Here is a 72,089-nt window from a genome sequence, read left to right as displayed (position 1 = left end):
CTCGAGCATAGAAAGAGGTAAACATGATAGGAACATTAGTCGAGGAGTCATTACCAAATACTTTGTTAGAATATCCATTAGAGAAATGCCTGGCCCATTTTGGGATTGATTTTGATGATGATAGTGTGATTAATGAGATGAATGCTCTGTTATATTTGGCCCCTTTGATAGACACTAGTAATGGATGAAACCCTAAGTTCGAACCACTCCCAGTTTCTAAGTCTACCCTAGTCCCTTCTTTAGAAAAGCATCCTAAGTTGGACCTTAAACAACTACCAGATACCCTGAAGTATGTGTTTTTAAGCCCATCTGAGACTTTACCTGTGATTGTTGCTTCCGACTAGGATAGTGATCAGGAAAGTAGGCTAGTTACCATACTTCAAAATAACAAGGAGGCTTTAGGGTGGACCATAGCAGACATTAAGGGTATAAGTCCTACTGTTTGTATGCACCGGATTTATTTAGAGGAAGACACCAAACCTTCTAGGGAGATGCAACGTCGACTTAACCCTAATATGAAAGAAGTTGTTCGAACAGAGGTTCTTAAATTGTTAGATGCAGGTATTATCTACCCAATTTCAGACAGTAAGTTGGTCAGCCCCGTTCAGGTTATTCCCAAGAAATCAGGTATCACCGTAGTCCAGAATGATAATAATGAGTTAATCCAAACCCGAGTGACCACGGGATGGCGTGTCTGTATCGACTATAGGAAATTGAACAAGGTCACTAGGAAGGATCACTTTCCCCTTCCCTTCATCGACCAAATGCTAGAACGATTATCAGGACATAGTCACTATTGCTTCTTAGATGGCTATTCTGGATATAATCAGATTGAGAATGCCCCTGAAGACCAGGAAAAAACCACTTTTACCTGTCCCTTTGGTACCTTTGCGTATAGACGCGTGCCTTTCGGTCTATGTAATGCCCCTGCAACTTTTCAACGTTGTATGATGAACATATTTTCTGATATGGTAGAACGGGTTTTAGAGGTCTTTATGGATGACTTTTCAGTGTTTGGTTCATCTTTTGATGAGTGCTTGCATCATTTGACACTAGTTTTGACTAGGTGTAAGGAAAAGAATTTAGTGCTTAATTGTGAAAAATGACATTTCATGGTTAAATCAGGAATTGTCTTAGGGCATATCGTATCTTCAAATGGTATAGAGGTAGACAAAGCCAAAGTTGACCTTATTAAGACTGTACAGGTCCCAAAAACCGTATAAGATATTAGGTAATTCCTAGGGCATGCAGGTTTTTATCGTCGATTCATTAAGGATTTTAGCTTGATTTCTAGACCTTTTTGCAATCTGCTTGAAAAAGATGTTAAGTTTGTCTTTGATGATGCTTGTTTAGAGGATTTTGAAAAGCTTAAGACTTTACTCACTACCTCCCCCATAGTCCATGCACCCAACTGGAACCTACCCTTTGAGATTATGTGTGATGTTTCAGATTATGCTATAGGTGTTGTGCTAGGTCAGCGAGAAAACAAATTACTTCATGTGATTTACTATGCTAGAAAAACTCTGAATGATGCCCAACTGAACTATACAACTATCGAGAAGGAACTGTTAGCCATTGTGTTTGCCTTGCATAAGTTTAGATCCTACCTATTAGGGTCTAAGGTCGTAATTTATACTGATCATACTGCTTTAAAATACCTTTTGTCTAAGAAGGATGCAAAACCTAGATTGATTAGATGGTTCCTTTTGTTAAAAGAATTTTCTCCAGACATTAGAGACAAAAAGGGTGCAGAAAATGTAGTAGCAGACCACTTTTCTAGGCTAGTTGTTAGTTCCCCTGATGATTCCCTTCCTATAAGGGATAAGTTTCCTGATGAACAATTGTTCTTTGTTTCCCAATCACCTTGGTATGCAAATATAGTGAATTATCTTGTTACCGGTCGAATGCCTCAACATTGGGGTAAGCAAGTTTGTTCTAGGTTTTTAGCTGAGGTTAAGCATTTCTTTTGGGACGACCCTTATCTGTTTAAGTATTATCCGGACCAGATTATTAGGAGATGTGTGACTAAGAGTGACCAGTCCAGTATTATCTCCTTTTGTCATGAACATGCATGTGGAGGTCATTTTAGTGCTAAGAAGACTGCTGCTAAGATATTGCACTGTGGATTTTACTGTCCTTCGTTGTTTAAAGACTCCCATAGTCATTGTGTTTCTTGTGAGCGATGCCAGAAGTTAGAAACCATTTCACGTAGAATTATGATGCCTTTGAACCCTATTTTAGTGATTGAGGTCTTTGATGTGTGGGGCATTGATTTTATTGGTCCATTTCCTAACTCTTTGGGTTATCTTTACATACTTGTCGCTGTAGACTATGTGTCTAAGTGGGTTGAGGCGGTTCCGTGTAAAACAAATGACCAAAAGGTCGTACTCCAGTTTTTGAAAGATAATATACTTGCACGTTTCGGTACACCGCGAGCTATAATTAGTGATGGAGGAACACACTTTCGTAATAAGCCATTTTCACTTTTAATGAAACAATATGGTATTACCCACAAAATAGGAGATAGAGTAGATATACTTTTGAGTGATAGATAAGTTCAAGTCTCCACATACCTTTTAGTCGATGAAAGTTCCACCAGTTCCTTGAGTAGTCCTTCATCTTGTATGATGATTTCCATGGAGTTCTTGAGCTCAACTACACTTTATATCCTAGTCCGAGACTTAGCTATATTAGACTAGAAATCAAGACTTATATTTTTGTTCACTAACATTGACAAACATGCTTGAGATAGAAACGCATGCGAGTTCGACCGAGCAATACTCTAACAAAAATACCTTTTGTCTAAGAAGGATGCAAATTCCTAGATTGATTAGATGGATCCTTTTGTTACAAGAATTTTCTCCAGACATTAGAGACAAAAAGGGTGCAGAAAATGTAGTAGCAGACCACTTGTCTAGGCTAGTTGTTAGTTCCCCTGATGATTCCCTTCCTATAAGGGATGGCTTTCCTGATGAACAACTGTTCTTTGTTTCCCAATCACCTTGGTATGCAAATATAGTGAATTATCTTGTTACCGGCCGAATGCCTCAACATTTGGGTAAGCAAGTTTGTTCTAGGTTTTTAGCCGAGGTTAAGCATTTGTTTTGGGACGATCCTTATCTGTTTAAGTATTGTCCAGACCAGATTATTAGGACATGTGTGACTGAGAGTGACCAGTCCAGTATTATCTCCTTTTGTCATGAACATGCATGTGGGGGTCATTTTAGTGCTAAGAAGACTGCTGCTAAGATATTGCAGTATGAATTTTAGTGGCCTTCGTTGTTTAAAGACTCCCATAGTCATTATGTTTCTTGTGAGCGATGCCAGAAGTTAAGAACCATTTCCGTAGAAATATGATGCCTTTGAACACTATTTTAGTGATTGAGGTCTTTGATGTGTGGGGCATTGATTTTATTGGTCCATTTCCTAACTCTTTGGGTTATCTTTACATACTTGTCGCTGTAGACTATGTGTCTAAGTGGGTTGAGTCGGTTCCGTGTAAAACAAATGACCAAAAGGTCGTACTCCAGTTTTTGAAAGATAATATACTTGCACGTTTCGGTACACCGCGAGCTATAATTAGTGATGGAGGAACACACTTTCGTAATAAGCCATTTTCACTTTTAATGAAACAATATGGTATTACCCACAAAGTAGCTACCCCATATCACCCACAGACTAGTGGTCAAGTAGAGGTTTCCAATAGGGAAATTAAGCGTATTCTAGAGAAAACAGTCAATCCTAATCGGAAAGACTGGTCATCGAGGCTTACTGATGCCTTATAGGCTTACCGCACTGCGTTTAAAACCCCCATTGGAATGTCCCCTTATCGTCTAGTATTTGGAAAGGCATGTCACTTACCTGTTGAGTTAGAACATAAAGCATATTGGGCTGTTAAGCAGCTAAATTTTTCACTTGACAAAGCTCCTGCTTTGTCAAGTATATTATTTTTCACTTGACAAAGCTCACAGAAAACTCCAGCTCGATGAGTTGGACGAAATTCGTAGAGATGCATACGATAGTGCTAAGGAGTATAAGAACAAATGAAACTTGTGCATGATAAGTATATTTTAAGAAAGTCATTTTCTCCAGGTAAAAAAGTTCTTCTATATGATACTCGTTTGCATCTACTCTCCGGGAAGTTGCGCTCTCGGTGGACCGGTCCTTTTGTGGTCCGTACTGTTTTTCCTCGTGGCGCTATTGAAATTGAAACATTGGATGGTAGTATTTCTTCTAAGGTTAACGGTCATAGATTAAAGCCCTTTTTAGAACAGTTTCCTAAAGGTGATGTTGAGGAGGTCCCTCTGAAGGACCCTGTTTACCTTGATTGACCATCGAGGTATTTGATATTTGTATGTTGTATATTATTTTTGTTATTTGTTTTTAAGATTTTTATTTTTATTTCTCTCCTTATTCTCCGTGGAAGGATTATTACGCTTCATCCAGGTACTATCTTTCTGACTTCTCTCTTTACAGATTCCTCGTGTTACTTATACTTTTGGTATTGTTCTTTAGTTAGAAACATCGAGGACAATGTTAGATTTAAGTTTGGGGGTGGGGAAGAAACTTTTTGTTAGCTTTTTGTTACAATAAATAAACTCTGGAGCCTAGAAATTTATGCCTGTTAAGGATAGCACTAACCAATCTAAGTGGATGGAAGCATCTTGGTTGTAGGAGTTGTGGAACTAATCTGATTAGATGGAAACATCTAAAGAGTCTATTCATAAAAGCACAGAGCTCAGGTGTTAGAAATAACATGGTAGTTTCGCCATATCTTGTTGAGTCATTTTCACTTCTGTTTTTATTTTATTTTCTTTTTAAAATATGTTTCTAAGTGATTTGGTGGGGCCCACACATCGAGTTGTTACCACCGCTGGGATGAGATAGAGTGATTGAGTTACTAAAAAATATAAATAAGATTGAGACCAGACCAATCAGACCAATCGGAATAAATATTAACTCTTGGATAAAAATATATGTGTGTTCTCCCTGTCTCCGTCGCCTAACAAGCATGGAACGCAGGATCCACGTGAATAACCATGTAATCTGCTGACAAGAAGCATGCGCTTGGATCCGCAAGATCTAATTATGTTGTTAGTTCTTAATAAAAAAAATGTTAATGTTCAATAAATCGACCACTGGTTCCCTAGTATATGCCAGCTGAGTTGATCTAGAATTAGGATTATCGACCACTGGTTCCCTTGTATATGCCAGTTGTGTTGATATTAGTCAGACCAGTATCTCAGTCCATTATGATAGGTTCATCCTGGCAACGACCTTCAGACAGATTTGGGAAACGCCGTTCACCTTCGTCAACATCAAAACCATCTACGTTTTTATCTATTTCCATCTTCTTAATTTATCCATGTGATTTGTTGACTCCGGATATTGATGCCCATGGTGCGACTATCTTATTAGAGCTCTGTCACTTATATATGAATTTTAGTATGCTTGAGTGCAAACTCGTGTACAACAATTGGAATTTCGCATCAGGGTACTTCCTTCTGTAGTCAATGAGAGTATGCCAACCAAGGAGATTCTTTAGTGATATTCCAAGCTTCTGCGTAGATAGCTAGGGTTTGGAGTAAAGATTTTGTGGGTATATCTCTGGTAAACCCTCCCGAGACTATAACTCGGCTACGAGGGCCACCTAGGGGTTTAAAGGCTTGTTGCACACGCTAAGTGCAATCGCGATGCCTGCGACAGTGAGTTAGGATTTTATTATCTAGATTAGACTTGCTCGAGGACTAGCAAATAATAAGTTTGGGGGTATTTGATGGACACATTTTTGTGTCTGATTTGTCTCGATTATATATATTGTTAGGGCTCATTTTTGTACTTATTATGGTGTTTTATGTTTGTGTAGGTATTTTTTTTTTGCCAATTAACATTTTTGAAAAAATCGGCTCGAAAAGTTTTCTAGAGCACCCAGAGGAAAGGTTATTGGCACCCATCATTTGGATAAGGGGCACCCCAAGGACACCAGCTATCGCCACCCCAGAACCTGTTAAGGGGCGACCATCTTCTACATTTGAATTGTCAGTTTTGGCGGGAAAATTGGCAGGAGATTCAACTGCTGATTTTTGTTGGGATGACTAGAATTAACGAAGCAGGGGAGATATGGTCATCAAAACTGGTTAGAATGGGCTGGATTATTGAATTGAAGCGAAACAAGAAGGATAGTTCTTCTCGGGTCTGTTTGGATTTTGAGATGTTTCTGTGGAGATTAAATCGCTAAAATTGGTTGGGCTGGACTTATTAGAACATAACAGAATTGTTAGGAGTGATTGGGTCGATCGAAATTGACTGGATACCCAGATTGAATCCGAGTAAGGAAAACAGAGCTGCGGGTTTTTGTTGGTCGTATTTCTGGAAGTTTTATGGAAGAGAAAAGAATTAAGATATTCTGAGAGATTTATTTCTATCACAAGATGGATTCTGAGTGATGTATACAGCTCAGATACGCGTAGAGAATCAAGAGGAGAATGGAAAAGTCCGAGACTCTCTGCTAAAGAAAAGAAGAGATTTAATCGGGATTTTAGGGTTTCTTTAGTGTATAAAAGGCGTAGTCGAGTTCCAGGAATGGTTACGTACACTTTGGGGTAGTTTTAGATTGATTTAGAACCGAACAACAGAAAAAGAAAAAGTTACACGCGAGAGGTAGAAGAAGAACACATAACAGCAGAAGAAGAAAGTCGCAGAATCTGGGGCCTTTACTTTCATATTAAATACCCTTTGTAACAATTCTTGCAACAATTATATTGAGTTCACAACAGTTCTGTTAAGGTTTCTCTGTAAACATCGGTTCTGTAACAATTATATTAGTTACAAAACACGCTGCTTTATATCTTTTCATCCTTTTAATCAACTTCTGGGCAATAAACATGTATTTTGAGCAAGTGATTTATATGAGGAGCTAAACCCCTTTGATGAGGCGACGGAGGAAGCTATTTTTCCAATATTTGAGTGGTAATTTTTATTTAATTAATTATTGTAATTCTTTACGATTATTTTCCTTGATGAGAAAACTGATTTATTGATTTTTGTTAAACAATTGTGATTTCTTTTGATAGAGCATGCTTTCCTAGGGTTTTGATGTTCTATGCTTTTGATAAACAGTTGTTATTTCTAAAATATAATTATTGTAATATATGAGAATCACTTGAATGTATGAGTTGCAATATAATAGACTTAATCTTTGTAAACAAAAGTTCATCCTATTTTTATCAATATTTGAATAATGACACAATAGGCTTAACTTTTGTTTGTCAAAAGTTCATTCAATCTTTTATCAATACTTGCATCATGACATATGAAAGACTTAACTTTTTACAACGTATAGGACAATCATAATTCACAGAAGAAAACACACATATCCCATAACAAGTTGCAATATATATAAACCATAAAGATTAATACTGTAAAAATCATCTTCCAAATAAAATTTAGAATAAATAAATCTAAAAACGTTGCAAAATGAAAATCGTTAGAAATAGCTATGTGTACTTACAATAATGGCTATTCCAAACCCTGGTTATCCTTCTTAAAACACAAGAACAAATTATCATAAGAAGTTTCCTAGGAAAAAATGAAATATCAAGAGACAAGTAGTTTACTCATCATCTTCATCCTCGGAGACCATCCAAGAGGCTTGAATAATATCCATATCTTCCTTGATTTCGGGAAACTTAGTTGCAATCAAACAAAATTGTTCTTGCACATATTTTGCCCTTGAATTAATCTTGCACACACCCTTGTGAATTTGTTGAAGAATACTCAAGGTGGTAGGATCACAATAATTGTCAAGGGAATCACATCTTTGTCTTTTGCGCATATTCTCCTTTATACGTTTAAAAGTACAAGGGAAAACAAGTTTGGGAGTTCCAAAAGAGTTGAAAATTGGAGCAATAGAATGTGCAAGACAAATTTGTCCAATCAAGCAAGGAAAGCCTAACTTGTTGTTGGGTGAAGTCATCGAGACCATTTGAAAAATGGTAAATCCACAAATATTGAGACTTGGAGTATCCAATTCAAGGAAATAGACCAACTCCGCAAACTCGCGACTCTATCGAGAATTTTCAATTGTGGAGGGAAAAAGATTAGAGATTTCAAGCTTTCCGAAAGACATCAAAGCAATACTAAGATAATTAGTAGGGAATTTTCCTTCATTCCAAACAACACTCTTGCCACAAAGACCATGCGAGATGGTTTCATATGATGGTCTTTCATCACTTGGCCTAGGAAGGCGAAAATTACCCAAAAGAATTTTGGTAATCCTTGAAATCAACTCTCTATTAACAAGAATATTTTCTGTATTTATCATGGTCTTGAATTTCATGTCATCAAGATCAACATCATGGATGTTAGCATAGAAGATTCTTGTGAGAGTATCAAATCCTTCACCAAGACCATTAAAAATGTTTTCAAGATTGAATTTCTCAAAGAAAACCAAATCTTCTCTATGACCACTAACCATATCCAACTTCTTTTCTAGAATAAAACCACTAGAAGAAATATTTTCAAAGATCTTACTACTAGAATCATTGACAAATCTAATTCTAATAGAATCTTGATTTTGAGGTAAAGTCATGCTAGAAGATGATGAATCCAAAGTTTTTCAAACCTTCTTTGAAATCTTAAAATTTCCCATAAGACTTAGGAATTGAGAGTACAAGAAGAAGGAAGAACTTACTTGATTTGCTCCTTGATGATGAATAAAATCCTTAGTTACTTATAAATCTCCAAGGATGGATTTTAATGGAGAAAATACATGAACCCTAGAAATGTTCACGTACGCGGACAAGAGAGTGAAGAAGAAGGGTACGCGTACCATACTTCTTATAGACCCAATAATGGGCTTGGACCCGTTCATGAACCGCGGCCCATAAAAGTAAGGCAGGATTTCTTAAAACGTTTACCAACCAAGGTTCGACTGAAGAGATCAGTATAGTGCAGTAAAAGAATAGTAGAGAGACTACATCACTTTTAGCTAACCTTGGAAAGAAAAAGAAAAAGATTTACAAAATAAATTAACCAGACAAAATAGTCAACTGTTACTTTCCCCACTTCAAGTTATATACAGATGGGGTGAAGTCAGGCTTGTTACCAAGAGGCCAATTGCGCAGAGAAATTCTCATACAATTTTTCTGGTTGATATTTGTGAAATGTACCAGAAGTAAAATCATAGTAATGATGATATTCCGGGTTAATAGAATTTTTTTGAATTCTTTTTCTTATACACAAGAAAATACTTTTTCTGAAGATTAGAACCTACGACGAACTCACCAGACATCTTTTTATCAATTTCACATGAGTTGGAAATAGGTCTAGTTCATACATCATGAATACATGATTTGACAGGTACAAAACTTTTATCAGAACGATTCTTATTCTTAAAGGAATTAAGCTTTTCTAAGAATCTAAAAACGCTTTCAAAAGCTTTAAATAGATCTTTGTCAATTGATCCATTACGATAGTATTCCTCATAAATATTAAGAGTTAATCTAGTGAGATTCCATATCACTGAGTGTCGACCATGTTTTTACAAAGGACTCTTCTTAGAAGAACTTTTAATTTTTCCTTTAGATTGTTTCTCATCATCTAAGAGCGAGATTATCATAAGAGACCAAAGGTATAATAAATATTCTTTGAACAATCTTTACGGAATTCTGGAGTGCGTTACAGATGCCAAGAGCAAGTTTCCTAATGGAGTTTCCTATAGGGAAAGACTTTAGGAAACAATCAAATACAAACTTATTAGGTTTATAGTGTTTGCCTGCTCTGATACCAATTGAAAAAGCGGGGGTCTAACAACCACACCCAATATTTTTCTTAGCAATTTGTATGAACTAAATCCAATATACTTTGAAGAGAATCAACTAGAAACAGTCGGACTCAATCTTAAGAAAAGTATATCAAAGAGTTGTATCTCAATTTCTCAATTCAAATAAAAAAATGGGAATTTGCGAGCCCGATTGAATATAAGAGAAATAACTTGAACGGTACCAAATACCAATGTTCAAGGATCAATCAATTTCCATCAACCAATTGATCGATTCAAGACACAACATGTGATATTTAAATTATATAACAAAATATAATGCGGAAAAGAAATAACACAGACACCAGAAGTTTTGTTAACGAGGAAACCGTAAATGCAGAAAAACCCCGGGACCTAGTCCAGATTTGAACACCACACTGTATTAAGCCGCTACAGACACTAGCCTACTACCAAGCTAACTTCGGACTAGAATGTAGTTGAGACCTAATCAATCTCACATTGATCAAGGTACAGTTGCGTTCCTTACGCCTCTTGAACCACGGCGGATTCTGCGCACTTGATTCCCTTAGCTGATCTCACCCACCCACAACTAAGAGTTGCTACGACCCAAAGTCGATGACTTGATAAACAAATATGTATCACACAGAAAAGTCTATTAAATAGATAAATTTGTCTCCCACAGATATACCAACGAGTTTTGTTCCGTCTTTTAATAAATCAAGGTGAACAGGAACCAATTGATAACCTGGAATTATATTCCCGAAGAACAGCCTAGTGTTATCAATCACCTCACAATAATCTTAATCGATTAAAGAACCAAGATATTGTGGAATCACAAACGATAAGACGAAGATGTTTGTGACTACTTCTCAATCTTTCATATCGGAGAATAAATCTCGAGCAAATCTTAAAGAAGATAGTACTCAATCACGATAGAAAACAACAAGATCAGAATACTAACTAGAGAGAAATAGTTTTGTCTGGCTTCACAATCCCAATTAAGTCTTTAAGTCATTAACCTACAGGGTTTCGTGAAAGACCTAAGGTTAAAGGAGAATCGACTCTAGTCGCAACTAGTATCACACATGAGGTGTGGGGATTAGGTTTCCCAGTTGCTAGAGTTCTCCTTTATATAGTCTCCAAATCAGGGTTTGAAATCAATGATACCTTGGTAACAGAGCATTCAATATTCACTGTTAGATGAAGACCTGATTAGATACAAGATAATATCTTTCAACCGTTAGATCGAACTTAGCTTGTTATACACAAATGAAATGTACCGTCATTTAGATAAAGGTAACCGTACCTAAACGTGTACACTTAGTTGGTTCAACAATAGTTAACCAAAGGTTAGCCATATGAGCACTTTCATATCAACCTTATTCATATTTATCATAACTAGTTCAAATGACTCAAATGAAACTAGTTAGAGAGTTGTTCAATTTTTTATATTCTCATAGAAGTATACAAGACACAATTGAAGAAAAAACGATTTCTATTCACTCGAATCATTTCATGAAAATTATAGCCACGGTTTGAAAAAGATTGCATTCCTTAATATATAAATGTATTAGTTCATGAACAAACCGATTTTAGAATGTAACCTACTTAAGTATGCAAACAGGTACGCATACCTAAGTAGCCGGACTGAGTTTGGTTATGCCAGTACGCGTACGGGTACGCATACAATTTAACTTTTCAAACTCCAGCAGAAATTCACGAGACTTGTACTTTCGCCAGTACGCGTACGGGTACGCATATTTAGCTCCCGGACTTCCATCAACCAACCAGTACGCGTACGGGTACGCATACTATGGTTCCCGGTTTCGGACTTTACACAAATGTGAATACACACTATGTTTATATCAAAACGTAGTTACATATTCTAAACCCTCATTTCAATCATTGACACATTCTTAGAAGACGACAATAGCTGTCTCACACAAACTATTAGCTTCAAAGAAATTTTCAAGTGATCGAATGATCAATACGGAACATTCCGAGTCTACATCAAATGACTGCCTCACACAAATCATGTAAGATGTTACAAGGCGATTTTCACATGATCATCTTTTGACTCGCGTCAAGAATAAAAGATGAACTTGGTTAAAGCGAAAGCTTACCAACACATATTTCGAGAAATAGATAAGCGAGATAAACTCGTCTCGAAATACCAAATGTGTTGAAGTCTATATAGCAATACGACTTTTTGTCTCAAATATGAGATAAAGTAGATAGACTTCCGAGTGATAGATGAGTTCAAGCCTCCACATACCTTTTATTGATGAAGTTCCACAAGCTCTCCTCAGTAGATCTCCGTCTTCAATCGATGAACGTCGTGAAGTCTAAAGCTCAACTACACATTCTATCCTAATCCGAGACATAGATATAAGTAGACTAGAAATCAAGACTTATAGTTTTGATCAACTAAACTTGACAAACAAGCTTGAGATAGCAACGCTTCCAAGTTCGGCCGAGCAATGCTCTAACATTAACGATATCAATGAATTGATTAGACCCACTATATGCAAAAGGTACATGTTTGATAATTTCAATCAAACAAGTTAGAACTTTTTTATTTATTTATTTTATTTATCAATTAAGGTCAAGTTACATTTCTTCTTGTGATAGCTGAAATACAAGAGTATAATACCTAACAAACACTGCAAGGATCTGATCAGTGAACTCTAACAAGCATTACACTGTTCCGGAAGGAATACTGGGAAGAAATATTAGAGTTAAAACACAACTAGAGAAAATATTTGAGCTGCAAAAAAAAAAAAGGAGTTCCAAATGGAAATGGATTAAAGAACTGTCTTGCTCGCTACCAACATCAAACATTCTTCTGAAGTGAATCCCAGCAGCAACAATTTCTCCCCCGACTCCCCCCCCCCCCAAAAAAAATAAAATAAAAATAAATAATACTTTCATCATTTTTCTTTATGATGTCTTTGTGGAAATCTTGGAAGCATTGTGTGAACTCCTGCCCTCCAACAAAAAATTTCGGTTCAATAAACCTTGAATCTGGGGGAATTTGGTTATAAAATGACGAAGTCTCGTCATTGTAAACATGGACTTCTTTCTCATAGTAAACAAAAGACTTCCTAAACTCCATACTTAAAAATTAGTGTTGAATGAACGGAAGATGAGTAGTTTAGGAACCGCCGAGAGATAACTTCTAGTCTAGGGTTTGAACGTAACTAGAGAATTTCTGCAACACCAAAATGAGCAGTGCAGAGACAATTAAAACTTCATCATTTTCTCTTTGATCAACATTCATTATTATTAAAGTTTATAAACTTCAAGCTAAGATAGTTAAACATTTTTTTTTTTATTTGCTCTATAGAATAATTTTTCATCATTAATCACAAGGAAAATATATATATTTAACATTCATGATTGCTTATTATTCAACAGTGAAAATTAAACTTCTTTTAAAAGTTCAAAAAGAATTAAATTCACTCATAATCTCATTTACTTTATATGCGAATCAAAATAATAGATAAACATGATCAAGTTTCACAAAAACTACTAAACTTCAAACAAGAATGCAATCTTGTACATGTACCTAATGTTATACTTATATGAGAAAATAGAAATTATCCAACACATGCTCTGGTACCACATGTTAGCTTTAAAGTTGAAGTCATGCAAAAACAAAACTATTAAATGCGTGAGAATAGGATTTAGGATATTCATATTTACTACAACAACCATATATATATATATATATATATATATATAACTTTAATAAGATAAAATCAAGCTTTATACCATAACTACACCTTTCCTTGACTCCTTGTTGCTTGATTGCTATGCTTAATGAGGTTGAACCCAAAAGACTTCTTTGTATGCCAAAATAGTAGAGCACATATTCCTCTACCCTACTATTATAGGTTACTATCCTTTAGTGATGGAGATAGCAGTAACCACTTTAATGGGCAAGAAATAAGAGTTCTCTCTATAAGTATATTTATATTTATAGTGATTCTAGCTTCCCGTCGAAGTTGTCTCATACCAATGTGTCACCAAAACTCACTAACACATAACAAATATAATTGACTCATCAATACTTTAGTCCATAGTAGATCGACACATCAATACATGAGTTTCTACTACTTGACACATCATTACATAAGCGTTAAGTACTCGACACATCATACTTAAACTAAGTCCAACTCTTCCATAAGCGAGCCAAAGGTTTTTTTTTTTTTTTTATGTTAATGGGAAAATTTTTAACATATTTGTATTCTTTTCAGAACTTAGTAACGAGGAAATGTCAGAAGCCAAATTGTTATCGGCAGAAGATCGTGATGACTTTGGGGTAAATTCATTAATTTTTTTGAAGGCTATAAGCTATTGCATCCACCAACGCATCCAAAGACCCATATGTGAAAAATTGAATTGCAAAATTTGTGATAAAATCTTGTATACCTGGAAGAGTTCTTAAGTTTTGAAAAATATAAAAACATTCTTATTAGCAAGAAATAGAAAAAAACCGACATTACCATTTAACATGTTTGTACCCATATTAAATTCTACTTTATTTGTAAAATTAACATCTTTAAACCATTGATGCAATCGATAGGAATCTAATAAAATTATTACTTCCAAGTAGGAGAAATCTTGTTCTTTGGGAACCATAATTATTAAATTTCGTGTTAAAAAAAGATGAATACCCCTCTTCGACTTCGATCACCTAGTATGCACCAGGGGTGTCTTATCTTGTTCTAAGCTAACAATTGCTTAGATGATCCATCTTAACTTCCTAAGCTTGTAATCTTTTCCTTGGAATGATTTTTAGATATTTTTTCGTCTTTTTAAGAGTACTTGACGGGATAAGATTATTTTAAAAGAAAGCTTGAAAATCCCATGAACATATATTTACATTAGTGATAAAAAAAATTTGGTTGTTAAAAGTAAACTAGTTAGTGTTAAAAAATTAAAATCATAAATTACTTGAGAGAGAGCGAAGAAGAAGAGAATGTTTTAGGAAAATGATAGGCGTCTTAAACACCTTGATTTTCTATCAATTGATTATGTTTTTTTGTTATTTTCTTTGTGAATTATACTCCCTACGTCCATAAATAGACGACCTATTCATTTTTAATTTTTTTCCCACTAATAGATGATCTATATTATTAAATAAAGAGATATTTCTAAAACTAACATTTTAATTGATTATTGTTAGTATAATAAGTATGTATAATTTGATAGCCATGTTTATATTCGTTACGTAGGTGTTTTAAAATGATTTTCGATGGTATAAACTTTATGAAAATCCGTGGTATATAAATCATTTCTAAATTTTACTAATTATTATCCATAAGGGTATAGTTGCAAGTTTTTAAAAAATACTCCCCCCTCCTATTTGCCTTTAGTATTGTAAAAAATTGAACTAGGTCATCTATTTAGGGAAGGAGGGAGTATTCTTTTACGATTGTTTTAAGTTTTATAGATGTTTCAGAATCATTTGAGCGAAGAAATGAAATACAAGCTTAAGGTGCAACTTGGAGAAGTTTCCCAATCAATAATGTTTTTTCCCTCCTGATAATCTAGAAAACAATGATCTGATGTACCCTTAAAGTGAATTGAAGCTAAGTATACCCTATCAACAAAATCAATATGCTTCAACTGAAAATAACGCTCATATTTACGAACCCAACCTCGAGGATTGTCACCATCAAATTTAGGAAATAAATTTTAGGATTTCGATAAGAGTCACCTGAATTTTTACGAGAGAAATATTGAAGTAGATCCCTAAAATGATTTGGAGTTGTAGTATTCTATGAAGAATTAAGATCCGGGGTTGAATCTGGAGTAGGAGGATCTGACTCCATCGATGGTTCCATCCCCATGAACTTACACATATTAGCTAATTGATTAGCAACAACTGCAAAAAAAGTCTTCATATAAAGATCGAATACTTATTTTGATTCGGCACTGGCTAACTCCCTTTATACATCATCTGAACGAGTTGAATGATTTTGATGCACAGACTCAACCTCTTTTAATGTTGTAGGTTTATCTCATCTTCCCGGCATAATTCAGGTACCCATAAAAAGGTATCTGATACCAATTACATATGCAATACTTGGACAAGATTATTCAATAGACAATACATTTTCTTTATTGAACAAGGAAGGGCCTCAATTAGAATTTTATTTCTCAATTTGTCTAAATCTCTTCTTACAACAATTCCCTTAAGTAGTAACTACTAAAACAATCAACAACTGAGAGTTATCTAGCCGTCAAATGCAACTATCGAGAAACTGCTCTAATTAACAATATCATTGAAGTTCCTAACATCACCTCTAGTAATATAGTTTAAAAGACATAGACATAATAAAGTGATACAATTTTAAGAGAAGCCCAACACTAGCCCATGAATACATGACATATCTGTACTTTTGTACAAATATTTCATCACATCAACTAATTTCATATGTGGAGAATGCCCCATAACGTAAGTTACATCTGGACATTGATGCTATTCTTCATCCACTTGAAATATAACCAGTTCTATGTGTGAAATAATCATTTATCATTTTCCCATCATGCCACACTCGATCTCGGCTAAGTACACTCCGTGTCTGCATTTCCTTAGGCCGGTGGACGAATATATGTCTATATTCATCCAATGTCAATTGTGTAAATAATAACAGAGGTTTTTTTTCTTCATCATTTGAAGCATCCAATTCGATTCCATATATAAGTCTCACATAGACATGCATGAGACTCATATTGCACCTTTCTATTTTTGGTTTCAGTTTCTCTATACCATACATAAAATTTGGTTGAATCAACATTCAACACCAACATAATAGTAGTTCATAACCATTTCATTCAACATTGATCACCAATACATCACAAAACAAATAATACTAACTATATATATGCTCTCATGTTGTTATTGGGTATATACAATGTAAATCAACCTAATATCAATAATTTCATGATTATCAAAATAAATTTTCATTGGAAACCCTATACACAACAATTCAACCTAAAATACTTTCAAAATCAAAAGGGAGAAGATAAATATATAAAAATTCGGAGTAAATGAAAAAAGTGTCAAATCCGTGTTGGGTGTTTACATATAGAATATGGAAACTCTAGTTTTCATTAGGTCAAGGTCAACGATTTGATCGTGAGTTTCCATCCCATTAGGCTAAGCGAAATGAGAATGTTGTACAAGTTGCAATGTTGTTGTCATTCTGCTTCACTTTTGTTGTAGGGATGAGGTTTCGGGATCACGGGAGTGGAAAACCCGTATTCAACTCACCTAGTACCACCTAGTCACTATTTTATTATGATTCGGACAAAACTACCCTAGAAGAAAATCCCTTCCCTATTTCAAAACATAAGACTTTTTCCTCTCTACTTCTTCTTGAATTGTGAAGAACAAAAATTAGCCCTAGAATTTTTTTTCAATTCTTCTGGGGAATCATTACCAAATCATTTTTAACGAATTGCTCAAGGTATTATGGAATAATATAAACAAACAGTATCTTATTCATCGAAATTAACAAAGTAAAAAGGATCCAGGATTTGGACAACATATTCAACAAAACCCACGATTTTGTTTTGCATTCTCCTTACCGAAATGACTTTTTTTAGTGATTCCAATGAACTTAAACACGTCGTTCATTATAATGTTTTCTCGAGTTCCAGACTATGGGAGATGAGTATCTAGAGATCATTCTTGACTACCCTGGAAAATGAAAATTTGATATTTCTGGTCATGGTTAAGTGCGTGATTATTCAAGTAGCTTCACATATTTTCAAGTATTCACGACGTCTAGAGTAAACATGATTTGAAAACAAACTTTCCAAGGGTCATTTTCCAACCTTTAACCTTTAGTTATCAAACTGGAGCGACAGAGAGAAAGAGAGACCAGGGAGGAAAAAAAGTAAAAAAAAAAATGGATATTTGTGAAGTGTTTTGCACAATTTTACAACAAAAGCAAATGTCCAGGATATCTCATGTTCATGTTGATTCATATATGTTATGTTGTCGATTGATGAGTGCTAAAAAGTGCATATTTCTATATATTTTTCTTGGCATTTAACTCATCTTATGTGCATTAATTCTACATTTTATCCCATATTCTGTATTTTCATTGTTTTCAAGAATAAATATTTTTATTAACTAATTTTGTATTTTTAGGTACTAAATAAAGCTTGGATGAATTGTTGAGCGAAAAGAGCAAAGAAACGGTCAAGACTACCGCAGGAAGGCAGCGAAGAATTATGTTTTCAAGAGCCGGATAAACTAGAAGTGGGCTTGAAGAGGAAGAATTATTCTTAAATAAGATATGGGCTTGGCATACCCAAGGCCCAAAACCCTCACCCAAATCCAATTCCTATATCCATACCCATTTCCCTTTCTAGCCGTCAGATTGGATCATCTCAGCATCCTACGGTCGCTTCATCGTCGTGCATCGAAGTATGAAGCTCCTGTCAAACACTACAGCACCTAACTCCATCTTGAGCCGTCAGTTTCGTTGTATCGGGCATCCAACGGTCGCTTCCCGCTTCCTTCCATCTCGCCGTTAGATCGATCCATCATCTTCGCATCCAACGTCTCATCCTCGATGTTCATCAACAATTGCTAAACCCACTCAACACCCTAGCATCTAGGTTTATAACCCAAAACCAAACACACCCCTATCCCTAATTCCATCGACTCCACCTCCATCTTCTCCACTCCGTCTGCAACAGCCTCACCTTCACCACCTGCTCTGCCTCTGCCACCACCACCAACTCCGTCTGCACCTTCCATACCGCCACCACTATAAACCATCATTACCAACACGTTCACCATCCTTCTATCAACTTTTTTCATCATTTCCAAACCCTATTTTTCTCTGAAACCCTAGGATTAGGGGTTGATGAAATAAGTTAGGTTAGAAAATCAATTGGGAGTAGCAGGAGACGCAGGAGAAGAAATTGAAGAGTGGGTGAAGATATTTGATTGGATTCAGAGATTAGGTGAGACCTAATTTCACTTTTCATGAAACCCTAGTTTTCTGATTTTGGGTATTTTTTGGGGGAAATTTGCATGTATAAATTGGGGGACTTGGGTGTTGATTTTGGGCATGCCTGGACTAGCCAGTGCACCACCAAGAGGACTGGACTAGCCAGTTCCTCAATTGTTCATGTTCTGTTTTTGCTTCACTTTCAAATTCAGTTTTATTTTCACATATTCATCATGTTTTAATTTATCACTTGCTAAGGTTGAGATGAAGCTTCCATGCTCATGCTAGTTGGTTAATGTGTAGACAATGTTCTTGTGTTCTGAAACTGTGTAGGACAGTTATAATTTAAGCATTTCATCACATTGCTCTCACATTGTATGTCAAGCATACATTGTAGTTAGGATAACCCTGTGATTGATGGTGCTGCAGCTCATGATTAATGTTTATTGTTCAAACCTTAGACTAGTTGTGCTCTAATCAGACAGTTAGTGCTATGGAAGAACATTTTAGCTGTAATTAGATTATCCTTTAGGAAGGTTTAATCATCTAAGTGGCTTATCTGCGGGTAGTTGCAGTGTGAGAGCCCCAATTACTACAAGGACTAGACTTAACTTAGTGACCCTAAATCCTTCTCTTAAAACCACCTCTTTGATAAGCAGCAGGCTCGAACCTCCACTGCTATCTAGATAGTTAGCTGAGGCTAGAATCTCACTAATATCTAAACAAGGGGCAAGAACATGAGTTAGCATTGAAAATTGACTTAGCATAGGTTAGAGGTGGAATCAAAAGCCTTAGTGATTAAGCCTAAAGTCACTGTTTCTTTCCCTCACTGCCTCACTGCAACTGTTTTACTTTGTTTCTTTGGCTCTTTACTTCACTGCCTTAGGCTCATTGCCTTTGTCCCTTTGCTTCACTGTCACTAGCTCAGAACTATCTAGGAAACTTCAACTCACACACACCTTGTCTCTGTGGATCGACCCGTATTTGCATTGTTCTACACCTCGACACCGTGCACTTGCGGTTATAATTTGTAGGACCTTTTAGAAGCCTACCAAGTTTTTGGCGCCGCTGCCGGGGACTGGTGCTGTGTTGAAGTTGTTTTCTTGCTTACATTTCTGCATCATAACTTGCATATTCATCTTTGCATTGCATTCCTGCATGAGCATTTAGTGTAGCATCTAGTGTAATTTTCCTGTTCTTTGTAGCTTGCTCTTAACTGATAACTCTGTTGAGTAACAGGTGCCTTCTCCAACTGACCTGTTGCTTGCCAAGGACCTGTTGCTGCTTTACCTGTGCTTAACCCTTGGTGTGCTGCCAACCTGAGCTGCTGTGGCTCCTGCTGTTGCTGGCTGCCTGGTGCTCTTGCTGTTGTTGCTGCAGCTGTGCTGCTACTTTCTTCTTCTCCCTGCTGCTGCTGCTACTTCTTCCTGCTGCTGCTGGTGCTTGGGCCATTGCTACAGCCAGCCTCTGGTGCTGCTGTTGTTTTCCTTCTGCTATTGTTGAGTTGCTGGTCTGAGCTTGTTGCTGAGAGCCAAAGCCCAACTGGGCCTCTCCAACAAAAGTTTAGGAAGATCCAAAGCCCAACTGGGCTTGTGCAACTTAAGAAAAGGGATAAAAGCCCAACTGGGCTTCCCTCCAAAAAGGTAAGCCTAAACCCAAACCCAAATTTTTTGGGCTTGTAATTTTTTTGGTTTGTATTGTTATTCTCTTTTTGGGCTTGTGATTGTATTATCTTTTTTTTGGGCTTGTAATTTATTTTATTTTTTTTTTTATTTTGGGTTGTAATTTTAGTTTTTTTTTTTTTTTTTTTTTTGTGGGTTTGTAATAATTAGTTTTATTTTTATTTCTTTCTTTATTTGGGCTTGTAATTTAGTTGTTTGCTAGGCTTGTAGTTTCTTAATAGTGGGCTTGCTCTAAACTTAACTTTTTGGATTTTGGGCTTGCCTCTTTTGTGAACCAAACTTAACTAAATTTTGGGCTAAAAAAAAAAAAATTTGCTCCTTATTTCAAAAACCAAAATTTTTCTCCCTCTTTAAAAACCAAAATTTTCTTTTCAAAACCCATAAAAACCAAATGTTTCCCATCAAAAACCAAATGTTTTTCATTCCCATCAAAACCAAAATTTTCCCATAAAAAACCAAATTTTTGAAAACCCATTAAAACCAAATAGTGGGCTTTGTGTCTTTTCAATATGGGCCAACCTCGTGCTCTCCATGAATACATGTATCCCACAATAAAAATTCCATTATCATGTATTGTCTTACCTCAAACCAATAACCCTTTTAAAATAAATGCAAGCATGATACAAATACTTCCTATATTTCGAGGGTTCGATACTGAGAACCCCTATACTCATGTAAGAGAGTTTGAACAAATTTGTCGGACTATGCAACCTGAACATATGTCCGAAGACTCTCTGAAATTGCGTTTGTTTACATTTTCTCTAAAGGAAAGGGCCAAAACATGGTTTTACGGTTTGAGACCACAATCAATCAACACTTGGGACCAACTCACAGATATATTTTTCAAAAAATTCTTTCCACATCATAGGACCATCGCTATTCGTCAAAGTATCAATTGTTTTGTCCAATTGGATGAGGAAACTGTTTTTGACTATTTTGAACGTTTTAATGATTTGTTGAGCGAATGTCCACACCATGGATTTGAGAAGTGGAGACTTGTCGCTATCCTCTATGAGGGACTAGACTTTAAATCTCGAGCCATGGTTGAGTGTATGTGTAATGGTGAATTTCTTGATAAAACTGTGGATGATGCATGGAAATTTTTAGCTGAGATTGCAGAGAAAACCCGTCAATGGGAATCCATTAGGGAAACTGAGACACTGTCACATGATATAGGTGGTAATGAATTGAACTTTGGAAATAGCATGTCTAGTCCTTCTCATGTGTATGATATTGAATATGAACCTAATCTAGAGGAACATGAGTTGACTAATAACACCACAACTGCTAATAGGGACAAGTATGCATATTACTATGATGATGATGATAATGTTATGTTAGAAGAACATGTCTATGCTGAAAATGTTGTGGAACCTTTGGTTTCAAATACATTAGGCTTTTCTGCCCCGACCTTCATGAATGATATTTCTTCTAGTATTCCATATGCATGTGATGTTGATACTAATTTAGATATTGTGCAATTATCCTGTGAAGAGCATGACTTAGGTAAATCTTCTGTTGACACTAATGATCCTATGCATGAAAACATAGTTGATGTGTCTAATTCCATACTTAATCCACAATATATTGCTTCTGTTGATGATAATTTGAATATATCGGATAACCATGATTCTGAATTAGGACTTGTGCAAATTTTTTGTGATGATGAGCATGCTACACATCTTGAGTGTGACTTAGATAATGCTGATGTGACTGATAATATTGATAATGTTGATCTCATGCATGTGAGACACTTAGATGTCACTTTCTTGCCTAAGTCACAATCTGATAGCCTTGCATCCTACCTAGATTTAGTTTGTAACAATATTGTCAAACCAATTTTCATGAGAATACCTAATCTAGGCCTGGAGCTGTGTGCCTCTCAAGTCCTCTTGAACTATTTTGCATCTAAATACAATACTTTCGAGGAGCCACAGTTAGGATATGCATGTTTGCCCGTCCCTACCAAAGTTCACTTTGAGTTAGACCTTGTGCATAATGAACCCCAAAAACTGCGAGATTTTGTATCCAAAATTTTGTCCGTTGAAAAATCCAGGTTTGGGGGTAGCTCATTTTGTTTCACAGTTTCACTTGCGTTTCTTTCCTGTTGTATTTGTGTGAAGCTGTTGAAACCTCTACACTTCGTCTTTTGGGTTGATCCTCAACTCTTTAGATTATTGGTGTATGGTGAATTTTTTGTACATAATCCAGTAGATAAAAATTTTAAAAATCCTTTTGTTCCTTTTGTATATATTTTGCTAATCCAATATGATCTCGGCTGACATATGTTGGATTCTTGCCTTGAATAACGGAGTTCTAATCTTGCTTTCGCCGAAATCGGGTATTCTCTTTCCTTTTTCTCTACTCAACATGATCCTCTTCATATGTTGTATTATAATTTTGTTCATATTTTGAAACATTGAGGACAATGTTTAGTTTAGGTTTGGGGGTGAAAAGTAGATACTTTGATAATATGCCATAATTGAAAACAAGAACTCCTTCTTTTTGAAAAAAATGAAAAATGAAAATTAAAAATTAAAAAAAAAAAAAACATAAAAATGGAGCTCATTTACCTTGAAATGTTGAATCTTGTGCAAATATGTAATTATTAGGAGTCTTAGTCTAGATATTTAGGCACCCTGATTCTAGCACAATTCACATAGTGATAAGAAATTTGCACGCGCACGATCTACCAATACATGTATAGCCTCGATCTTCAAGGTGTTTGATAGGAAGTCACGATTGCCAATCACTTTAGAATACTGAACGAAACTTGACTAGATTGTTCTTTGGTTGGTTGGGATAGAAGGTGGAGGTTACATTAAGAAAGACAACCATCGAATTTAACTGGGTGCATCAAAAAGGGCTACCTCTTGCAAAGTGTCATGTAATTTTTTGTTTCTTTTTGTTATGTATCAAAAGAGCTACCATATGTAAAAATCAATTTCAAGTTCTTGTCAAAAAAAAAAAAAAAATTCAAGTATTTATCAATTCCATCATCTCTTGTTCCAAAAATAAAAAGAGAGTAGTCAATGTAAATAAGAGTCATGTAAAGAGTCATTTTGTTGTTTCATTGTAATAAGCAAGGAGGGTGTATGCCATTGATGTACAACGCGAGTAATTGTGAAATACCTCCAACTCATTCACAATTCTCGTAAAGTCCGGACAGCTAGCTAGATTTCGACCTTGGTTCTTAGCCTGAGAAACTATCTCTTGGTGATTAGTAGTCATAACATCCAATCTTTCTTTACACATGTGTAGATACACTTTACACTCTTATCACATGTCTTTAGTTGTTATCAGTGCTAGGATTGTGCCTTTGATAGCTAGATTGACATCTCCATTTTGCTGTGAGCTTCTACTGTCTTGCACATGTCACATTTCATGGAATATGAGCTTATACTTTATCCTAGAACTTTGTAGGTACGTTCTAAGCAAACCTTCACGAGACTTCACTCGTCCACTAGGGACACTTAGTGGTTTAAAAGGCTTAGTGCATACGCTAAATGCATTCGAGAGACCAGCGACAGTGGTATAGGTAGGATTTCCTTAGTTTTGTTTTACTTGAGGACAAGTAAAATTCAGGTTTGGGGGTATTTGATGAGTGCTAAAAAGTGCATATTTCTATATATTTTTCTTGGCATTTAACTCATCTTTTGTGCATTAATTCTACATTTTATCCCATATTCTGTATTTTCATTGTTTTCAAGAATAAATATTTTTATTAATTAATTTTGTATTTTTAGGTACTAAATAAAGCTTGGATGAATTGTTGAGCGAAAAGAGCAAAGAAACGGTCAAGACTACCGCAGGAAGGCAGCGAAGAATTATGTTTTCAAGAGCCGGATAAACTAGAAGTGGGCTTGAAGAGGAAGAATTCTTCTTAAATAAGATATGGGCTTGGCATACCCAAGGCCCAAAACCCTCACCCAAATCCAATTCCTATATCCATACCCGTTTCCCTTTCTAGCCGTCAGATTGGATCATCTCAGCATCCTACGGTCGCTTCATCGTCGTGCATCGAAGTCTGAAGCTCCTGTCAAACACTACAGCACCTAACTCCATCTTGAGCCGTCAGTTTCGTTGTATCGGACATCCAACGGTCGCTTCCCGCTTCCTTCCATCTCGCCGTTAGATCGATCCATCATCTTCGCATCCAACGTCTCATCCTCGTTGTTCATCAACAATTGCTAAACCCACTCAACACCCTAGCATCTAGGTTTATAACCCAAAACCAAACACACCCCTATCCCTAATTCCATCGACTCCACCTCCATCTTCTCCACTCCGTCTGCAACAGCCTCACCTTCACCACCTGCTCTGCCTCTGCCACCACCACCAACTACGTCTGCACCTTCCATACCGCCACCACTATAAACCATCATTACCAACACGTTCACTATCCTTCTATCAACTTTTTTCATCATTTCCAAACCCTATTTTTCTCTGAAACCCTAGGATTAGGGGATGATGAAATAAGTTAGGTTAGAAAATCAATTGGGAGTAGCAGGAGACGCAGGAGAAGAAATTGAAGAGTGGGTGAAGATATTTGATTGGATTCAGAGATTAGGTGAGACCTAATTTCACTTTTCATGAAACCCTAGTTTTCTGATTTTGGGTATTTTTTGGGGGAAACTTGCATGTATAAATTGGGGGACTTGGGTGTTGATTTTGGGCATGCCTGGACTAGCCAGTGCACCACCAAGAGGACTGGACTAGCCAGTTCCTCAATTGTTCATGTTCTGTTTTTGCTTCACTTTCAAATTCAGTTTTATTTTCACATATTCATCATGTTTTAATTTATCACTTGCTAAGGTTGAGATGAAGCTTCCATGCTCATGCTAGTTGGTTAATGTGTAGACAATGTTCTTGTGTTCTGAAACTGTGTAGGACAGTTATAATTTAAGCATTTCATCACATTGCTCTCACATTGTATGTCAAGCATACATTGTAGTTAGGATAACCCTGTGATTGATGGTGCTGCAGCTCATGATTAATGTTTATTGTTCAAACCTTAGACTAGTTGTGCTCTAATCAGACAGTTAGTGCTATGGAAGAACATTTTAGCTGTAATTAGATTATCCTTTAGGAAGGTTTAATCATCTAAGTGGCTTATCTGCGGGTAGTTGCAGTGTGAGAGCCCCAATTACTACAAGGACTAGACTTAACTTAGTGACCCTAAATCCTTCTCTTAAAACCACCTCTTTGATAAGCAGCAGGCTCGAACCTCCACTGCTATCTAGATAGTTAGCTGAGGCTAGAATCTCACTAATATCTAAACAAGGGGCAAGAACATGAGTTAGCATTGAAAATTGACTTAGCATAGGTTAGAGGTGGAATCAAAAGCCTTAGTGATTAAGCCTAAAGTCACTGTTTCTTTCCCTCACTGCCTCACTGCAACTGTTTTACTTTGTTTCTTTGGATCTTTACTTCACTGCCTTTGTCCCTTTGCTTCACTGTCACTAGCTCAGAACTATCTAGGAAACTTCAACTCACACACACCTTGTCTCTATGGAGCGACCCGTATTTGCATTGTTCTACACCTCGACACCGTGCACTTGCGGTTATAACTTGTAGGACCTTTTAGAAGCCTACCATCGATGTTTTAGGAAGGTTCCAGAGTTTTCTAGAATCATCTAGGTGTTTCCTTATTTTGGTATAGCTAGAGGTTTCCTGTTTTAGTTAAACTCAAGGTTTCTTTTCTTAGTTATGTTTAGGTTTCCTATTATAACTCATATACTTGGAAGACAAGTTTGTAACCTATATAAATAGGTGTACAAATCTTAAGGAAAAATACACAGCACAATTTAGAGAAGAGTTCTCATAACTAGAGAATTTTAGGGTTTAGAGCATTTTGTTCTAGGGAATTATTTTGGTGTTTGTGAACATCAATATGCTGCTCATAGTTTGGGGTTTAATTCTCTGTAATTCGTTCTAATAATAAGAGTTGATCGTATCCGTTTGAGGACGTAGGCATATTTCCGAACCACGTTAAATCTTGTGTCTTTCTTGTTTCGTTTAGTGTATCTTATTTTCTGTTTTCTTTAGTTCTACGTGATCCAAAGAACTAGTGTCCTGTGAAGAGGTTACTTCTAAGGTATTAATCCTAACAAGTGGTGCGGTGAGGGTGGAGAGGATCATAGTTAGAAGTAAAGATGTCTAGTTATACATCAAGTGGATTTTTGAAGGTGCATGGATTTTACATTATCAAGTTCAATGGGAAGAATAGTTTCACATCATGCAAAACTGATGTAAAAGATATTCTTGTTAGTAAGAAACAAATCAAAGCAATCAAGGCGAAGCCAGCAACGTTACCAAAGGATTGGAATGATGAGAAGTGGGATGACCTTGATTTGGAGGCGTGTTCAACTATTTGTTTATGTTTGTCAAGGAATATCACTCATAACTTTTCGAGTGAAACTTATGCAAAGGTGTTGTGGGAGAAGTTAGAGAAGCTCTACTTACAAAAGGATTTGACTTCTGAACTTTACTTGAAGCGTAGACTCCATGCTTTTAGGATGTTTCCAGGTAAGTCTATGATTGATCATATTAATGAGTTTAATAAGATATGTTCTGATTTTCTAATATCAGTGTCAATATCTCTGATATGGATAAATCCATGATATTATTATGTTATTTTCCTCCATCGTATGATGCTTTCGTTGACTATTTGTTGAGTGGCAAAACCGATGAATACGACGAAGATGAAGATAAGTTGGTTTTCGATGATGTTGTCTCTGCTTTACAAGCTAAGGCGTTAAGGAAGCAAGATTTCAGCGATGAAGCACAAGTCGAGGGCTTGTTTGTTGATAGAGGAAAGAATGGTAATAAGAAGTCGAAGTCAAAGAATCGTTCCAAAAATAGCGATATTGAGTGTTATTATCGTCGAAAAACTGGTCATATAAGGGATGATTGTCTCAAGCTTAAGGCAAGAGATGAGAAACGTGAGAAATCGGATTCGAAGAATATTGTTGCTTCGGTTGCTGAAGGCAGTGAAGTTTTAGAATACACAGTGTGTGGTTTTGATGAGGAAGTGTTAACCGTTACATCAAAGAGTTATCTCAATGATGGTTGGATGCTTGATTCCGGTGCTTCGTATTATATGTGTCCTTCAAAGGATTATTTCACTACTTGCAAAGAAGTGAATGGTGGTACTGTTATGATGGGAAATTCTAATGCCTGCAAAACAGTTGGAGTTGTTACGGTACAGGTTCGTTCGCATGGTGTTATCACAATACTTTCAGAGGTTAGATATGTTCTAGATTTGAGGAAGAGTTTGATTTCGTTAGGAGTACTTGAATCTCTTGGATAAAAGTATGTTGCTGAATATGGATTCTTGAAGGTATTCTACAATGGTGGTTTGAAGATGACTGGTGAAAGACATGGTAATTTATATTTCTTACAAGGAGATATAGTTTGTGGTGGAGCTATGGTTTCTCAATCAATTGATGAGAAACAGGTGGAGTCAACACGTCTATGGCATATGCGTCTTGGGCATATGAGTAAGAAAGGTATGTCCATGTTGAGTAGTAAAGGATTGCTTGGTGGTGAAAAGACTTGCAAGCTTGATTTCTGTGAGCATTGTATCTTCGGGAAGCAATGTAGGAGCAGTTTTGGTACCACTGTACATCACACGCAGGGTATGTTAGATTACATCCATTCGGATGTTTGGGGTCCCTCTCGTACAGTTTCTAAGGGAGGTTCTAGGTGGTTTGTGACCTTTATCGATGACTTTTCGAGGAGAATTTGTCTTTACACCATGAAGCATAAGAATGAAGTTACCGAGGTGTTTAAGAAGTGGAAGACCATGGTAGAGAAACAACTTGGTCGTGTGGTTAAGAAGATACCTTCCGATAATGACGGTGAATACATCGAAGACCCAATAAAGGAGTTTTGTGAGGAACAAGGTATCGTTAGGTGATAGACACATTTTTGTGTCTAATTTGTCCTCAATGTCCGTATTGTTGGAACTCTATTTTTGTACTAATATTGTGTTTTTATGTATTTTTAGGAAATAAACATTTTTGGAAAATTCGGCTCCAAAAGTTGATTTTGGCACCCCCGGAGGACCAGTGTTATTCGGGCTCTCGCTTTTGGATAAGGGGTAACCTAATTACTAAGGGGCACCCCCAGGTCACCCCCAAGGCAGCTTTGGGAATAAAAATGACATAACTGTTCATAAGTTGCAAAATAGATTTGGTACCTTGAAAAAAGATGTCAAAAAATGGGTTGGTATCTTAAGAAATTTGCATAGAAACAATGCAAGCGGATGCGGAATTGATGATCTTGTAAGTTTTATTAAGATTTCTTAATGTATATCATTTTATTTTATTGAAGGATTTCTAACTTGGGTTTTTGTTTGTTTTTTGTAGGAGAGAAAAGCTAGATTGGAATATAGTAAGGTTAGCAAGGGAAAACCTTTTCAAAATGAAGAGGTGTACCGACTTTTAAAAGCCCATGTTCTCGGATTCAATCCCGAAGAAATTGATCCTACTCAAAATGTGGAAGATGAATCGGATGCTCCTAGTGTTAATGCTTCAACAAGTAGTGCTCCCGCAAGAAGCGACCCAAGATGGCATGAAGAGGATGGCCCTCGTCGACCAACGGGGAAAAGGGCTCAACAAAGGGAAGCTTCGGAGCTATCGGCCATCAACGACGGAACGGAGCGTATTTTGAAACATTTTAGTGAAGAGAATGCAAAGAAGATGGCAAGATTGGATGGACAAGAAGAATATTTATTAACTATTGCAGAGACAAAAAAGAAATCCGTGGATTTGGCTTTGGAAAAACATGAACTCGAAGTGTGGGATGTGGTGGTTGAGACCTTGCCGAAATGGAAGCAACAATTTATGTTGGATAAACAAAATAAGATTTTGGAAAAACATGGTTATCCTCCTAGAACACTTGATTATCCTAGCACTATGTAGCTTATGGAACTATGTAGCTTCAATTACGTTTTTTTTTTTTTTTTTTTTTTTTTTTTTTGCAATTTGATGTAGTGGAATCAATGTAGTTGAAGTATTTTTAGTATCAATCAATTTTATCTTCTTTTTGATTTGATTTGGTTCAATATATGAAACCAAAAAACTAGTTTGTTCAAGAGGAAAAAAATGAGAGAGTAGAAAAAAATACTAAGTATAGGATTGGGGAAGTGGAGTGGCTCCTGGATGTTTTTTTTGGTTAGCGCAATTAAGATTGGCGCTGAAAAACGCCAATCTTAATAGCGCTGAACACCATTCTTTTCAGCGCTTGACTTATGCTATTTTGATTAGCGTTAAGCGCCATTCATATTGGTGTTTCTTGTCCTCTACTGCGCCAATCTTATTGGCGTTCGACGCCATTCTTATTGGCGTTTCGATGGATTCCACGAACCCTTCCACCAAACCATGGAACGTTGCTTGGATTTTCTGTGGAAAACCCCAACTTGGAAGCCACTAGACTTGACATTCCATGAATTTTCCACACTTGGAATAGGTTGGATTCCACCATAAAACTTGCTCTAACAAAAGTGTTCTGCTTGGCATAGCTAAGCAAAGGGACCAACCATAGTGCTCGGCCTTAGCCCAATACTATGTTTCAGGACCAACCAAATATTGTTTTGCTATTCGTGGTGGTTTTTGAATATTGATCCTTGGTTAGGGAAATTGGTCCTCCTCATAGCACTCATCAAGAGTACACGAGAAGCCATTCCAATGAAAAATACAAATCTAACCCTAGAGCATTGTACGAAGGTGGCCCTTCCCGTACAAAAAAGGTACGAAAACTTTAAACTCTCAAATTTGGGGGTTTACTCGAAATTGAAATCCTCTCTCTCTTTAGTTATGGTGACCTCTCACTCTCTGATTTTCTCCATTTCTGTAATAAATCTAGGATTTTATCATATTGATTTGGTCGAATTTGTGCGTCTTCTTTGCAGGAAGACAAACCTGAAGAAGAAGAACTTGAACCTCTCTTTGATTACAGCCGTGTCCAACCTACCGCCAATTTCATCTCACTCGATGGTACTTTCTCTCTTTCTCTATCTCACACTCTACGTTTTTTGGTAATAATCTTACAACGATTCCTTTACTTAGGTTTTGTTTATCGTTGCAGATGACGGTTCAGATTGTGAACATGTTTTCAAGTTATCGCCGAAACGAAGAAAAAAATTAGTTTCAGATGTAATTCCTTTTTTCTATATTTTTCTTAAAATCTTCTGATTGGTTGTTATTGTTTTGGAATTTCAAGCGTTTTGAAATCGATTTTTGTGATTTTTTTTAGGAAAGTGATGAAAAGAAGGTTGAAGTGAAAAATGTGATTGATTTAGATGACAATGAAGATGATTGGTTGTTACCTCCACCACCAGTTGTTTCAAAATCTAAGGCGGAACTAGAAAATTCTACTATAAAGCAATTGAGGTATTTCTTTGTTTTCTTTGGGATGAATTTGTTATGTTTGTGTTGTTGGTCTTCTAGGTTTGACAAATTTTGTTTCGCATTTGAATGCTGAGATTATCTGTGCATGGATTTATAGTGTTAGTATTCTAGAATTAATATTATGAAGATAGAATCAGTTTTTTGAAGGGTGATTTTGATTTTTTTTTCTGGTTCAAGAATTGGTTAAGCTTGGGCATCATTTCTTAAGATTGTAGGAGAGGAATTCTGGTGGAAACATTATCTTTATCATGGAATTAAGAGGTTATGCATGACTTAGCTTGTAATGTTGATAAAATTTGTACATCAAGTTATAACCAATTGACAGTCCTCTAATGCATTTTATATGAATCCATATGCTTCCATGAGCTGGAAGGTATGTATTAGGGCCATCTAGTTGGGAGTTATCCGTATAAAAAATTAAGTTAGAATGGTAATTGTGCTTGATATCCGATTATAGAAGAATCATGCAAATGACCCCACCCTGGTATTGTCAACTATGGAGTACTAAACTCCATGTTAAAAGTTGTAACCAATTGCCAAATTAAACAGAGATCTTTTGTTTGCTGAATCATGTTTGTAGCTTTGGTAACAAAGTCTTTCTTAAAGGATTGAATTATAGTAATTTGAAGAGGCTTTTCAGCACTGATGATTTTAATTTGTTGTTTGCATGAATATGGATGAGATTCGTTATCATATATACTTGGTTTCACTTTCTTGTACTTTGTTTTGTGGCACATCCTGGTTGATTTTACTTTTCTCAGGCACTTACTGGTTAGTAAGATTAGGCAGTAAGCGGCCTTTCATATTTGTTTTATGGTTGGAAGTTATTGATATGAAATCTTTACTACATAGGGTCAAGTTTATGACTGTAGAGAGTATAATGAATATCCTCATTTAACTAGTATTTAGGTAATGACGTTTTGTGCATGGTCATTTGTAATAAATTGGTGTTCTACATAGGCTGAAGAAGCAGGAGTTAGTATCATTTGCGCTATCAGCTGGAGAAGTTTTGGAAGCTGTAGAAGATTCAGCTAAGAAGGAACTTAGCAGTTCAGGTACTGATGCTAAAACTGAACAACCACCAAAGGTGCGTGATGAAAGAGCAAAGATTATAATTTCTATCCAGGACAAAGACGGAGCCAAGCAATTTAAAGTTTACGTGGTACAGTCTTAACTCGAACCAACCCTTTAAATTTTGTTCATGTTAGCTCTTTCACGATGTATTCGCAATTTGCCTTTCAAAACTACATCTACATCCATTATATCTACGTTCCTACTGTCACATATAATAAATGAATACACAAAAACTGCAAACTACATATCAGCACTTTAATCATCACCATCACCATCACCATCTTCTTCCCCATCAATGCAGAAACCTCGGCTCAATGGTAAGTAAGGGTGCTGGAAATATGAATACTATCTTGAACCTTAATTAGCCCATAATTTTGATGATCAATTATCTTTGTCGAAGGAAATAGAGTCCGCTAGAGATTACGTGGCAGGAAATTATAATGTCCGTGGGCTTTAAACCCTATTTTTAATTCTCATGATTGCAGATGCACTTACTAGCGTAACTGTATCTATGGTCTTCCTTCATGACGTCAGTTTTTCGGTCTTCCTTCGTGGCATCAGTTTTTCGGTCTTGCACATATTATCTATGTGTGTCTGACATTTGAACTAGACAACTTTTAAGAAAAAATTATCTTAAAGTTGTGTAATTAACTGCTATGATTGATTTTCTTTTGATTCATGTGATAGGATGAAAAGTTTGAGAAATTCTTCAAACAGTATGCTGACAAAGTAAAGCGTGATATACAAAGCTTGGCCTTTTGTTTTGACGGTGATAAAATTAGTCCTGCTGAAACCCCTGCAAGCCTAGGTATGGAAGATGATGACATTATTGAAGTCCACACAGTAAGTCAAGCTGCCCAGGGTAAAAAGAAAAAGCCTTAGCATCTCATTTCTGGTTCCAACTTCCTTTGCCCTGTGATTTGGAACGCGCAAGCGTATAGCTAACTGATTCATTGTCTCATTTTGTTAATGAATGTAGTTTTTTGGGGACAATGTTTATAACTCACTGTTTAATACTACTTTGAAAGAAGTGTGAAATAGTATTATATACAGGTTTTGGTTATACAGGTCTTTGTTTTTTCTGTTTTTACCCCGTTTTTTAAGATGAGCAGTTGTTCCTAAAACTGGATATCTGTAAACAGATACAGATAAAGGAATTCATTTCTGTCTAAATACATGTTCAATTAATACTCAAAGCCCATTTGAGCACTTTCAAATGTGCTATTCATAGCCCATTTGAGCACTTTCAAGATGTTACAGGAAATCGAATGCTCATCAGCTTTGCTTTGTGGCCGAGTCTTTTAGCCAATCCATAGAATTCGTGGCAAAAATCTGATTGGACTATAAGTGCTAAACTTTTGGATCAGTTCAGAGACTTCCCATGCTTTACACTTTCTTTAGATGCCATCCAAATGATACCCACGTGTCAAATCCATGTCATACTGTGCTGACACGTCAGCCAAAAAAGCTTCCTTGGGATAATGACGTAGAGATATAGAGCTCATCATTCTTTGTAATGGAGATCCTTGTTTGCTCTTGATTTTTACTATTTCAAATGCATATCACAAAATGTGCTCCTGAATTCTCTGATTCAATCTTTCATTTCTTCATTGAAGCCATTCCCTGGCAGTGGCGCTTAAACTAGGTGGATCCGGAAAACAACTCTAGTTTCTAAATTGATCACAAAGAAAAGAAAATGGAAAGAATCTGCGAATACTGTTGTGAATCAAAACCAGTTGTATATTGTCAGGAAGATTCAGCCCGTCTTTGTCTTTGTTGTGATTCAAAAGTTCATTCAGCAAATTCTCTTTCGAGTGCACATTACCGGGCACTTTTATGTGAAGCTTGTGGAAAAGCACCAGCATCTGTTAATTGCTTAGATCATCCACTTTTTATGTGTGCGAATTGTGACATTAACTTGCATGTTGATGAAGAGAAAACAATACAGCATCAAAAACGTGTAATGACTAATTACTATGGTTGTCCTTCTGCTAAGGATTTTGCTGAACTATGGGGATATGATTTCAATCAACTTCATAACAATGACAATTTTCATATTTCTTCTCCTCAAGGATTGGCTTTGGGTGGTAGTAATACTTCCACTGCGTATGGTAGTAGCTCGATACCGCCACCGGTTTGTGGCTCCAAGTTTAACTTGGGTTCGACTAATTTGAACTGCAAGGTATGCTTACTTGTTCAATTCAAATATATGCAGACAACTGTTCTCAGTGCTGAAGTTTTTATCCACAAATCAATCATTTGTAGAGCAGTGCCAACCAGATTCATTGTTCAATTAAAATAGATGTACTCATATGCATGTCATACCAAATCTTCAGATTCGCTGGATCCGGAAGCAAGACCTTGGTATATTTTTGGTTATCTGTTGTTCATATATAGCATAATAACATCTATCCCTCTGCATTTAGTTTTCCATGATTTCTATCAGTACGGAGTTCATCAAGCGTTTATGTTTTTATGAAATTTCGAGGGTATGTTTTAGACTTTTAGTCCAACTACTGTGAATTGAGAATGTTGAGTAGCATGAGGAATCCCATTGCAGCAATGGGTGTGTCAGGGGACTTCCGGATGGCCTTAGTAGAGAGGTGCAGCTATTTAGGAGCAATAGAGAAAGGAAGCCTGAGAATAAGAGCTAAAATCGATGTTAGAATCTTAATAATATTACATGTGCTGTTACTAAGTCATGGTGTTTCTCCAAGCGCTTTCCATTTAGAAGAAAGTGCCCGATAAGCAACGGACTCTGTCCAAGTAGCTAGATCAAATTTTTATCCGTAACTGTTTTTCTTTAGTGACAGTGTGTCCCCATACTTTGGTCTTCTGTGCATTACAATTTACATCTCATCGCCCACCCAACAGTCTAAATGAAGCATAATCTTCATATTTATCTTCTCTATGGACATTTAGATTATGTGGACGATACTGCACCCTCATAGAAACTGTTATTTTAATTCTATTTTTGTTTTCCATTCTCGTAGGTGTTCAGTAACAACCGATTGCTGCAAGACACTCGCTTTGTTCTGCAACAGATTCTGAACCTAGATAAGCTTCAATATGCTGAAAGGAACAATGTGAGGACTGATTTATACACTGTTGGAAATAATACTCAGGGGCATCCTTGTAATGATCTTGTCCATAATCGGCCGTATCTTCAAGGCTTGGGCATCGATCTCCAACAAGATTCTGGAAGTATGAACCATCAGGAAATGCACGGACCTTTTACCTTCCCTTTCTCTCAACTGGAGCACCTAACTAGTACTTCTAGTGTTGGAATAGCATTCCAAGGGGATCCTTCTAGCCAGGTTTGATCTCAAATTAGTTACTGTTTGAAGCTTCTGATTATATTTGCAAATTTGTCATTCTTTATTCATTCACGAATATTGCACCCTCATATCATATCTTACTCACCGTGTAACTTGTGGCTTGTGCAGCTGTGGTCACACAATATGCAAGACCTTGGAATATGTGAAGAAATCGACTGCCATGAATTCCATGACGACCTTGGCATACCTGATGTTGATCTGACATTCCAAAACTATGAAGACCTATTTGGTGAGGAGCATCAAACTAGAGACAATTTGGCTGTGGAGATTTCTCCAACACAGCCAACATAAATGTATTTGCTCTTGACATATTAGATATTGGCTTTCCATGAGGGCGCAGGCAAGAAATCGCAGCAGCATCGTCTTTGATAACAGCACTCGCCAGATATTGAGAGCTTCTAACAAATTTGATCTTCACTGTATCACAAGTTTGTTCAACTATGGTATCCCCATAATCTTTCATTTGGTAAATAAAGAAAATATTATTACTAAAAAATTAGAAAACACCAAAAAAAAAAAAAAAAACTAACGACTATCAAGAGGATCACATTTTTTAATTTTTGTAGAGGCAACAAGCTGCACCGCTGGCTAGTCTTTTCTGGATGTGGCTCCGATCACAGACAGTTTTGCTGGTGTAATGGGTCCTGGTGAGTGTGTCATACTGTTATACTCCAGTTTGGCAGCTGGGTAAGTCGCTAAATCTCCAACATCTTTCCAAATAAAATTTTGCACGTCTAAGAAACGCAGAAATCCATCATGCCTAGACATATGATGCTAGATGGGTGTATAAGATGCTCTTGCAACGGCAAGAACCACCAAGATAAAAATTCAAACGCATGAGTCTAACTAACCTTGAAACCAACTTACATAATTAAGATCATCTAAGATGGTCGGATAAGAAATCAAAAACAAAAGCATTTTATAAATGTTCAAATACTAAAAGTCAAAAGCAAAAATATTTTACTTTATAGAAAGTTAACTTTCTAGCGTGTGGACATAATTTTAAAATTGTGTGCTCAAAAGTCCGATATTAATTTTGGACTTATTTTACTTATAGAAATCGAAAAACAACTGTAAAGCTTATTATACATTCCAAAAACACAAAAGACGATCCAGGCAAAATGAGCTCTCAAACACAAGATGACCATCCTTGAGCTTGAATACAAAATCCTTGACATCAAAACATTGAGCCCTAGGCAGTGGTATTTAAACCAGACGTACCTAAAACATTTAAACTGCACCGAGCCGCATACATCCTCTAAATACTAGCTAAGCTTTGATACCATGTTTAGAAATCCATGGGCACAAATTAACCTTGAACTCCAACTTACAAATCTAAAATTGTGCAAAGGTTTATACACTTCACAAATACAGTACATAGGATCCAAGCAATGTGGAATATTTCTAAATGATTTCACTAGGATTCTACGTGGGCAAGAGTTTGACGAGCAGTGTATAACATTTTCCATAAACACGTGAAAAACTTTGATTTTACTTTTATGACAAACTATAATTTACTTTTTTTTTTTTTTTTTTTTTTTTTGTAATTTGTAATAAACTTAAGAATAAAGAGACTAATGAAAATTGTAATGATATTAATAAATTATTTTTGAGTAACAGAAATGGTGTGGGGTTTTGTAGGTTCAGGGTTCACCAAACTCATACCTCTTTGAATGTAAAGAAAGAATTGATGGGAGAGCTTGAACTAAAATGGAAGTAAGTTAAAGAAGAAGGAGAAGAAGTTAGTTTAAAGTTGTAATAAAGAAGCAACTTATAATGAAAGGGATGCTCTCTAGTCTTTTCTAATTTTTATAAATAAATACAGTGAATAATTCTGTTAGTACGTAATTTAATTTAATATAATATATTATTTCACTCCTAATCTTATTATTAGTGTATGTGTGACTTTCTTTGAAAACGAAACCTTCCCACTGTAACAACTAACAACACATTCAAACTTCAGTCCCACGCCATCACAAAACTCAAATCAATCATTCTCTCTAGCTATTTTGCTCTCCTCAACAGCACTCTATGGCCCAAACACATAATAAGGCCATCACTCAAACTCAACCCTGAGTTATAGGGGTACCAACATCGAGAGAGAATTTGGTACTGTCGAATTCGAAACTCAAATATTTATTTACTATCACCTAAAAACTTATTATTAGATTACATTGCTATCAGATATTTTTTCCAATTTTTGAGTTCATAAAATCCCTTTATGGTAGAAACTAGACGATTACCCGTAAATAAGTTACATGCAAATTGAGTGGCCAGATTTAATGTTCAAATATATGTCTAAAAAAATCTCCGGGACATTCAGCCGTTGTATCTCCAAATATATCTCATTATCATGTGATTTTTAAGTAACACGCGCTGGTGCCCTCGTTTGGAATAATGTGACCTTTCCTAGCAGTGGGATTATTATTTACTCGTACGACAAGAATTTTCTCCATTTAAACAACACTTCACAGAAATAATCACAGGCAGTAGGCAGAAGTATCTTGAGTCAGTTAATCGTATTCCTTGCAATTCATCCCACTGTATTACCTTACTACCCAGATATTACCCATTACTTAATGCTGGACCCCAGTTCTTGTTGGAATATTTTCAACGCCGCTAACCAAAGGGGGGTCCTGGGGGGCATCGCCCCCCAGGCTGTGGTCGACCTGACAGGTCAGGTCGTGGGGGTCCAGGGGAGACCGCCCCTGGTGGGGGTTTCAAGGGGGCAACGCCCCCGGAAGAATTTTTTGAACTGACGGTTTTATTTGGCCGATAAAAGCCTGTTCGAAAATTTCGAATCCAAAAGACACCATTGATGTCTGTTGATGAAGGAACCTGACGTTTCGTGAATAGAAACCTGTTGGCGAATAAAAACCTATTCCCAACAGGTGCAAAACCCTTTATAAATAGCTTCTCCCAGTTTCGTTTAAGATATAAGAAAAATCAATCTGTTTTCTCTGTTTCAAAAAGCATCATCAGAAATCAGAAATCTCTTTGTGTGTTCTTGATTGAATCAAGGGGTACAAACCTTGAATTCAGTTTTCGTTGCAGGGCTTTCATTGTATCCTGAAGGCAATATTTCGCATACCTGTTGTAATCGCCAATTGTTATTGGGAGGGTAGAAATATTTGTCTAAAAGAAATTTATACAAGCCTTGAAAGTTTTGGAGTGCAACACTTTCTTCTCTGATTCATTCATCCTTTGTGAAACCCAATTTTTTCCAACAGTTCTCATTAGGCTTAAAAATGAATCAACGGTTAAAGATGGTTGAAGAGTTTGCTATACCACATCAACAAAAAAGCAAAAGATACGCATCCGCATCAGATATCACGGTTGTATTCATCCAAACTAAATGTTCTACCAGACAGCGCACTGAAGCAGAATCCAATTTAACCAACTGGAGATTACGGGTAAATAAGTTAAATGCAAATTTAGGTGCCAGCTTTAGCGGTGATCAATACTTGCCTAAAATAATCTAGTAGAAACTCTTAAAACATTTTGTCATTGTTGTGTTTCTAATTTTCCACGCCACCAAATATATCTCCTAGTCATGGAAAAAGATTTTGCTCCAGCGCTGTTAGATCAAAAATGATCAAGCAGGATAATAGCAGAGCATGTGGCACGTTTTTGGTAACATCCAACCCAAGCTCTAACCCTGGTTGGAGAGTAAACATATGTTAGCCGTAATTTAAATAGCTCCCGCCTTTTATCCGCTGCCTGATGCTTTATGGTTTTTTTTTATAACATCCAACCCAAGCTCTAACCCTGGTTAGAGAGTAAACATATGTTAGCCGTAATTTAAATAGCTCCCGCCTTTTATCTGCTGCCTGATGCTTTATGGTTTTTAGTTATTGGCACACCCATTCTTTCCTTGTTTTATTTTATATATTCATAGCTTCCTTCGTTTTTCAATTGGTTTAAGTAGATGCTAGAGTTCATTAATCAATGAGTATATCATTTTTTTCGACTGCACTCCAGATCGACATGTATAATAAATTGTTAGTAACCACTCACAACTGTTTTGCCATAGCTAATTGTTATCGATGAGGATTTCTATCATGATAAACACTAAGCTAATGTAATCCCACTTCTGCATGTTTCTCTAATTTAATGGATGATTACCGTGGGTGGTGGTGGTAGTAGCTAAATTATGGTGAATATTAGTTTCATTTGATATGTCGTGATGAACACTGGAAACGGGAAGATGTTGTTGTTCTTGATCCTGGAGATAAAATCAGAACCAAGGTTGGTGATATCTGTGTGCACATATTTCATCATCAAACACGTGTATATAGGAACATACGTGGAGAGCATGCGGACAAAGTCATCAAAGCATGATGACACGCGCCCACAGCCAAGATGCCCATCCCGCCGACGTTGGATCTTTGCCCGAACAAATCTAAGGGCAGAAGTTAAAAAGATGTACCGGTAACACGATGTACTGCGGAGCACCAAATAACTCCCGAAAAGTTAATTTATCTCATCCCCAAAAGAAGCCAAGATCAACGGTGGAGAGAAGGTGAACTGACATGGATGTGACAGGGGCAGAAGACACTTGCCTGACACGAGCAGGCGCCTCAACTACCCGCATTAAACACTCTGAGCAGCATACGTGTCGATCAACCCGTGGAACGAACGAGGACGACTCTGCGTGATGAAGTAATGAACGAAGACCCCCGCGTGATGGACACAAAACACAAGAAGATAAGGTTCCAACGGCCCTCAGAGATGGGTCCCACACTCTAACCCTATAAATACCCCCTCTCCACCAAGAGTAAGGGGGATGGGAAAATTGAGGAAGAGAAGGAGAGAGAAAGATTGTGAGTGTAAGTTAGTCCTTTACAATATACAGACCTATGTAAACCCCAAAGTCACTCGACTATCTTTGTAACATCAAGTATAGTGAAACAACAACCCCGTGGATGTAGGCCTTAGTGCTGAACCACGTAAATCCCAGTCTTATTTATTTCAGCACTTTATATTTGCCTAACGCTCCATGAGTTTTACTTTTATGCTTCGTTTTCTTTATCTTCCCCTACGTAAACGCCCCTCGCGATGTTATTAGATGAGGCTATGATAAACCCGAAGGTTTGGAGCCAAGGAATCAATGCCATTGTATTATCAGTGCGAGTCTGTACCTAGAGTGCGAACATTGTTTGTGAACATATAGATGCCTTCGTGATTTACGTGTTCACAATTTGGCGCTAGAAACAGGGACTTCGTCCCGGTAAAAGATTTATCTTATCCTGTGATTTCATATTAAATTAGCATATGATTGCTCTATTTCATAGCTCTAGCAGTATTTACCTTTTGTTAACTTTACTATTCAAAAACGCACCCGTTATCTTCGATGGTCCTGGCAGTATCTGTCGAAGCAATTTAAACTGGTTAAAAGATTTATCGCTTAGATCCATGGATTTACATTTTTTAGATCTCGTACGGACCTGGCTTTCCAGTGGGTCGCTTTCAAAAAATTTCAAAAAGATCTACGTGCATTTTCAAGGGGATCCTTTCACGTTCCCGCGTACCTTCAATGAACCCGCATTTTTAAAAGTTCTCTGTGGCCCTCGGGCAGTTTTTCCCGGTCTTGGAGTAAGGAATTTTGTAAACTAACCCGATGCACGGACATTTCTGTTTCTCGCTGTTTGAAATTCCCTTGTGCAGAAAGAAAACGAAAGCGACAAAAGGACCCACGATGGAAAAGATGCAGGAAGCAGGAAAATCCAAAGCCACGTCAAAGGAAGCACCAAGGACAACCCCGTCATCACCCGGAGCAAGCAGAAAGGAGACAAAGCCAAAATGACCAGTCAGAGGCAGGACACTGCGGAAATCACTTCGCCTATGAACGCTAACTCCGTCGCAGCCGCGGCCCTCAGAGCAGCGGCAACAAAGTATAGTACAACAGCGGCAGCCCCAAAGGCTGCGGAAGCCAGCAAAACTTTTGCTACGAATCAATTTCACCAACCAAAAGAAAGGGTGGATGAATCCAGAACAACCAACCCGCGCACCCGCCGACCTTCGGAATGCCATCAACAAACGAGCAAATCAAACTGTGCCGGCGGCTCTAACGCGCAGATGGGCACTCGCCCGATCTGGAAATGCCAACAATCGAAGCTGAACCTCCCCCACCTTTAGTGCAAACCATAGAAGAAGGCGCACCATGGCCGTAGTAGCACGAGCTGGGACTCCCAATCAGGGGTCGAACCAATCACATCGATTGATGGCCGAGCTTGAGGAATTGAAGAAGAGCCAGAAGTTTACGCAGATGTGTAGCTCTGTTGGCCAGAGAAAACCAGGATTTAAAAGACCGGATTCCTAAGCACAAAGACGAGCCAACAACTCGATGAAGCAATTCAAAGGCACCAGAACCAAACCGAGACCGAAGAGTCATCGTAGCAGCAATGGAAACGCGGCTAGGGAAGTAGCGCATCCGACCCGGATTATAACGACGGAGAGTCAAGCTATCACGAGCAGAAGAGCGTAGGGCACCACCGCGCGATGGAAGAGCTGCGTGATGAAATGATGGCAGAGATCAGGCAGTTAAAAAGTAGACAAGGCGGGGGAAGGTTAGAAGAGGTCATGAGAGAGGCTAACTCCACGCCCCTAACTCATCGCCTGGCCAACACCCCTATTCCACTCAAGTGCCCTGTCCCGACATTCGAATGCTATGACGGATCCAGTGATCCCGCTGCACACATTCGGTATTATAACCGTGTCTTGGCTAGATGGAGTCAAAACGACGCAGTACTCTGTAGATACTTCCCGTCGATCCTGAAGGGATCGGCATTGTCTTGGTTTGATAATCTGCCGCCAGACTCCATCCACTCCTACAACCAACTCGCAGAAAAGTTCTTAAGAACTTACATGTACAACAAGGCTGTTAATACTGGAATGGATAAGCTCTTTTCACTGGCAATCGGCTATAAGGAAACCACGAGGGAATACACTAACATATGGCACAAGGTCTGCCAAGCCATAGGAAGTGTGGACCCGGTGGTAAGTATCAACTTCTACAAGTGGGGATTAGACCGAATGAGTCCATTATTCGTTGAGATTCATGGAAGCGTACCTAAGACAGAGGGAGATCTTCGAATAATTATTGAAAAGCACGCTCGTCTTGAAGAGGTCTCACCGTACCAATTCAGCAGAACAAACCAATGGGGCCAAAAGGAATTGTTCAGCGGAGCGGCCTCACGAAGACAGTAAGGAACGAAGGGACGAACGACGAACAGGCGACCTAAAATTCGAAGATCAAGTTTACACGAAGCTCAACGCTAGCTATGCTCGAATCCTGCGAGAGATCAAAGGAAGGGAAAACCTGGAGTGTCCATGGTCTAAGGGAAAACAACCCCCGAGAACCGAGAAGTCTAAAGATTACTGTGAATATCACTGCTTCAACGGACACCAGACCGAAAAATGTAAAAACCTCAAAATAATGATCCAAAAATTAATCGATGCTGGCGAGCTCAAACATTACATACGAAAGGATGTCGCCGAGGATAGATCCAAACGAACCAAGCCAGTCCACTTCCAGAAGGGAACCGCACAATCAACACCATCGTGTTCTGAAGCCGCAGGGCCCTCACTTACAGCACAGATAGGAAAGAGGTTACGGAAGCAGTTCGAAGACCGCTGCGAATTGTATAAGATCGATGGGATAGAGGTGGACGAGCACGAAGAGTGGATGGACTCACCTATTATTTTCGATGCTGAAGATATCGAAGAAGATATGGAAGACCATAACGACCCCCTGGTCCTCACACTACCAGTGGCTGGATGTAACCTCAAAAAGATCCTCATAGACGGGGGAAGCTCAGTAAACGTTCTATTCTACGACGCATTCAAACGAATGAAACTCCATGAAGAACAGCTGATGACCTCTTATTACACCATCTACGGATTCAATTGGCACCCACGAAGCCATTGGGAGACATCGTGTTGCAAGTTAACGCCGGACCCATGAAAGTAGAAACACGATTCAGCGTGGTTGACGCCCCATCCCCCTACAACGCCATTATCGGACGAAAGTGGTTACATAAACTCAAGGGAGTGGCGGCAACGTACTACCAATATCTCAGATTCCCTACACCTGAGGGAGTAATGGAAATCAAGGGAGATCGGGTCTCTGCAAGAGAGTGCCAAGCCACTCAGGATCGCATCAAACGAACAAGAAGAGCAGCGAAAAACCCGAAGAATTAAAATAAAGAAGCCGCGAAAGAGAAGGCCATAGACCTGTTCCTCAAGGAAACTACAGGGGGTTTGAAAAGATGATAATGTCCTAAACACAGAGACAAGTACTTCAGCAGCCAACGAAGGACAGAAACATACCAAATAGCAATCAAAGAACGTCCCAGTCTCGGGGATCCGAAGCCGGTGTTCACGCCAGTAGAGCCCGTAAAAGAAATCAACATAGGAACGGAAAAAACCCGAAGATGATCAAAGTAGGGACCATAATGGACGAAAAAGAGAAGATTCTCTAACCAAATTACTTAAAGAATACGCGGATGTATTCGCCTGGAAATTAGGAGATATGCCTGGGATTGACCCAAAAGTAATCCAACACGAGCTGCGCATCAAACCAGGCACACCACCTTTCAGGCAAAAATAAGAAAAGTTGCACCGGAGTATCATAAGGCAGTGGAAAAAGAACTTCGGAAACTACTAGACGCAGGTTTCATCAAGGAAGTCAAGTACCCTACATGGATCTCCAATATGGTCGTCGTTCCTAAGAAAAATGGAGGGGTTAGGATATGCATCGATTTTACTAACCTCAACAAGGCATGTCCAAAGGACAGCTATCCCTGCCAAGCATAGATCAGCTGGTGTAGAAGCAGTAGAAGGATATGAGAACTGTCATTCATGGATGGACATTCTGGCTACAACCAAGTAGCCCTGGCAGAAGAAGATCACACACACGTTCTACACCCACATGGCCTTTATTGCTACACTAGAATGCCCTTCGGACTTCGAAACGCAGGGGCAACATACCAAAGAATGGTCGATGCTATCTTCAGGCCATGGATTGGTAGTACCTTAGAAGTCTACGTTGACGATATGCTCGTCAAAAGTAAGCTGCGCAAAGATCACCACCAGGATCTGAGAGATATCTTCGAAGCAATGAGAAAACATCACATGAAAGTGAATCCAGAGAAATGTACTTTCGGTGTCACCTCGGGAAATTCCTCGGTATCTGGTAACAAAAAGGGGCATTGAGGTAGACCCAGTAAAGATTCAGGCCATAGTAGAAATGCCGTCCCCGAAGAATTTAAAAGAAGTGCAGAAACTCAATGGGTCCAGCAGCCTTGGGCAGATTTATTGCCCGATCCTCGGACAAATGCAAACATTTCTTCAATATTCTCAAAAAAGGGAGCAAGTTTGAATGGACCGCAGAATGCGAAGAAGCCTTCCAAAAAATCAAAGAACACCTAGCTTCAATTCCGATCCTGCAGAAGCCGGATCCTGATGAGGTTTTGGCATTATACATAGCAGCAACAGAAGACGCAGTCAGCGCAGTGTTGGTCAAAACCAATACGAAGATAGAACACCTATCTATTACGTCAGTAAGACCCTCAATTCTGCGGAAAGGAACTACACAAAGATCGAACACTTATCCTAGCATTGGTATGGGCTACTCAAAAGCTGAGAACCTACTTCCTAACTCACTTCATCCGGGTCCCATGCAAAGCACCACTGGAAGCAGTCCTCAAAAGCGCGGGAAAAGTGGGCAGAATAGCCAAGTGGAACACCCACCTGGACCAATTCAACATCATTCATGAAATTCAACATTCTCGAAAATCCCAAGTTTTGGCGGATTTCTTAGCAGACCTCCCCCTGGACAACGACGAAGAGATTAAGGGAATACCAGAAGCCGAGGAAGAAAGCAAGGATCCAATGGATATCCTCGAACCCGCGAGTCAAAGACAATGGGAAGTCTTCGTCGATGGTTCCAAAAATAAGGAAGGAGCAGGAATAGGCATTGTCATCACCACCCCAACCGGAGAAAGGATTGTACAGGCACTCAGGTTAGAATTCAAAGAGCATACCAACAACATCGTCGAATACGAGGCAGTCGTACATGCCCTCCGTGTAATAATAGATGGGGGTAACCGATGTAAGACTGACAAGTGATTCGCAGCTTGTCATACGGCAAATAGGGCTCGAGTACAATGTGTACGATGACACCCTCTCAGCTTACATGGCCTTGGTCCAAACATTGGCATCACAAATTCCGAACATCAAGTTCCGGCACTTATGCAGAAGGGATCTCAGGCACGGATGCCCTAGCATATATATCATCCATGCTGAAGGAAAAGCGTCGAAGCTATTAAAATAACAAGGGTATACGAGCCTTCGATTGCATCTCAATTCTCCTTCGCTACCAATCAAGATACAGTGGAAGAAAATATCGAAGACCAGGTAGGAGAAGACATCCATAACGATTTTGACGAAGAAGATATCCTGTCAAGAGCAAATCAAGACGAAGACTTCAGCAACGAAGATGATTGGAGAATGGTGATCCATGCGTTTCTCGAAAAGGGAAGTTACCCGCGGATCATAAACAAGCTAGGAAAATACTCTCCAAAGTAGGAAGATATGATCTTCGGGATGGGGTCCTGTACAAGAAATCCTTCCTCGGACCGTTACTACGTTGCTTATCCGGAAAGAGGGGCATCGAATTCTAAACGACATCCATTATGGTGACGGGGAATCATAGCGGCATGAGATCACTAGCCGACAAAGCAAAAACGCAAGGATATTACTGGCCCACAATGATACAGGATGCCGCAAGATGTCCCGACGTGTGAAGAATGTCAGCGTTTCGCCAAAAATATACACGCGCCGGCAACAATGTTAAATATTGTAGATAGCCCGTGGCCATTTGAAAAATGGGGCATAGATATCGTCGGGCCTTTCATCGAAGGATCAGGGAAAAGACGATTTTTGATAGTAGCTACGGACTACTTCAGTAAATGGGTAGAAGCTAAAGCCTTAGCCAGGATCAGAGACGTGGATGTGTTTACTTTTATATTCCAGAACATCATTTGCAGGTTCGGCATACTAGCAGAAATCGTGTCCGATAATGGTAAGCAATTACAGGGGAAAAACATAGACATGCTCTTCGATACTTTCAAGATAAGGAAGAACATATCCACCGCCATATACCCTCAAATCAATGGACAGGCGGAAGCCACTAACAAGACCCTCTCCCTTATCCTCAAAAAACAATTAGACGAACACAAGGGGCGATGGTGTGAACAGTTGCATAATGTGTTATGGGCATACAGAACAACAAGAAGATCTGCCACTGGGGAATCCCCGTTTCTCCTCACTTATGGAGCTGAAGCAGTCATCCCAACAGAGATCCTCATGCCAACCACAAAGACCGAAGCATGGGAGAAAAATCTCACAACAGATATGATGTTAGAGAGATTGGACGATCTAGAAGGAAGAAGGGAAGCAGCATTGCAGAAGATGGAAAATTATCAACGAAGACTAACAAGGGAGTACAACAAAAAAGTAAAGCTTCGAAATTTTGTAGAGGGGCAGTATGTGTTGAGAACAACCCCACAGTATCAACGAGAAAAGAGATGGGGAAAGTTAGCACCTACGTGGGGAGGACCTTTTATAATACACGACATTGCGGGAAACGGTTCCTACTACCTTCGCAATCTGAAAGGTGAGGTCCTCCGGCATCCTTGGAATGCTAAGTGGCTTAAACTATATTACCCAAAGGAGCAACGCAGCTTTGCATCTGCGTGAAGAAGACCAGAAGAAGAAGGCAACGTGACCGCTCCACATGTTTCTATCTCTGGACGAGGAATTGCAGGCCTCAACCTATCAACCAAACAAGCTTTCTAAAATTCAAGTAAACAAAACCTATCAACAATATTGGGGAAAGTACTTAATCTACAATCTCTCAGGGCTCCCCCATCAGTGTCCATAAGTGTAAGACCAGGGGGAAGGCACCCAGCAGAAAGAGATACCCAACCAATCTTAAGGCAACGGGTCGACGGAATGGGTGTATGTAAATATTTTAACCCCATATCCTAGAACGTTGCCTCGGCCCCCACCGTATGGGAATCCTCTGGCCAAGGGTTCGCCAGCGGGGTGACAGGTCTCAAGCCGATCACGAAGGTACCTCCCTTCGGTATCGCACCCAAACACTTAAAAAAACTCTTCTTTTATTTTTAGCGTCTTTCATCACAATGCTTAAAATAAACAACAAACTGATATTGCAGGTATATCAAAAAATGATCCATTTCATAAAGATTGGTTACAAAAAGCGGCAACGCCAATACAAGGAATACACATCAAAAATATTCTTTTTACAAAATACTAGCAAAATCTAACGGAAGGATAATGATGCCGCGGCCTCTACTTAGATGATGTCGCCCCATCAGCAGGGTTGTTCCGAAGAGTTGAAGGGACGCTCCCACCAGATGAGGGTCCCGAGGATCCAGGCAAGGAAGCAGGCACTGGACGACGCGGATAACTCTTCACGAGGCCATGCTCGGTCTTGAGGCCAAGCTCAATCTTCTCCAGCATCTTGTTTGTCTCCTCAGCCAATTGACACCGAGCGTTATGCATAATAACTGTCGTCCGCTGTTGGGCTTGGGATAATAACGAAGATAGACGATTTACTTCTTTAGAAGCAGCACCAACGGCCTCCTCGCGGGATGCCGCCAAACTCTTAAAATGATTAGTCTGTTCTTCCTGCTGCGCTAAGGAAGATTGAGCCTTTTCAAATTTTTCATTTGCAACGCGGAGTTGTCCCTCGAGCTCTGAAAAATAAAACACCAGGGAGTTAGCACAGAAAAGAAACAATCACACTCGATGAAATAGGGTTATACCTTCGACACAAGCCGAAGCCTCTTCATACTCATTAACAACCGCATCTCGCGCTTCATCAAGATGGTCATATTCCGCGGATAATTTCTTATAATCTAGTTGAAGGTTGGTGAGAGTAAATTGACTGGCATCTAATTCTACCTGCTTCATCGAATCCATGTGACGAAGGTGGTTGACTTCGTTGTTTATCTCTGATACCCCTTTGCTGAGTCTGTACATACATACTTCAAGATTTCTCTCAGACTCAGCCTTGCGAGCTATTTCAGCGCGAGACGCAGCAAGGGCCTTGCTTAGAGCCCCAACTTCGGCTCGGGCATCGTCCCTTTCTCAGGTAAGACACATCATGCTCTCCTTAACTCCCGAAAAAGGAAGGGAGTGAGCCTTTCGTAATTCCTCTTCCATAAGATGTATCCTAGACTCCAACAATGAAGTGCGTTCACGGGATTCCCGAAGATTCTCACGTGTCCACAGAAGTGTACCATTGAACAAAGTACGGTCATGTTTATACAGATTCTGCATATCAACCATTTGAACATGCCTTGCGCGCCATACCTCAGCCCGAGCGTCCCACTTTTTGGCTTCGCTCTTAATTTTCTCGACCAGCTCTTTGATACGAGATTTTTGCCGTGCCCTTTCGTTTCGAAGCCATATCAGCTCGGGGACGCCACCCACTGGAAATAGGGTGGGGAGACTCAGACAGAACAACTAAGTAATATAGAGGAATTACGACGCACTGCGAGGGTAAAAGAGGAAAAAGAACCAAACCTGTGAAAGCTGAAACTTGGCCGCGAGTTTGCTCTAACTCAGCGCGAACGGCAGCAAGCTCTGAACGAAGACCAGCCTCCGCTTCACCCAGCCTTTCTTTCTCTTTAAGGCTTTTCTTCAGTTCTTCTATTTCCACCTCATCCGCAGACAATTCCTTTTCTTTGTGACGAAGATTAGCCTCCAGCTTCAAAGATTTAGATTTAAAGAACTGATACAGCACATGGTTACAATGCTCACTCCTCATCATCTACACATCAAAACAGCAAACATTATTACACCGAAGGATTCAATCGTCACGAAGAGATAGGTACGAAGACACGAAGACTTACCTCCAAGACACGCTGCTGAGGAAAACCATATTGATACCCATCGGCTATGGCCATCATATCCGCGACAGAAGTAGGAGGCTCCGATACGAGGGAAGCTTCGGGAACACTCAAGCTTTTCACCAGCAACCACCGGGGAAGGATGAGGGACAAACAGCAGACCTTTTTTCTTGAGCCAATCCATTATGGCATCCTCACCCTCAAACGTCAGCGAATGAGGGAAATCCTCGGAAGGCGAGTCAACCACGGACTTCCCCTTTGCTGATATTTCCCCATCAGCACAAGTTTCGGCATCAACATGCGCATCGTGATCATCCGCGCCTCCATTCTGAACAACAACGTCTTCCTTACCAGACCCCCCGAGCACATCCCAATCATCATTGGGGGAAAGTAGAGAGAAGTCTTCAGGAAAATCAAGAGCATCGTCAAAGAGTTCCCCTGCGGAATAAACCCTGTCAAAAGATAACTCTTGAGAAATGGTAGAGAGAGTTTCCGCAGCATCACCAGCAGGAACAGACATATCAGCGATAACACTGCCGTCAGCTACCGTGGCATTATTTCTCCCTCCATCACCATCACAACCCGCACCAATCTCCTCCTCCGCGGCATTAGTATCAGTGCGTTCTTCCCCATCAGAAATATCCTCATCCTCGGCAAACTCTTCATTTACCGGACTGGTAACTTCTTCATGAACCTCAGCCTCACCCATCACAATCGTAGAAGACTGCTTCGGCCCAATCTTTTTCTTCTTCGAAACCTGCAAACCAACACATGTTCCACAGAGTTATTTTTTCGAACAGTTTGATTTTCAAAAAAAGGAGAGGCGCGGCCAGAATCTGCAATAACCATACCTTGGCAGTAGTGGCACTCTTCGGTGGAAGTATAGCACCAGAACCTTCCTCCTCATCTCCTTCAACGACGTCGAGGGCATAAGGAAAGTTCATACCTGCGAAGTTTAAACGCCAGGGACATAAATCTCCATAACGAGCAGGAGGAGATTCACGTGGCCTGCTACTCTCAGAAGGACGCCAACCGCGTGGACCGGGAATCCAACCGTACGCCCAAGGACCAACAACTTCGATAACAGTAGCGTGCCACTCGTAGTCATGGTCACGCTTGATCCTCTCACGTGCCGGAAAAAGTTTCCGCTGACTAGACCCCTCGGTGCCTGGAACATACTTCAGTTTTGCATCGCTGACCTCACTTAATAGACGAACTTCGCCCTGAGGAGCAGCGAGATTCCGAAGGCTAACACTCCACGGTTTACGGTTCCTACTATTGACGTAATCACCAAACGAGTTGTTGAAGTTTTCAGGAGTATACCATTCCCTCTCCGCGGGATTTGGAACGTAACACGTCATCGTCGTCTCCCCCTTACTCCGCAGATAACACTCCCTCAGTGCACGGAGATAATTCCCCGATAATTGCGACACAGAACGACTGTGAGTATTTGTGGAAGAGCCTTCACGACCAGCGAGCACATCGTAATAAAAGGAGTCACCAGACTTGTACAACGGCAGCATAAGGCCCGCCTCGAAGGCTCCAACCGTAGTCAACAAGTGAAATTCATCAAACTGATACTTCGAGATGAGCTTGTAAGTAATATCATCCTCAGGGGCATAGAAACGAACATCGACGGCTTGAAGCTCATGCTTCTCCTTGAAAACTTCAAGGTCAATATATTTAAACGTGACTTTCTTCTTGCTGACCGAAACGCTGCGTATCACCGGGGCAGCCTCATCCCCTTCCGCGAGATCAGACGAACCAACAAAAGCTTCGGAAGCTTTTCTTTTCAAAGGAGGATTCTTAGACGATTCGGCTCTCGGCACAACACCTTTGGAGTTCTTCCTTTTGAAAGAAAGTACTGGAGGCGGCGGCAGAGGGTGTTGCACGGGAATTACTGAACGCAGAGGCGGAACATCAAAGGCAACAGCACGAGGAGGTGTCTGCGTACACCTAACGTCATCACGAGGACAAGAAACCGCACGATCGGCAGCGTTTCGAGACCCGGAAGGATTTTTTGAGGGACCCTCTTTCCTAGGAGGAGAGGCCTTCGCCCCAGAAGAAGAAACTCTAATACCACCAGGATCCATTTGATACTCTCTGCGTGGAGGGGATCTCGGTAGACGAGAACCCGGAGTTTGATAAGGAATCTGCGGACGATCAGACATGGCTGCGAAGAGGTACAACATAAACAACTTAGAAACAGACACAAGGACATAAACAAAGATCAAAAAACCACAAAAATAGCAGTCCATCTCAACATAGTACAGAAACCCTAAAACTAGCATACATGTTTGAAATTCCCCAAAACCCTAAAACCCTAAACTCAAAAGTCCAATCAATACAAGTAAAACAATGGCCTCCTCGATTTGAGATGAAGAACAGGGGCAAACTAGCATACAAGCATTAAAGGAGGTTCTTCATCACAAACAAGGGACGACAGCAGCAGAAATGGGAGGCTACAGTACGATCAACACCAGAAAATTTACAATCAACACAGCTTAAAGCAACAGGAACAAAGAAAAGAAACCTTACCACCACAAACAGCAGCAGAAAGAGGACAACAAACCGGAAACAATGAAGAAGTGAGCGTGATTAATGCTAAGACAGAGAATTAAATGGTTGAAGAACAAAGAATGAAGACTGACAGAGAATGAAATTAATTTTCAAGGAGAATGAAATTAATTTTTCTCCCCTCCTTAATATACTCGAAAGAAAGAGAAGGGAGGAATGGGAAACGTGCCCATTAAATGAGCAGTTAATGCACGAATAAGAAACATGCCCAAGTATCTAGGAGAAGTTATTAGGAGAGAGGAAGAATATGTAATGACTGTTTTCTTCAATGCTCCCACTAAACACTCAAGCCCGAATAAAAGGGGCAAATTGTGTGCACATATTTCATCATCAAACACGTGTATATAGGAACATATGTGGAGAGCATGCGGACAAAGTCATCAAAGCATGATGACACGCGCCCACAGCCAAGATTCCCATCCCGCCGACGTTGGATCTTTGCCCGAACAAATCTAAGGGCAGAAGTTAAAAAGATGTACCGGTAACACGATGTACTGCGGAGCACCAAATAACTCCCGAAGAGTTACTTTATCTCATCCCCAAAAGAAGCCAAGATCAACGGTGGAGAGAAGGTGAACTGACATGGATGTGACAGGGGCAGAAGACACTTGCCTGACACTAGCAGGCGCCTCAACTACCCGCATTAAACACTCTGAGCAGCATACGTGTCGATAAACCCGTGGAACGAACGAGGACGACTCTGCGTGATGAAGTAATGAACGAAGACCCCCGCGTGATGGACACAAAACACAAGAAGATAAGGTTCCAACGGCCCTCAGATATGGGTCCCACACTCTAACCCTATAAATACCCCCTCTCCACCAAGAGTAAGGGGGATGGGAAAATTGAGGAAGAGAAGGAGAGATAAAGATTGTGAGTGTAAGTTAGTCCTTTACAATATACAGACCTATGTAAACCCCAAAGTCACTCGACTATCTTTGTAACTATCAAGTATATAGTGAAACAACAACCCCGTGGATGTAGGCCTTAGTGCTGAACCACGTAAATCCCAGTCTTATTTACATTTCAGCACTTTATATTTGTCTAACACTCCATGAGTTTTACTTTTATGCTTCGTTTTCTTTATCTTCCCCTACGTAAACGCCCCTCGCGATGTTATTAGATGAGGCTATGATAAACCCGAAGGTTTGGAGCCAAGGAATCAATGCCATTGTATTATCAGTGCGAGTCTGTACCTAGAGTGTGAACATTGTTTGTGAACATATAGATGCCTTTGTGATTTACGTGTTCACAATATCATCCCTGATGATGTCAGTCCTCTTGAAGGAGATCCTATTATAATCCACGGGTGTGTTTTACTACTAGAATTGCAGTTTAACTATGCATATGACGAACGGAAGTTAAATCTAATGGCCACTGCAAGATGAAACTTAGCTTATATAAAGACAACTCTCTTTATTGATGTTTAGAAAATCTCTCAAAACTAAACACAAGCTCTAATCTTGCTCATATGATCAACCACAACTTTGGTGATCATATATATATAGAACTATGAATTCCTTTTCCTAGTCCTATTACCTTATTACATGTCTTTCCTTTTCTTAGAACTAGATGACTTCTAATTCCCTTGGGATTACATCAATTTCCTAATCTTGTCCTAACCAGATTGTTAGTGACTTCTATGTTGAAGTTTAACCAACATTCTCCCTGTTAAGCTTCAACCTTACCCGTGACATATCTTGTACTCCAATCAATTGTCTCATTTCTTCAAACTTGATCCGAGCTAATGCCTTTGTCAATATATCTGCTTTCTGCTCAGTTCCTGGTATGTGTTCTACGTTAATGACCTCCTTCTCGATGCATTCTCGTATGAAATGATACCTTTTGTGAATGTGTTTCGTCTTCCCATGAAACACTGGATTTTTAGTGAGTGCAATTGCAGACTTATTATCAATCTTGATGAGAACTTTTTCAGGTTCTCTTCCTTTGATTTCACCTAACAGTTCTTGAAGCCATATTGATTGTTTAGCTGCTTCTGTTGCATCCATAAACTCAACTTCACAGGATGAGAGGGCTACAGTGTCTTGCTTCTGTGAACACCATGTAATAGGTGCTTCACCTAGATAAAATATACGACCAGTTGTACCTTTTCCATCATCTTGGTCAATATTATGACTGCTGTCACTATATCCAACGATTTTTTTTGATCCTCCTCGACCATACTTCAATCCACAGCTGCTTGTTCCTCTTAGATATCTTAATATCTGCTTTATTACATCACCATGAGACTTGCGTGGACTCTGCATATAACAGCTTGCTACTCCCACAGAGAAAGCCAAGTCTAGTCTTGTGTGTAACAAGTATCTAAGACATCCAACATTTCTTCTATAACTCGTTGGATCAATCTCAGCTTCTTCTTGTGCCTTTGAAACTTTAAGTCCAAACTCCATTGGTATCTTAGTTGGATTACAAGTTTCAAGTCCTGCTTCTTTCAGAATTCTCCTTGCATAAGCTTCTTGTTTAATCTGAATCTCATCTACTCCTTGATGGACTTCTATGCCAAGGTAATAAGTGAGTTTTCCGAGGTCCGACATCTCAAACTTTGATGACATTTCTCTCTTGAACTCATTGATCACCTTAAGGGAGTTGCCAGTCAAAAATAGATCATCTACATAAACTGCAATCACAAGAAGAACGCTTTTCTTCTCTTCTGTATACTGATGTTTCTTTAGAGCACTTAACAAATCTGATTTCTCTTAAGATTTGATCTAACTTTGTATTCCTGAAAATTCCTTGGTTCATCATTAATAGAAAGTAGCATAATCTCACATTCTTCTGCAGCTTGAAGAACATAATCCTTCAGATACTGTGGCTTTTGTATCTGTCTTGTTGATTTTCGCAATGGTGGAATAACTTGAGCTTCTTGGTTTTCTTCTTCTTCTTATACGTTATTCTCAGTGTTTTCAATATTCTCTTCTTCTTCTTGATTATCATAGTGATTCTCTTCAGTGTTGATGGTTATGGGTCCTTCTCCTTCATCAATTACTTGACCCCATATCATGTGAAACATACCTGGATCCCTACTTGGTCCATCATTAGTTTCTTTCCAGTTCCAATGTGCTGTCTCATCGAACACCACGTCGCGACTTACTACCACTCTGAATGTTGTTTCTTTTGGAAAACCTTGACGCGTTTGTTTCCCAACTAAACATGATTCACAGATCCTTGATTCATCGTTTATCTGTGGTATCCCTCGAACCATCTTGTTCTGAGACATAGTTTTTAAGGTTCTGAAACTTATGTGTCCTAACGTTGCGTGCCACCTCCATGTCTGATCTTCCAGTCTCATATTCAGACACAATGGCCTTCCAATCATGAGACTTATCTTGTAGAGTCTATTCTGTGAGCGTGAGACTCTAACTAAAGTCTTCCACTTAGGTCATGAACTGTTAGATAATCTTGTCGCATTCTAACATCACATCCAACTTCTGTAGCTTGTCCTAAACTTAGAATGTTGCTTTGTAAGTTTGGGATGAAGTAGATGTTTGTGACAAGCTTCTGTTCTCCGGTCTTGCTCTGAAATAGAATTGATCCTTTCCCTTCAATTTCTACAGAAGATCCATCCCAAACTTCACTTGTCCTTTGATTTTCTCATTGAGTTCAGAAAAGTAGTGTCTCTTACCAGTCATGTGATTGCTGGCTCCATTATCTAAATACCAGATTCCTTCTTCTCCATCCTTTGATTCGTAGTTCTTTGGTATTAGTTTTCCCTTCGTTTAAGAATACAACTTCGTGCATGAAAAGAGTTGTATCTGCTTCCCTTGTTTCATTCTTGTTTTTTCTTCCATCTTTTGTATTCTTTCAGGGCATACAGAGGAGAAGTGTCCTGGTTTATCACATCTGTAACAAATAATGTTTGATCTATCCTTCTTTTCTTTCCCTTGGTTTTGATCATTCTGACTTGTTGTTCTATCTTGTGAGTTAAACCTTCCTCCCCTTCCTCGGCTCTGTTTCCTCTACCACCTCTTCCACGACCTTCCTCTTGTCGCAGAGTTTTGTTGGTAAGAGTTTGTGTACAAGAGTTTTCCTTGAGTTTCTCCATTGTTTTCTTCATCAAGGATTCTCTCTTCATATGCTTTCAATCTTCCAATTATATCTTCATAGCTAGTCTTCTTTAAATCTAAGATTGTTCGAGAGAGCTATGATATGAATATACTTGGATCTTGGTAAACTATTGAGAAACTTCTTTACCAGTTTATCTTCATCAATGGATTGTCCAAGTGACGCAGCTTTTGAGGCTATCTCTGATAGCTTTCCTGCAAAGCTATCAATAGTATCAGTGTCTTTCATCTTCACTCTTTCAAATTCAGACATTAAGGTTTGCAGACGGGCTTCTTTAACTCGATCAGCTCCGAGATTACGTGCCTTTATTGCATCCCAAATTTTCTTTGAAGTTTCCTGTTCACCAACTTGTAGAACAAGACATTCTGGTATTGCTTGAAAGAGTAATCCAATGGCAACATTGTTTTTGTCTGGGTCCAATGTACCAGGATCAATTGTTTCCAAACTTGTGAGATTTTTCAGTATCCTTTATTCTCATGGCCCATACTGTGTAGTTTGTTGCGTTGAGGATTGGAACTTGTATTGATGGTGGAGTGAAATCTTTTGCACGTATGATGGTGCTCTCGTCTCCCATGGCTCGGTGTAGACAAGCTCTGATACCAATTAATGACAACTGCAAGATGAAACTTAGCTTATATAAAGACAATCTCTTTATTGATGTTTAGAAATCTCTCAAAACTAAACACAAGCTCTAATCTTGCTCATATGATCAACCACAACTTTGGTGATCATATATATAGAAACTATGAATTCCTTTTCCTAGTCCTATTACCTTATACATGTCTTTCCTTTTCTTAGAACTAGATGACTTCTAATTCCCTTAGGATTACATCAATTTCCTAATCTTGTCCTAACCAGATTGTTAGTGACTTCTATGTTGAAGTTTAACCAACATTCCCCCGTTAAGCTTCAACCTTACCCGTGACACATCTTGTACTCCAATCAATTGTCTCATTTCTTCAAACTTGATCCGAGATAATGCCTTTGTCAATATATCTGCTTTCTACTCAGTTCCTGGTATGTGTTCACGTTAATGACCTCCTTCTCGATGCATTCTCGTATGAAATGATACCTTTTGTGAATGTGTTTCGTCTTCCCATGAAAACTGGATTTTTAGTGAGTGCAATTGCAGACTTATTATCAATCTTGATGAGAACTTTTTCAGGTTCTCTTCCTTTGATTTCACCTAACAGTTCTTGAAGCCATATTGATTGTTTAGCTGCTTCTGTTGCATCCATAAACTCAACTTCACAGGATGAGAGGGCTACAGTGTCTTGCTTCTGTGAACACCATGTAATAGGTGCTTCACCTAGATAAAATATACGACCAGTTGTACCTTTTCCATCATCTTGGTCAATATTATGACTGCTGTCACTATATCCAACGATTTTTTTTGATCCTCCTCGACCATACTTCAATCCACAGCTGCTTGTTCCTCTTAGATATCTTAATATCTGCTTTATTACATCACCATGAGACTTGCGTGGACTCTGCATATAACAGCTTGCTACTCCCACAGAGAAAGCCAAGTCTAGTCTTGTGTGTAACAAGTATCTAAGACATCCAACATTTCTTCTATAACTCGTTGGATCAATCTCAGCTTCTTCTTGTGCCTTTGAAACTTTAAGTCCAAACTCCATTGGTATCTTAGTTGGATTACAAGTTTCAAGTCCTGCTTCTTTCAGAATTCTCCTTGCATAAGCTTCTTGTTTAATCTGAATCTCATCTACTCCTTGATGGACTTCTATGCCAAGGTAATAAGTGAGTTTTCCGAGGTCCGACATCTCAAACTTTGATGACATTTCTCTCTTGAACTCATTGATCACCTTAAGGGAGTTGCCAGTCAAAAATAGATCATCTACATAAACTGCAATCACAAGAAGAACGCTTTTCTTCTCTTCTGTATACTGATGTTTCTTTAGAGCACTTAACAAATCTGATTTCTCTTAAGATTTGATCTAACTTTGTATTCCTGAAAATTCCTTGGTTCATCATTAATAGAAAGTAGCATAATCTCACATTCTTCTGCAGCTTGAAGAACATAATCCTTCAGATACTGTGGCTTTTGTATCTGTCTTGTTGATTTTCGCAATGGTGGAATAACTTGAGCTTCTTGGTTTTCTTCTTCTTCTTATACGTTATTCTCAGTGTTTTCAATATTCTCTTCTTCTTCTTGATTATCATAGTGATTCTCTTCAGTGTTGATGGTTATGGGTCCTTCTCCTTCATCAATTACTTGACCCCATATCATGTGAAACATACCTGGATCCCTACTTGGTCCATCATTAGTTTCTTTCCAGTTCCAATGTGCTGTCTCATCGAACACCACGTCGCGACTTACTACCACTCTGAATGTTGTTTCTTTTGGAAAACCTTGACGCGTTTGTTTCCCAACTAAACATGATTCACAGATCCTTGATTCATCGTTTATCTGTGGTATCCCTCGAACCATCTTGTTCTGAGACATAGTTTTTAAGGTTCTGAAACTTATGTGTCCTAACGTTGCGTGCCACCTCCATGTCTGATCTTCCAGTCTCATATTCAGACACAATGGCCTTCCAATCATGAGACTTATCTTGTAGAGTCTATTCTGTGAGCGTGAGACTCTAACTAAAAGTCTTCCACTTAGGTCATGAACTGTTAGATAATCTTGTCGCATTCTAACATCACATCCAACTTCTGTAGCTTGTCCTAAACTTAGAATGTTGCTTTGTAAGTTTGGGATGAAGTAGATGTTTGTGACAAGCTTCTGTTCTCCGGTCTTGCTCTGAAATAGAATTGATCATTTCCCTTCAATTTCTACAGAAGATCCATCTCCAAACTTCACTTGTCCTTTGATTTTCTCATTGAGTTCAGAAAAGTAGTGTCTCTTACCAGTCATGTGATTGCTGGCTCCATTATCTAAATACCAGATTCCTTCTTCTCCATCCTTTGATTCGTAGTTCTTTGGTATTAGTTTTCCTTCGTTTAAGAATACAACTTCGTGCATGAAAAGAGTTGTATCTGCTTTCCTTGTTTCATTCTTGTTTGTTTCTTCCATCTTTTGTATTCTTTCAGGGCATACAGAGGAGAAGTGTCCTGGTTTATCACATCTGTAACAAATAATGTTTGATATATCCTTCTTTTCTTTCCCTTGGTTTTGATCATTCTGACTTGTTGTTCTATCTTGTGAGTTAAACCTTCCTCCCCTTCCTCGGCATCTGTTTCCTCTACCACCTCTTTCACGACATCTTCCTCTTGTCGCAGAATTTTGTTGGTAAGAGTTTGTGTACAAGAGTTTTCCTTGAGTTTCTTCATTGTTTTCTTCATCAAGGATTCTCTCTTCATATGCTTTCAATCTTCCAATTATATCTTCATAGCTAGTCTTCTTTAAATCTAAGATTTGTTCGAGAGAGGCTATGATATGAATATACTTGGATCTTGGTAAACTATTGAGAAACTTCTTTACCAGTTTATCTTCATCAATGGATTGTCCAAGTGACGCAGCTTTTGAGGCTATCTCTGATAGCTTTCCTGCAAAGCTATCAATAGTATCAGTGTCTTTCATCTTCACTCTTTCAAATTCAGACATTAAGGTTTGCAGACGGGCTTCTTTAACTCGATCAGCTCCGAGATTATGTGCCTTTATTGCATCCCAAATTTTCTTTGAAGTTTCCTGTTCACCAACTTGTAGAACAAGACATTCTGGTATTTCTTGAAAGAGTAATCCAATGGCAACATTGTTTTTGTCTGGGTCCAATGTACCAGGATCAATTGTTTCCCAAACTTTGTAGATTTTCATCAGTAGCTTCATTCTCATGGCCCATACTGTGTAGTTTGTGGCGTTGAGGATTGGAACTTGTATTGATGGTGGCGTGAACTGTTTTGCACCCACAATGGTGGTTTCGTTTTCCATGACTCAGAAACAAGCTCCAATACCAATTAATGGCAACTGCAAGATGAAACTTAGCTTATATAAAGACAACTCTCTTTATTGATGTTTAGAAAATCTCTCAAAACTAAACACAAGCTCTAATCTTGCTCATATGATCAACCACAACTTTGGTGATCATATATATATAGAACTATGAATTCCTTTTCCTAGTCCTATTAACTTATTACATGTCTTTCCTTTTCTTAGAACTAGATGACTTCTAATTCCCTTAGGATTACATCAATTTCCTAATCTTGTCCTAACCAGCTTGTTAGTGACTTCTATGTTGAAGTTTAACCAACATTCTCCCCGTTAAGCTTCAACCTTACCCGTGACATATCTTGTACTCCAATCAATTGTCTCATTTCTTCAAACTTGATCCGAGCTAATGCCTTTGTCAATATATCTGCTTTCTGCTCAGTTCCTGGTATGTGTTCTACGTTAATGACCTCCTTCTCGATGCATTCTCGTATGAAATGATACCTTTTGTGAATGTGTTTCGTCTTCCCATGAAACACTGGATTTTTAGTGAGTGCAATTGCAGACTTATTATCAATCTTGATGAGAACTTTTTCAGGTTCTCTTCCTTTGATTTCACCTAACAGTTCTTGAAGCCATATTGATTGTTTAGCTGCTTCTGTTGCATCCATAAACTCAACTTCACAGGATGAGAGGGCTACAGTGTCTTGCTTCTGTGAACACCATGTAATAGGTGCTTCACCTAGATAAAATATACGACCAGTTGTACCTTTTCCATCATCTTGGTCAATATTATGACTGCTGTCACTATATCCAACGATTTTTTTTGATCCTCCTCGACCATACTTCAATCCACAGCTGCTTGTTCCTCTTAGATATCTTAATATCTGCTTTATTACATCACCATGAGACTTGCGTGGACTCTGCATATAACAGCTTGCTACTCCCACAGAGAAAGCCAAGTCTAGTCTTGTGTGTAACAAGTATCTAAGACATCCAACATTTCTTCTATAACTCGTTGGATCAATCTCAGCTTCTTCTTGTGCCTTTGAAACTTTAAGTCCAAACTCCATTGGTATCTTAGTTGGATTACAAGTTTCAAGTCCTGCTTCTTTCAGAATTCTCCTTGCATAAGCTTCTTGTTTAATCTGAATCTCATCTACTCCTTGATGGACTTCTATGCCAAGGTAATAAGTGAGTTTTCCGAGGTCCGACATCTCAAACTTTGATGACATTTCTCTCTTGAACTCATTGATCACCTTAAGGGAGTTGCCAGTCAAAAATAGATCATCTACATAAACTGCAATCACAAGAAGAACGCTTTTCTTCTCTTCTGTATACTGATGTTTCTTTAGAGCACTTAACAAATCTGATTTCTCTTAAGATTTGATCTAACTTTGTATTCCTGAAAATTCCTTGGTTCATCATTAATAGAAAGTAGCATAATCTCACATTCTTCTGCAGCTTGAAGAACATAATCCTTCAGATACTGTGGCTTTTGTATCTGTCTTGTTGATTTTCGCAATGGTGGAATAACTTGAGCTTCTTGGTTTTCTTCTTCTTCTTATACGTTATTCTCAGTGTTTTCAATATTCTCTTCTTCTTCTTGATTATCATAGTGATTCTCTTCAGTGTTGATGGTTATGGGTCCTTCTCCTTCATCAATTACTTGACCCCATATCATGTGAAACATACCTGGATCCCTACTTGGTCCATCATTAGTTTCTTTCCAGTTCCAATGTGCTGTCTCATCGAACACCACGTCGCGACTTACTACCACTCTGAATGTTGTTTCTTTTGGAAAACCTTGACGCGTTTGTTTCCCAACTAAACATGATTCACAGATCCTTGATTCATCGTTTATCTGTGGTATCCCTCGAACCATCTTGTTCTGAGACATAGTTTTTAAGGTTCTGAAACTTATGTGTCCTAACGTTGCGTGCCACCTCCATGTCTGATCTTCCAGTCTCATATTCAGACACAATGGCCTTCCAATCATGAGACTTATCTTGTAGAGTCTATTCTGTGAGCGTGAGACTCTAACTAAAAGTCTTCCACTTAGGTCATGAACTGTTAGATAATCTTGTCGCATTCTAACATCACATCCAACTTCTGTAGCTTGTCCTAAACTTAGAATGTTGCTTTGTAAGTTTGGGATGAAGTAGATGTTTGTGACAAGCTTCTGTTCTCCGGTCTTGCTCTGAAATAGAATTGATCATTTCCCTTCAATTTCTACAGAAGATCCATCTCCAAACTTCACTTGTCCTTTGATTTTCTCATTGAGTTCAGAAAAGTAGTGTCTCTTACCAGTCATGTGATTGCTGGCTCCATTATCTAAATACCAGATTCCTTCTTCTCCATCCTTTGATTCGTAGTTCTTTGGTATTAGTTTTCCTTCGTTTAAGAATACAACTTCGTGCATGAAAAGAGTTGTATCTGCTTTCCTTGTTTCATTCTTGTTTGTTTCTTCCATCTTTTGTATTCTTTCAGGGCATACAGAGGAGAAGTGTCCTGGTTTATCACATCTGTAACAAATAATGTTTGATATATCCTTCTTTTCTTTCCCTTGGTTTTGATCATTCTGACTTGTTGTTCTATCTTGTGAGTTAAACCTTCCTCCCCTTCCTCGGCATCTGTTTCCTCTACCACCTCTTTCACGACATCTTCCTCTTGTCGCAGAATTTTGTTGGTAAGAGTTTGTGTACAAGAGTTTTCCTTGAGTTTCTTCATTGTTTTCTTCATCAAGGATTCTCTCTTCATATGCTTTCAATCTTCCAATTATATCTTCATAGCTAGTCTTCTTTAAATCTAAGATTTGTTCGAGAGAGGCTATGATATGAATATACTTGGATCTTGGTAAACTATTGAGAAACTTCTTTACCAGTTTATCTTCATCAATGGATTGTCCAAGTGACGCAGCTTTTGAGGCTATCTCTGATAGCTTTCCTGCAAAGCTATCAATAGTATCAGTGTCTTTCATCTTCACTCTTTCAAATTCAGACATTAAGGTTTGCAGACGGGCTTCTTTAACTCGATCAGCTCCGAGATTACGTGACTTTATTACATCCCAAATTTTCTTTGAAGTTTCCTGTTCACCAACTTGTAGAACAAGACATTCTGGTATTGCTTGAAAGAGTAATCCAATGGCAACATTGTTTTTGTCTGGGTCCAATGTACCAGGATCAATTGTTTCCAAACTTTGTAGATTTTCATCAGTACCTTTATTCTCATGGCCCATACTGTGTAGTTTGTTGCGTTGAGGATTGGAACTTGTATTGATGGTGGAGTGAAATCTTTTGCACGTATGATGGTGCTCTCGTCTCCCATGGCTCGGTGTAGACAAGCTCTGATACCAATTAATGACAACTGCAAGATGAAACTTAGCTTATATAAAGACAAATCTCTTTATTGATGTTTAGAAAATCTCTCAAAACTAAACACAAGCTCTAATCTTGCTCATATGATCAACCACAACTTTGGTGATCATATATATATAGAACTATGAATTCCTTTTCCTAGTCCTATTACCTTAATACATGTCTTTCCTTTTCTTAGAACTAGATGACTTCTAATTCCCTTAGGATTACATCAATTTCCTAATCTTGTCCTAACCAGATTGTTAGTGACTTCTATGTTGAAGTTTAACCAACATTCTCCCCGTTAAGCTTCAACCTTACCCGTGACACATCTTGTACTCCAATCAATTGTCTCATTTCTTCAAACTTGATCCGAGATAATGCCTTTGTCAATATATCTGCTTTCTACTCAGTTCCTGGTATGTGTTCTACGTTAATGACCTCCTTCTCGATGCATTCTCGTATGAAATGATACCTTTTGTGAATGTGTTTCGTCTTCCCATGAAATACTGGATTTTTAGTGAGTGCAATTGCAGACTTATTATCAATCTTGATGAGAACTTTTTCAGGTTCTCTTCCTTTGATTTCACCCAACAGTTCTTGAAGCCATATTGATTGTTTAGCTGCTTCTGTTGCAGCCATAAACTCAACTTCACAGGATGAGAGGGCTACAGTGTCTTGCTTCTGTGAACACCATGTAATAGGTGCTTCACCTAGATAAAATATACGACCAGTTGTAACTTTTCCATCATCTTGGTCAATATTATGACTGCTGTCACTATACCCAACGATTTTTTTTGATCCTCCTCGACCATACTTCAATCCACAGCTGCTTGTTCCTCTTAGATATCTTAATATCTGCTTTATTACATCACCATGAGACTTGCGTGGACTCTGCATATAACAGCTTGCTACTCCCACAGAGAAAGCCAAGTCTAGTCTTGTGTGTAACAAGTATCTAAGACATCCAACATTTCTTCTATAACTCGTTGGATCAATCTCAGCTTCTTCTTGTGCCTTTGAAACTTTAAGTCCAAACTCCATTGGTATCTTAGTTGGATTACAAGTTTCAAGTCCTGCTTCTTTCAGAATTCTCCTTGCATAAGCTTCTTGTTTAATCTGAATCTCATCTACTCCTTGATGGACTTCTATGCCAAGGTAATAAGTGAGTTTTCCGAGGTCCGACATCTCAAACTTTGATGACATTTCTCTCTTGAACTCATTGATCACCTTAAGGGAGTTGCCAGTCAAAAATAGATCATCTACATAAACTGCAATCACAAGAAGAACGCTTTTCTTCTCTTCTGTATACTGATGTTTCTTTAGAGCACTTAACAAATCTGATTTCTCTTAAGATTTGATCTAACTTTGTATTCCTGAAAATTCCTTGGTTCATCATTAATAGAAAGTAGCATAATCTCACATTCTTCTGCAGCTTGAAGAACATAATCCTTCAGATACTGTGGCTTTTGTATCTGTCTTGTTGATTTTCGCAATGGTGGAATAACTTGAGCTTCTTGGTTTTCTTCTTCTTCTTATACGTTATTCTCAGTGTTTTCAATATTCTCTTCTTCTTCTTGATTATCATAGTGATTCTCTTCAGTGTTGATGGTTATGGGTCCTTCTCCTTCATCAATTACTTGACCCCATATCATGTGAAACATACCTGGATCCCTACTTGGTCCATCATTAGTTTCTTTCCAGTTCCAATGTGCTGTCTCATCGAACACCACGTCGCGACTTACTACCACTCTGAATGTTGTTTCTTTTGGAAAACCTTGACGCGTTTGTTTCCCAACTAAACATGATTCACAGATCCTTGATTCATCGTTTATCTGTGGTAGCCCTCGAACCATCTTGTTCTGAGACATAGTTTTTAAGGTTCTGAAACTTATGTGTCCTAACGTTGCGTGCCACTTCCATGTCTGATCTTCCAGTCTCATATTCAGACACAATGGCCTTCCAATCATGAGACTTATCTTGTAGAGTCTATTCTGTGAGCGTGAGACTCTAACTAAAAGTCTTCCACTTGGGTCATGAACTGTTAGATAATCTTGTCGCATTCTAACATCACATCCAACTTCTGTAGCTTGTCCTAAACTTAGAATGTTGCTTTGTAAGTTTGGGATGAAGTAGATGTTTGTGACAAGCTTCTGTTCTCCGGTCTTGCTCTGAAATAGAATTGATCCTTTCCCTTCAATTTCTACAGAAGATCCATCTCCAAACTTCACTTGTCCTTTGATTTTCTCATTGAGTTCAGAAAAGTAGTGTCTCTTACCAGTCATGTGATTGCTGGCTCCATTATCTAAATACCAGATTCCTTCTTCTCCATCCTTTGATTCGTAGTTCTTTGGTATTAGTTTTCCTTCGTTTAAGAATACAACTTCGTGCATGAAAAGAGCTGTATCTGCTTTCCTTGTTTCATTCTTGTTTGTTTCTTCCATCTTTTGTATTCTTTCAGGGCATACAGAGGAGAAGTGTCCTGGTTTATCACATCTGTAACAAATAATGTTTGATATATCCTTCTTTTCTTTCCCTTGGTTTTGATCATTCTGACTTGTTGTTCTATCTTGCGAGTTAAACCTTCCTCCCCTTCCTCGGCCTCTGTTTCCTCTACCACCTCTTTCACGACCTCTTCCTCTTGTCGCAGAGTTTTGTTGGTAAGAGTTTGTGTACAAGAGTTTTCCTTGAGTTTCTTCATTGTTTTCTTCATCAAGGATTCTCTCTTCATATGCTTTCAATCTTCCAATTATATCTTCATAACTAGTCTTCTTTAAATCTAAGACTTGTTCAAGAGAGGCTATGATATGAATATACTTGGATCTTGGTAAACTATTGAGAAACTTCTTTACCAGTTTATCTTCATCAATGGATTGTCCAAGTGACGCAGCTTTTGAGGCTATCTCTGATAGCTTTCCTGCAAAGCTATCAATAGTATCTGTGTCTTTCATCTTCACTCTTTCAAATTCAGACATTAAGGTTTGCAGACGGGCTTCTTTAACTCGATCAGCTCCGAGATTACGTGCCTTTATTACATCCCAAATTTTCTTTGAAGTTTCCTGTTCACCAACTTGTAGAACAAGACATTCTGGTATTGCTTGAAAGAGTAATCCAATGGCAACATTGTTTTTGTCTGGGTCCAATGTACCAGGATCAATTGTTTCCAAACTTTGTAGATTTTCATCAGTACCTTCATTCTCATGGCCCATACTGTGTAGTTTGTGGCGTTGAGGATTGGAACTTGTATTGATGGTGGAGTGAAATCTTTTGCACGTATGATGGTGCTCTCGTCTCCCATGGCTCGGTGTAGACAAGCTCTGATACCAATTAATGACAACTGCAAGATGAAACTTAGCTTATATAAAGACAACTCTCTTTATTGATGTTTAGAAAATCTCTCAAAACTAAACACAAGCTCTAATCTTGCTCATATGATCAACCAAAACTTTGGTGATCATATATATATAGAACTATGAATTCTTTTTCCTAGTCCTATTACCTTATTACATGTCTTTCCTTTTTTTAGAACTAGATGACTTCTAATTCCCTTAGGATTACATCAATTTCCTAATCTTGTCCTAACCAGCTTGTTAGTGACTTCTTTGTTGAAGTTTAACCAACAAAATCTATATGACTATATCGAATTTTTGAATTTTCGAAGATTCATAATATTTGAATCTGTATTGTTCTGCCATTGCCGTATGCTCTTACTCGTGAATCTTCGAGTAAAAAAGTTACCCAGTGGTTCATGTCTTCTCTGGTTGGAAGTCGGACATATCTAAAATAAGGTTAAAGTTAACATTTAACTAGAGTTAATATTTTGGTTGGATGACATCAGAAAAACGCCACGTGCTAGGTTATTTTGCTGCTAGATCAAGTTTGATCTAGCAGCGCGAGAGCAAAATCCTTTCCCTTGTCATGTGGTTTTACGCATTCTGATGTCTGATATTATGCCTTTGTTTTAACGAATAATATAACTTAATTTGACAGTATTTGAATACCAAAAGTATAAGTGTTTTTGCTTCTCCGGAAACAGAAATTGGAAGCAAAGATCACGAAAAGTCGACTATTTTGTTTTTAGAAGCACTCGTTATGAAATTTTACACCCAAATTAATTTCTTAATTTTTGACTTGTGAAAGTCACTAAATTATTTGTGGATGTGCATCCAAATATGCTAGAAATAAATTGTTTTTGACTTTTAACTTCTAGGATTAATCCTCTTCTGATATTTGAAACACCCTCTACGTAAAAAGCACCAAATATTTGCCTACTTTTAGTCTCAGAAAAATTAAGAAAATCCTAACTCTTGTTGCATAACTATCAAAATTATAGAAGGAAATTAAGATGTCGAACAACCTAAAAGATACGGATGCACAAAAACTCAGATTCAACTGTTTTCAAAAAGTCTAAACAAACCGAGCTGAAAAACAATGAAAAAAACCGACAGACACAAAATACGTGGGCCCATGCTAACTTCCGAAGAGGTGGGGCCCAGTAGAACCCGCAAATGTTGGAAAACTGTTAGAGGCGGGTTTTTTTGGTTGTTTTCTCCTCCGTCCGTTTAGAATCACTAATGTAAATTTTGGACAAATTTTTAACTAATCCAAAAACATTGAATCAGACCATAAGTACCAAGAAAATTATCCTTAATTCCCTCAGTGATGCAATGCATCTTGAAACAATGAGGACTACAATCTACCGTACGACGACGGTTTTCTCCTTTTAGACGACATTTCGTTCGGTAAATCACACGTAGAAATATCTCAACTCAGTTAAATCCTAATATTCCATGCAACACGCCCTATTGTATTAATCTACTACACATATACTATCACCAATCTCACCTGCTGGACCCCAGTTTTCCCAAGGCTTAAGGATGAATCAACGGCAAATGATGCTCGTAAGAGTTTGTTATTCCACGTCAATAAAAAAGCGAAAAATACGCATCCACATCAGATTTCACAGTTGTATGCGTGGGTCCCACATTTCTGTTAAACTCAGTAGAAAGAGAACCGACCCAAGTTCCTCGCCGATGGACAACTCTGTTTCTTTCTCTCCTCTATATAAAGGTCTTACTCTTCAGTCTTTCATTTCCAGATTCTTCATTACTAATTTCACATTCTCTCTCTCTCTGAATCTCTCTGTCTCTAACTGTTTCTCTCACCGAAGAATCTTCTCATCTACGCTTCTCAACTTGTGAGTGTTTCTTGAAGAATCTCTGCGATTTCTTGATGATGATCATTGTGATGATGATGATGATCATAAACTAATCTGTGTTTAGATTTGTGATCAGTTCGAAGTATCGATTTGTTAATGTTCTAAGTTCAATGTAGTTTAATTTCTCTGTAGATTGTCTTTTGATTTGATTTCTTACTGATTCGTTAGTATATTTAGGTTTGATTGATGTTGGTGTTGTTTCAATCTGAGGCGGTTCGGAAAAGTTTCATGGAAATTTTAGGGTTTTTTAGATGTTCGAATTCGTTGATTGAGCTGTTTCTAGCTATTTTCTAGTCGGTTTGATTTTTGTATCTTTCAAGATATGATGTTTCTTGAATCATTCAGCGGTAATCAATTTCATTTTGTTGTTGATTTTGGAAAACCTAACTTTCTTGATGAGGAATTTCTCTGATTTAGTAGTAATTAGGTTTTGGAAATTGATATTTTGATTATCTCTTTTAAAAGTTGATGTTCTGATTATCGGTTTTGTATGTATTCATGCTAGATATCGAAGATGCAGAAAAACGATTCGTCTAAATCTCAGGACAGCAGTAGCAGTATGAAGTCGTCGATAGATTATCAGACACCGATTCGTTCACTGAGTAACGTAGAGTATTACTATGTACCAGCATCACCAAATCATAAATCATCATCATCGGGTGGTGATTCAAGATTTAGTTCTCAGAATTCTTCAACTTTCCCGCCAAAATCATCAATCTGTAACTCAATTTATCTAACTCCTTCTTCATCTTCATCTTCTTCTAATGAAGAAAACAATCAAATTACAAAAGAGGATCGACTTTACCTTGCTCGTGTCATTCTACTGTATGAACAATTAATGGATCGGTATGAATTATGTTGGAGCTATCTCGAAGATTCGTCAAGGAAAGTTGATATATTAAGTCAAGAAAATGCTGCCCTTCGATTGCTTAACAGAGATCTGATAAATCGATTAAGTCTATCAACTGAGGTTTCTGGCAATCATCAGAAGAATCACCGCTCTGCTTACATTTCTTCTGGATTTCCAACTCTTTCGATCATCAAGGATTTTCCTTCTCTCAACATTGGAGATAATGGAGGCAGTACTGGTGGAGGTGGTGGACCTAAGAATGACAACCGAGTTGCACCGAGTCGTGAAGCTCCAGTTACGAGTCCAACCAGTGTAATCGGGAATAATAGCAAGGGATTTGATGAGAAACCAGTTCAAGTTCAAGCAGATAGAGTTTCTTTGCCAAAGAGCATCTCCATTCGTTCTAGTGCTTACTTGAAGATGAATCAATCTAATAATCCTGCTGCTACCAATACAACTGCTCCTTCTTTCAACAAAACAGCCAACCGACTTTGTGTTGCTAGTAAACCATTCATTCCTAGCACTGCGGTAAGAATCATTGGTTTTATTTTAAGTTACTTCATACTAATTTCTGTTTAATAGTGATTTATTCATTTGTTGAGTTCTTCGAATTAAAATGAAGTTTATTTGATAAATTTTGCTGTTTTTTAGTCCTCATTTCAAGTATTTTGCAATATTTAGATTTGATTAGTAATTTTTTGTTGTATGAATGGAACAGCCTCGAGTTAATTTGCCTACTGTTCCTGCTGTTGGTGAGAACAAAAAAGGAGTTGATGATCAAAAGGAGAAGAAGGAGGAGGACCCACTGGAATTGGATGTATACAATCAAGGAATGTCAAAGACAGAGTTATGCAATAAGTGGCAAGAAACAGGTGTATGTCCATATGGGGACCATTGTCAATTTGCGCATGGAATTCGTGAACTACGTCCTGTGATTCGCCATCCTAGGTACAAAACTGAGGTTTGCAGAATGGTTTTAAATGGAGGTTTCTGTCCTTATGGTCATCGCTGCCATTTCCGTCATGCCCTGACTGATCAAGAGAAGCGTACCGGTATTACTCATTCTTAATTAGATTGTCTAGCTTCTACCTACGTGCAAGATGTGAATAGCAAAATGGAGAGTGATGAAGCAGTATGGAAAAAATGAAAAAAAGGGAAAAAAGCAACAGAAAAGAAGGAAAGAAAAAAGGAAGCTACAAGGGAGAGAGATAGTATATTCAGTGTATATATAGACAGAGTATGGCAGTATCAGTATGCACATCAGAATCAATAAAGACAGAAAAACAAAAATAGAAGCACCCGTGAGATAAAGTCATTGATAATAAGATGAGGGGGTTGCAGATTTTCTAAGCATATATTGGTTCATTTTGAAAACAGAAGAGAAGAAATGGTACAAACAGAGAGGGTGATATTTTGTTATGAGCTTAGCTATACCTATATATGGGAATCACTGGTTTATTTTGAAGACAGAAGAGAAGAAATGGTACAAAAAATAGAGGGTGATAGTGTGATACTCTGATATTTGCTTAATTAGCTATATGGGAGTCAGCCAGTCAGGGAATCGTCGTAAGTTGGATTTTGGTATCTTGATCATCTACCACACCGTCAGCATTTTTGGGGTTATTCTATTTCCCTTTTCTGCTTTTTTTCTTTTCGGATTTTGCTATTACTTTAGTAAAATTCTTATAGATTAGGCCTATATCTGAGAAGAGGTACTTGTTGAGTAGTCACGTTTATTGCAAGAGTGGACTGTGCCCAAGTACACAGTACATACATAGAGAAAGAGAGAGACCAGAGCAGACAGAATTATTTGTTGGTTAAACTGGAATTTAATCGTCTTGATCGATCATTAGTACGCTACTTATATTCATTATAGTTCATTCTTATGGTAATTTGTAATGATGAACTTTCTTAAACAGTAAGCAATCTTTGATTCAAGTTTCCTCATCATAATGCCTATTTTTTTTACTTTTCCTCCGAGTTTATTAAATGGTCATGTATACACACTAGTATCATACCAGAATGTTAATTACATGGAGAATTAATAGCTCTGGAACTAGAAACATTTGTGGACATTGCCAATTATATGATACTTTCATGTGATGTAAACTATCTAGGCTAGTTACTTCAGTTCCATATAGTCAAGTGAAGTGATCACTGAAGGTTGTATACCTTTCTCTTGATTTTGAAGCTTCCTATTAGCTGGAGGCTAATATTGCTGTGACCCTCCAAATAAAGTTAACATTCCAACCACCAAGCAGCAATCCCAATCTGGTCTGGCATTGAGAGATTTGTGTAACCGAAATTTGGTCCAGTGTCCACCAAACATAACTAAAAGGCATATAACATCTACTTCTCAGCTACTCCATATATATGGGCATGCATTAATTCTGATCAGTTAGATGCTTATAACTCACGCATATATCTTTTCGGTTTATCAGGCTTAGTAAAGTCAGTTATATTCGTCAACATCAATCTTATTTTTTCAGAAATTGATGATTGTGTGAACACGTAAATCACGAAGGCATATATATGTTTACAAATAATGTTCGCACTCTAGGTACATACTCGCTCTGAAGAGACAATCACATTGATTCCTTGGCTCAAAACCTTCGGGTTTATCATAGCCTCATCTAATGTCATTGCCAGAGGTGTTTATATAGGGGAAGATAAAGAAAACGAAGTATAAAAGTAAAACTCATGGAGTGTTAGACGAATACAAAGTGCTGAAATGTAAATAAGACTGGGGTTTACGTGGTTCAGCACTAAGGCCTACATCCACGGGATTGTTGTTTCACTATATACTTGATGGTTCCAGAGATAGTCGAGTGACTTTGGAGTTTACATAGGTCTGTGTATTGTAAAAGATAAACTTACACTCACAATCCTTCTCTCTCTC

At 38.4% G+C, this 72,089-nt stretch overlaps 3 protein-coding genes across 3 annotated transcripts; all 3 read left to right on the top strand.

The window, feature by feature from the left end:
- The first annotated feature begins 30,222 nt into the window (after positions 1 to 30,222).
- Positions 30,223 to 33,023, top strand: LOC113277640. The gene is made up of 6 exons (XM_026526689.1): positions 30,223 to 30,268; positions 30,361 to 30,445; positions 30,537 to 30,604; positions 30,705 to 30,841; positions 31,820 to 32,021; positions 32,621 to 33,023. The coding sequence occupies exons 1-6, from the start codon at positions 30,266 to 30,268 to the stop codon at positions 32,813 to 32,815; spliced, it is 690 nt and encodes a 229-aa protein (XP_026382474.1). The 5' UTR covers positions 30,223 to 30,265; the 3' UTR covers positions 32,816 to 33,023.
- Positions 33,024 to 33,500: 477 nt separating this feature from the next.
- Positions 33,501 to 35,715, top strand: LOC113277639 (putative zinc finger protein At1g68190). Its single transcript, XM_026526688.1, has 3 exons — positions 33,501 to 34,115; positions 34,927 to 35,250; positions 35,380 to 35,715. The coding sequence occupies exons 1-3, from the start codon at positions 33,630 to 33,632 to the stop codon at positions 35,560 to 35,562; spliced, it is 993 nt and encodes a 330-aa protein (XP_026382473.1). The 5' UTR covers positions 33,501 to 33,629; the 3' UTR covers positions 35,563 to 35,715.
- Positions 35,716 to 68,194: 32,479 nt separating this feature from the next.
- LOC113282194 (zinc finger CCCH domain-containing protein 15-like) lies at positions 68,195 to 71,157 on the top strand. Its single transcript, XM_026531160.1, has 3 exons — positions 68,195 to 68,319; positions 68,846 to 69,718; positions 69,909 to 71,157. Exons 2-3 carry the CDS (start codon positions 68,855 to 68,857, stop codon positions 70,257 to 70,259), a joined length of 1,215 nt encoding a protein of 404 aa, XP_026386945.1. The 5' UTR covers positions 68,195 to 68,319; positions 68,846 to 68,854; the 3' UTR covers positions 70,260 to 71,157.
- Positions 71,158 to 72,089: the final 932 nt, after the last annotated feature.

The sequence above is a fragment of the Papaver somniferum genome, chromosome 5, assembly GCF_003573695.1.
Source record: "Papaver somniferum cultivar HN1 chromosome 5, ASM357369v1, whole genome shotgun sequence".
In the NCBI taxonomy this organism is placed as follows: Eukaryota; Viridiplantae; Streptophyta; class Magnoliopsida; order Ranunculales; family Papaveraceae; genus Papaver; species Papaver somniferum.
Note: the sequence above shows the minus strand (reverse complement) of the source record. Positions and strands in the feature narration are given on the sequence as shown.

Bases quoted from the DNA above. Each gene is read 5' to 3' on its own strand.
- LOC113277639 (XM_026526688.1), top strand. From the start codon at position 33,630: ATGGAAAGAATCTGCGAATACTGTTGTGAATCAAAACCAGTTGTATAT. The intron at 34,116-34,926 runs GTATGCTTACTT...CCATTCTCGTAG, and splicing joins CGACTAATTTGAACTGCAAG to GTGTTCAGTAACAACCGATT. The intron at 35,251-35,379 runs GTTTGATCTCAA...TGGCTTGTGCAG, and splicing joins AAGGGGATCCTTCTAGCCAG to CTGTGGTCACACAATATGCA.
- LOC113277640 (XM_026526689.1), top strand. The intron at 30,842-31,819 runs GTATTTCTTTGT...TGTTCTACATAG, and splicing joins TCTACTATAAAGCAATTGAG to GCTGAAGAAGCAGGAGTTAG. The intron at 32,022-32,620 runs GTACAGTCTTAA...TTCATGTGATAG, and splicing joins AGCAATTTAAAGTTTACGTG to GATGAAAAGTTTGAGAAATT.
- LOC113282194 (XM_026531160.1), top strand. From the start codon at position 68,855: ATGCAGAAAAACGATTCGTCTAAATCTCAGGACAGCAGTAGCAGTATG. The intron at 69,719-69,908 runs GTAAGAATCATT...TGAATGGAACAG, and splicing joins CATTCATTCCTAGCACTGCG to CCTCGAGTTAATTTGCCTAC.